Source organism: Chelon labrosus (assembly GCF_963514085.1).
Source record: "Chelon labrosus genome assembly, chromosome: 14".
NCBI classification, from domain to species: domain Eukaryota; kingdom Metazoa; phylum Chordata; class Actinopteri; order Mugiliformes; family Mugilidae; genus Chelon; species Chelon labrosus.
Genome location: NC_140347.1, coordinates 22409734 through 22481822, shown reverse-complemented (window position 1 = coordinate 22481822; position 72089 = coordinate 22409734).

Below are 72089 nucleotides of genomic sequence, written 5' to 3'. Positions count from 1 at the left end.
TCTATTAAAGCAAGATGTGTAGAGAGAGCCAATGGTGGAGATCAATTGAATAATTCAAGGGTAAACCCTGCTGACTATCTCAGAGTTTTTTTTTATTTTAGGAGAAGTTAGAAAATGAGAACGCCCGTAAAAGCAGAAAATAGAAGATATTACACCGGATGGCAGCGCTGAGAGCAATGCGGGCCCAAGGCTATGCTTTTAGACTTTCCTGCAGCCGAGCTGGAAACGGACGCATTAACATTCCTCTCTGCGGGCCTTCATATTACATACAGCGCTCCCTCGCCTAGCCGCCAAATATCTGGGTGCAATTGAAAGAATATTAGGACAGCCTTTTAAACTGTTGCGCGCGATGACAATGCCGTTGCTGTTAATGCTTCTAATGCGGCTCGGAGCGGCGCAGGCGAAGTGGAAGAGTGGAACGATGTTTGTCAGAGAGATTAGTTTAACATAAACAGGGAAAATTGTGCGAGTGAGGAGCCGCTCAAAGAGCTGGCCGGCGGTCAGAAACGTAAAGTTAACCAGGCCGATCGAATGTGTGGCATTCGGGGGGGGGGGACTAAGTCTCTGAGGCTCACAGGATTTGACGCTGATCCAGGTAAGAAGATGCCAAACTATCAAAACACGGCAATCCAAACAGCTTTAAAACTTAAGAAGAAAACCGCTGTTAGACTTCCTGACAGCTCACGGAAGAAATGAGGCTCTGCATTTTTTATTTTTTTCTTAATTGTATGCTCTTATTCTCTGTTTTCAAACTGATTCAGGAGTCTACCGCTGAAGTTGTTTCCTAACAGTAGAACAAATACAAAAAGAAAAAGGAAAAAAGAAAGTAAATGTTATTGCCTGACATCTTTCCCGTCATAAATTTGAAGCCCACGTTCATAAAAAGCCTGACAACAGTTCTCACAACTTCGATCACAGCTCCGCTATCTTTCCTGCACTTTATTGCTCCCAGATGCTGTAAAGCTCTGCAGCCCTGTTGTCACCCGGGATGACGATTAAAATCACACGACGGCTCCATTCGCCGTGACAGTCAGTCAGATCTCACGTACAGTATCATAAACACGCTCTTATCGGGGCTCGCCGTTCAGAGAGCTTCTGCTGCGTCTCCACTTCGCGCACGGGCATTTTCATACATACCACGCATTCCGTTATAGCTCCTGCTGTTTGACAAATGACAGGCCCGTATTTGTTTTTGCATTTGCTTGTAATCTTGGTGTATGTAGATTGGCATGCGGAGAGAGCTCTGTGTGTGTGGTTGGGGATGGGGATGAGAGGGGGGGCGGCTTCTGCTTGCATTATGTGTATGTGGGAGCGCCTCTCTGTAGGAGAAGTATACAAATGTGTGTGCAGGCTTTCTGTTTCCTGTCAGGCTCTGCGGCTCCGTGGAAGCAAAGTCCATCAGGCAGGCAGGCAGGCACTGCTGTGGGCTTATTGAATGTTGGTTCAGGCCTGCAGGGAGGGGAGCACTCAGCCTTACTTAATCACAGCACAAATGCCTGTATTCATCTTCAGAACAGTGCAATTAATTTCAGCGCCGGTGTCAGAACCTTCGGGGAAATCTGACCTGTTATTGCCTCTCAGTGTTGCGCATGTTCTTTCTCTCGGCCTAGGTACCTGACGAGCATTCAAAACTCATTTCAAGGCTTATGCTATAGTCGTATTCCAGGCTTCCAGAGACTCGCAAAGGTTTCTTTGTTTCACATGTACAATAGAATCGCACATCCTAAACTATGCTTTTGTGTAAAAAAGCTCAAAACGTATTAAAAGGCTAATGAAAAAAGTTAAGCAGAAAACTCATTGTAATTCTGGTAACACTCTAGTGACAATCAAAAAATGAATCAATATTCAGAGGATGAAGCTGGCGTTATTCTTTTTTTACTATTTTTAAGAAATCCCATGAAAAGACAAAAAGCAACAATACACAAATTAATCCTGCAGTCTATAACTAATTTGTGGCTAAACTAATTTGCTTCCTACTGCAAGTAGTCATTAATAAACAGTTTTATTCTTAGAAAGGAACACATAGTGCATTTGGGACTATTCACTGCCGAAAAATGCCTGTTTGCACATTTCACAGCAGAAATATAGACTGCAGTGGCCACATACAGCGCATATCAGCTCCTGGTCTTCTCATGGAATTCCTAAGATATTAGTCATCATGTATGCATGCTCATAATTAGTTTGTGTTTTGGTGTGATATTTACTACAAGAAAGAGTCATTTTTGGTATCTTTGAGAAGCCAAACATTTCAGCATTTCCCTAAGACGTGCCAACATGTGGACTAACCTGGATAACATGACAGTGTGTAGAAGAAATGAAACCTTTAATAAAGCATCTAAAACCATTTTATTTCATATGTACTAAATATTGGTCACAAATCAAGTGAAGGACTGAAGGTTTATTGAGATTGCTTAAAAGAAACAAAAACTGGATTGGACTTATATACACCAATCCGGCATAACATTATGACCACTTTCCTAATATTTTGTAGGTCTCCCTTGTGCCTCCAAAACAGTTGTGACTCATCTGAGAATGGACATGGGCCTTCTGAGGGTGTCCTGTGGTGTCTGGCAACTAACGTTGTTAGTGGGGGCCTTTGGGTCCTATGGGTTGAGGGGAGGGGCCTCTGCGGATCATCCCACAGATACTTGATCAGTTTGGGATCTAGTGAATTTAGAGGCCAGGTCAACACCTTGTCGTGTTCTTCATGTTTTTTTTTAGTTGTTCCTAAACCGTTTTTGTGTGTGTGTGTCTGTGTCAGGCTGCATCCTGCTGGGGATGGCTGCTGCAATCAAGGAGTGTCATTGCTATGGGGTGGGGGTGCCTGGTCTGGTCTCGGTGGGTGCTACATGTCTAAGTAACATCCACATGAATGCCAGGTCCAAAAGTTTCCCAGCAGAACATTGTATTGTCATAGGATGGTCAATATTGTGGCTAATCGGTGTATATAGAGTATCATATACAGTATATGTACAGCACATAATGTTATAACAGCATATAGTTAGTACAAAATAGATACAATCCATGTAGAAAGAAGACTGTGGTAAATTTACTATTAGCCTGGATATAAATGTATGTAATGTATGACATGCATATAGGATAACAATAAAATGATACAACATATCACCACTTTGATTCTTAGATATGTGTTCATGTTGCCGCAATACAAACCATTCATTCATCTTCTGTAACCACTTGTCCTGTGAAGGGTCACGGGGGGGAGCCTATCCCAGCTGTCATCGGGCGAGAGGCGGGGAATACAAACTATTCATTTAATGAATTACATGTTATATCGCCTTCTCTCTTCCCACAATTCCTTCCTTTGCTGCAACCAATGGCCACCAACAAAGTCATGAATAATAACAACAGTCACAATAAAGTAAGTGATGCTCACTGCAGACACGTAATTCACTAATTCATTTGCGTGTTATGCAATAAAACTGTCGATAGCCAATTTGTAATTGTGTTTAGCATGTGAATCGCTAGCGTATATTATAAATCCAAGCAGTTATGAATACATGGCAAAATATTTGTTTCAATTGCACACATTTCAGATTAAATTTTCATAATGTGGGTCAACAACATGACTCATACTGCAATTAAAGGGTTTTGTGGTTATGGTTCTAAAACAAATGAGAATCAGCTGGACTACTTTAATACTCTTTGGGTGAATAGCTAATGAGGAACAAATGCACTAGAAAATAATAAGAGGAATGCTCATAGACTCTTTGCTCTCTGTAAAAGAATGACAGTTATTTTTAGTGTATGTTATCAAGCACTCAGACTGTCACTATACAAGGCCAGCTCTTTGAAATCCCCACATGGCCTCTGCACTAAAACTGAACGTCTGATGTAAAATGTCTTAAAGCGATGGGAATCATTCTGGATACAGCGAAACAAAACTTTCCAAGCTCGCAATTTTATTATTTTATTTTTTTTACAGCGCTGCGCTTGTGATCCCTCTGCCGAGTAGACGAGGAGATCCTGATACATGAGCTCTTTGAGGACCTCCGAGCTGCCGTGCTGTTTCTCAGGGTGAATCATGACAAGGATTGATTTAAACCTGAGAGAAACCAGATGCACCCACAGCAGTTCTGAATAACTGGGAGAATTAGCGGACCCAGACTTCTGGCCATATGACTTCAATAACTGCCATAATAACCAGCGCTCTTCTTATTAAAGTACTTCGTAAAGGTCGTACAAGGTTATTAAACATGGACATGTTATTTATAGAACTTGATATTCTGGACTTTATCAAAGCTAAAGGGCATGGTTAGAGTTACTCATATGGTTTATTTAGTGCAGAGGAGAAATATTTCATAAGCATTCATTTGTTATATGGTTGTGATTAGACTAATGGTTGCTTTCCTTCTTTCTTTATCTCTGTTCAAACACAGGAGTCTGGCAGTTATCAGGCTCCTCTACAACAAGGACATCTCTTTTTTTATGTCAAAGTATCAAATCTCTCAAAGCAACTGATCTTTCTTAGCCCCTCTGAACAAGAATGATATCTGCACATTGTTTACATGTGAAACAAGTTGTTCACTAACCAAGGACTCTGCCATAGAAAGAGCAATTTATGAGCTACAAATGCATGAAATTAAAAGTGAATCAATTCTAATATGACTGTATAATTAATAAAGGGTTCTTGAAAACCCATCTCAATCAAATCTGCTGCACTTATAAGCAATAATAATAATAAAAGATTTTATTTGTGGCTACTTTCAAAACACCCAAGGTCACTTTACGTAACAGCAAAACATCATAAGGATAAAGCATACAATGCAATATTATAAAAATAGATTTAAGTACACAGCAATGATGGTTAAATGGAGTAAGCTATTTTAAAAAGATGTGCTTTGGGTCTGGATTTGAAGCATGTCAGAGAGTCAGCGTTTTGAATGTCAGATGGGAGTATGTTCCAAAGGTGTGGGGCTGAGCGACTGAAAGCTCTAAAACCCATGGTGGGCAGTTAGGCAGGTGGGTGGCTGAGGAGGATCGGAGAGTATGTGAGGGTGCGTGTAATTGGAGAAGTTCAGATAGATATGATGGGGCTTGGTTGTGAAGGGCCTTGAAGTAGCAGGATCTTGTACTTGTTACGGGATTTTATTGGAAGCCAGTGGAGCTGCTGAAGAACTGGGGGTGATCCATGGAAGGAGTCAGGTGGTGATACGGGCTGCAGCGTTTTTGACCAGCAGGAGTTTGTGGAGACACTTGGAGGGTGAACCAAAAAGAACAGAGTTACAGTCGATGTGTGAGGGCGTGGACAACAAGTCGACTGATGTTGCGGAGGTGGAAGTAAGCAGTAACCTTCATTGACATGGATACAAGGAAGGAGGGAACTACCTAAAAGGGAAATTTACAATGTTCTTAGCATGGATGCATGAAAGAGAACTGGATACCACACAACAAAAAGTGTGACCACATGGAACATGAGCTTAAAAAGTTTTCTGGCTTCTGGGTTTGCTTTCACATGGTGCGACCCACTGCAACCCCTGCTGCAACTGCTGCCTGTGGGTTCCCGCTCCACCCATAGACTTTATATTGGTGTCACAAAAATAAAAGCAACGTTTCTACGCTGTGGGGAGGTTTTATAAAAATAAACCTCTGTGGATTATAAAAAACAAATAACAGAAAAAAGACTAGTTTGAGCTGAGTTGAGTTGAGCTGAAGTGTCCTGTCCTGCCCTGTCAACAGATCTCCAGATCTGTTAATAAAGGCTGCCTATGAGGAAAAAACAAGCAAAATGCTTTTTGGGGAACAGGGCATTTTTGAGTTTCTGTACTACAAACTGTAACTGTAAGATGCTCTATGCATTTAACCCATCCATTTGTAAACACTGACAGTAGTGAGCACACATGGAGCAGCCGCACAAGTGGCATCTGAAAAACATTTTATCAGTTAGGTGCTTTGTTTAAGGGCACTTCAGCTAAGCTACAGCTCCCCTAGTAGAAAGGTGAATCCATACACCGATCAGGCATAGCATTATGACCACTGACAGGAGAGGTAAATAATATTGACATCTTGTGACAATCCAATGTTCTGCTGGGAAACTTTGGACCTGGCATTCATGTGGGTGTTACTTAGACATGTACCACCCACCTAGACCAGACCAGGCCCCCCCACCCCATAGCAATGACACTCCTTGATTGCAGCAGCCATCCCCAGCAGGATGCAGCCTGACACAGACACACACACAAAACACTTTAGGAACAACTAAAAAAACATGAAGAACAGCACAAGGTGTTGACCTGGCCTCCAAATTCACTAGATCCCAAATTGATCAAGTATCTGTGGGATGATCCACAGAGGCCCCTCCCCTCAACCAATAGGACCCAAAGGCCCCCACTAACAACATTCTGTTGCCAGACACCACAGGACACCCTCAGAAGGTCCATGTCCATTCTCTGATGAGTCACAACTGTTTTGAAGGCACAAGGGAGACCTACACAATATTAGGATAATGTTATGCCTGATTGGTGTATTTCCCCATCTTAATACATGTATTTTAGTACACCCCCCAGTTAAAAAAAGAGTCTATGAGGTCTACATCAACTGAAATTAACCATTAGACAATGGTTTAATATGGGTTAAGTATGCATCATTCTATATTCTTACTTGCTGATGGTGGATAAAAAGCAACCAGGCCATCCTGTATGTGTCAACAAATTACAAACTATATGACCAAGGGTTTAATGTGTCCTCTTCTGTTACAAAAATGACTCTCCAGCTGCTGTGATAGCTACATATTGTAATACCAATTCACAGAACGCAACCTCTTTAGAGCAACTAGCAAAACAATGCCACTATCTACATAATATAAGCCTGGCTGGTGACAGGTTCCCTAATCAAGGTGTCCATTTAACTGAAGTACAGTCGATGCAGTGAGCCTGATCCACACTGCATACATATGGTCTTCTAAACTAAAAAACACATGATCTGAATAGAGCTCAGTATGTCACCAGCTAATTAGCTACAATTCTGAGGGAAAGAGTCCCTGAGCTAAAGGAAATGTTACAGGAGTGACTGGACAATAACTCTATAACTTTATTACGCTGTAACTCTGAGCTGGTCTCACAGAGAGGACTCAGGGCTATCTGTTACCAGAAATCGCGTCATCATTCTGGGTTTCTGTCTGTACTTGTGCCACCCCAATTAGCCGAAAGTAAATTCACTTCCATCTGAAGATGTTAAATATTTGCAACGGTGACTGAAGTGTTTTGCTCAGGTCCGTACAGGAGCCAACAGGCGGTTTAGAGAGCTGACAGGACAAATATCAACAAGCAGGGAGGGGAAAAAATGACTCCCCCAGTGAGTCCCAGAGGATGTTAAGTGAGACTCTCTGTGTGTCTCTGTGTGTGTGCGTGAGCCTGTGTGTGTGTGAGCCTGTGTGTTTCAGGATGTGCTGATCCGGGCGAGCATCTGTAGCACGTGTGTGCATGCTGCTTATTAATGTGCACACATGTCTGCCAAACATCTGGCCTCACCTCGGTGTTTGAACATTTACACAGGTCAAGACAACAATTGCCAAATAAGTCATTTGGACAGAGTTTATGAAAGTAACAGCATATGTCCCTGAGAGCTAATCATTATTTACCTTCATGTGCTTCCTCCCTCTGTCTCATCTCGAAAATCAATTATAGATGACCCCATTTGGATCCATTCTCTAAACAGATTTTACAGCCTTGTTCGCTCAGGACTCCTAATATTTACATTACAATGCAAAGTGATCTGGCGTTTTTGTCCAAACCAATGTCTCTTCCCGGACAAATGATTTTCCTCGGCAGCGAGCAACCAGAGTGTACAAAAGGCATTTCATCTTGCGGCTGTCATGGCACAGATCCCACTCATTCCCTCATTTCTTTCTAATTATGCAGCGCTACGTATTTTAAATTGCTCCATAAAATGTGTTTCATGTAAAAAGTAAGGGCGCAGAACCCAATTAGCGCCGGAGCAATGAGAAAGCATGCTGTTCCTGCTCAATAGAGTCAATTATGAGTGGCCGTGGAGGTGTGTGCGCATGTGTGTGTGTGTGTGTGTGTGTGAGAGTGAAATGAGCCACATGGGACTTGTCTCCACCTGAACTGACAGAATCACACAGCGCAGTGCCTGGGCCGCATTTAGTATATGGGACATTAGGAACTGGTATTTAATTGCAAGCAGATTCAGTAAATTGATTTTGATTTAAGTTGACCTGTAAAAGTGGCATTTAGTGCAAGAGATGAGCATAGAAGAACCTTTTAAAGCAGCATTTTTACTGTAGTGGTGACTGATGCAATGTTAAATGTACAATGGAGTATTCACTTGGTAACACTTTAACCAAATTACAAGTTATCTCCAAATTCAGCAGTCGATCTGCAGTAATGGATTCATTTTTATTTTGGAAAATTAGAAAGTTCTTGGCATATCTCAGCATGCTGTAAACATGCACATGATTAACTAAATATGACCTAAAAAAAAATTGTTAGTAAGGCTGTCATGGAATAACATTGTCATTTACTTGGAACTGTGGTTTTGTTCTCCTGGTGAATTACATGAACTGAACTCTTCTTTCAACTGTGCAGTGTTTCTTGTTTTCCACAAGATTTCATGAGACCCTTGTGTTTTTTTTTTTTTTTTTATAAAAGCCCAAAAAAATATTTATACAGTATATGAAATGTCTGCGCATAAAACAAGAGCATGCGTTTTTATCAGTCCGTCCTTAAATTACCGTAAAGCGGATGCTCAATTTAGCGACAAACAGCAGCAGCCTATGCAGTTCATTGGTTCATCTACAGGGATACGAAATACGAAGCTGTTGAGACGTGGCAGTCTATGGACCAAGGATCAGCAAATGAATCTAAATTATATTAAACAGGTGACTTTCAATCAAGCTTTGCTAGCTAGCGCTTATAAAGCTAAGCTAGCTAACGTTACGTCTGGAGTCGCTTTCTCCAGGTTTTGACCAAGCCTCTTGAAATAACTGTGAATCTCCATGGTCTAAACAAATCAAGAGCACACAAATTGTGTTTTAAAAGGTAGAAGTAACGTCAATTTTTATTACAGAACAACACAAATAGCTTCACATGCTACGTGAGTTTTCCGTGCCGTCTTCCTCGTCAGGTTAAATTGAATACAGAGCAGGTGAGCGACCGGCGTGTGTGGAGGGTCTAGCTTGAGGAGGCTTTGGGGAGGGGAGGGAGAGACAATTTCAGAAGCAATAGGGAAAACAACGCAAGCACGACGGTGTTTGAGATGTGCAAAAATATTTACAATTCGTTATGAGACCATGGTGGAGTAAATTGCATAGCATTAACATTGTATGGGAAACCCTCCTCTGGATGTCCTGAGTAAGTGGTTGGTAAGAGCAGGGAGAGCTCAGGTAAACAGTCAAGCTCAGAGTTAATGGTGAGCTGCAGGCCATCAAACCAAAACAATGAGCTTAAATGCTCCATAATGCCAGAGAGAACTCTACAGTAATTATCTGTCAGTTACCCATTATTAACCACAGGAGTCACATTTAACGTGTTCACAAGAAGAGTCCATGTGAACGGCTGTCCTTGGTGGTATTCACAACCTCATAAGTGAAAACTGAAAAGTTGTGACATGCTTGCAGACATTTTAATAACTGGTAATGTTGACATCCCCAATGCCTTTTTCACATTTCTGTTTTAACACTACTTGCTCATCAGTTAGTGATGTATGAATGACCAATATCTGTGAGTTTTTTGTCTTATGTTCATTAGGTTTTCCTATTTTTCTCTCCTGCAGTGCAGGTGGTGGCTCGGGGGCGTGGCTGATCCACTTTTCCTGAGGAGCACAGCAGAGCACACCTGAGTTCAATCCAGCAATCACTACTCCATAAAAGCCTGGTTCACCCTCAACACCAATGTCAGATGATTCGGTTTTCAAGCTATGTCAGCATCCTCCCTGTCAGCCAGCCTCCAGTCACCGCCGCCTGCAGCACTCTGCTACCCAAAGAGGCTTTTTGAGTTGTTGTTTTTTCCTTGAGACGAAGCTGAAATAAACCTTTGTTGAACCTGCCACAAGTCTCTCTGCATTTTGGGTCCTCCCTGCACTCAAGTCGTTTCAAATATCATCGGCTTTAATACATTTTTAGAGGACTTAACAACTAAGAATTTGGGAATTTGTATGCTACCTTAACTTTAATGGTTAACCGACGCATGATTGATATTGCTGACATATTAGTAGCTGTTTGTTATTTATGTAAAAAAATAAAAAAAATACACTACAGGCGGAGTCAAGAGTTAAATATTGTATATAACTAAAAACAGTAGCAACAAGTTGAGAACAGCGACTACAACAATGTCGCTCTGCTAGCCAGTTGTTAGCCTCAACAAAATCACCTTTTTCACTGCCTATTCTTGTTCAGTATTGCTAAAACGTCAACAGTGAACCATAAATAATTCTGTCTTTAATAAAATATTCAGGATGTTTTAGGCTTAGTCTCTTACGTACAGATCAATAACAGCATTTTTTTTTTTTAAATTGGAGAACAAGTAAAAGAAACTGAAACTGTGTCCCTTTGAAAATTAAAGGCATGACCTGCCTTTCGTGTTACATGTATTCAGTTTTAACCTTGTCAATATAAACATATTGACAGCTTAGAGAAAGCAGGCTGTGGTCATAACCCAGAACTCAACCTCTAACCCATCCTGTGCTCGCTCTGACCTTGATGGTAACAGATGCAGCTATAAAAAGCTTTGGGACCGAATGTGTTCGGAGTATGTTGGCTGCTTTTTCGTTTCTTATTTCTCCTGCACCAGTAGCAGATGTACTGTAGTGATTAGTGATTTCAACACGGTATCACACACACACACATATATATAAGTACACACTCACCCTCAGCAGAAGCCAGATAAGTAGTAGTTTGCCATTCCCAGGCCGTGTGCCGTCAAGGACTGCTTTGGCTATTGATTTCCACTCTTCAATAACTAATGCATCTCCTGACCTTGGCTACATATTAAGAAGAGTTTCTCCCATTTAGAGTGGAGAAGGGGAATGAAGCATCAACAACTGATTTGGCACAAACTGCCTCACAGAAGCGATTAAAGCTTTAGATTTCAATGAGCCATTTAGCCCCTTTCTTAGCCTGCTGGTGGAGCGCTCAGTGTAAGATTAATTGTTTTATCTGAGCCTGAGTGCTGAAATGACTGCAGCTTTACTTTTTCTTACTTTGCAGCAGCGGGGACAACTTATCAGACACCTCGACAGTGCCTCAACAGAATTTTGTCGCTCTCTAGTCCGCAAATATATTCCCTGATGTGTTTTATGCAGTTCTGTTGAATTTAAATTCCACATCATCTGGAGCGGTGCATACGAAAGACGATTATTAATATCACCTCTTTCATATTTAATTAAAAATAAAGACAAAGAATATCTTTAATTTTCTAACACGCCCCGAGTAACAGTACCGTGGCTGTTTACGTCCGTGAGACGGGAGCGGGTCGTTGGTGTTAATCACGTCCTTTCATTCTTTTTTCCATCTTCATTTCGCACCTCACTTCCCTCCGCCACTCCATTCGCAGGTCAACGGCACTATTGATTTACACCCCTCACCTAATCACTTAGGTAACATTTCCCTGGCGGCTGCTTTTTCCTCCCATGATTCATAGCCGAGCGGTGAAATCTCCCAGTTGCCACTAATTAAGCGTAAGGTCAGCCTTTAATCATCACCTGCTTGTGCAACGTGCAGCGGCTGCCCTTGCTGATCCGAAAGCCTTGCTGTAAACCTCTGCAAGATGAGGCCTGTCGGGGATGGGGGAGAGAGAAAAAAAAATCCTTGCTCAAGCTGCGATGAATGATTATAAGTTCTGTCATTTTCAGTGGCTTGAAAGACATCCATTTTCCTAATGTGGGGAACGTGAGAAAAAAAAAATCGAGTGGAAATATTGGGGAAAAATCTTCCTTGGATGTTTTCACAGTTTGAATTGATGCGAGTGGATGTTTGATTGAAGCCTTCACTTCTTCCTAGATTTTTTATTATTAGTATTATTTTTGGGACCTTAGTGTACGTCTACGTATACGCACTAGACTTACACACACACACACATATGCATATTATACTGGCTATCCAGGACCTACTCATTCCAACTGACGTTTATGTGCTATAAGTGCCACTTTGGTCCTATGTGCAATGATTTAACCGCTTTCGACACTAGCCAAGAACTCCCTCTCCCCCTATACTCTGTCTCACACCCCCGCACACACACACACACACACATTAGCCAATCCACACATGGCGCTCTATAATGAGTGACTGTAGGCAGGAGTTTAACCTTTAACTGCGTGTGTGTGAAGAGAGACAGAGTGAAAGAGTGGCCTTTTTCGGAGATATTTTTAATGCCACAAATGGAAGTTCGCGCTTCGCTTTTCCGCCCTCCAGAGGGGGGGTCGGGGGTCAGGGTGGGTTGCAGAGCCTGTTATTGTTGGTTGGGATTCGTCTATCTCTTGGGATTTATAACAAATCTGCTGTCTTCCCTCTTACCTCAAAGCTCGCGCGAGGCCATCAGCGCTCCATCACGTCATCAACTCCGGAATAGAGCTCGTTTCAGACAGGAAAGGAATCAATACACCACACAGCGGCACATGTATGACACCTGTGTGTATAAACCACTCGCTTCGCTGTTAAGAATCAAATATATGTCCTTTCAGATGAATTCATGTGGCGTCTGGGATGTTATCCTGTCTCGTTTATCATACGCGGCAGTTGCTGTTATTTACATCTTAGCATGCCTGGGAGTCCTTACTTGATAGATTGAAGCTAAAACAGGAAAGCTAGGCACTTTGAGGGAGATCCATTTTTCATTATCCTCAAGCCTCGCATTTGCAGCGTTAAACATTTGCGGCAGATGCACTGTTTGGTTTCACTTTTTTAACTGAAAAAAACGGGCCTCCTTCAAAGTCAGATGAGTTCACGGAGTTTGGTGACAAATCTTAGTTCAGTTCGCATCTCCATCTCAGGAGGTCAGACATGGTGCTTTATGGGGGGACATTGCAGGGAGGGAGCATTTACAGCCACACATCACTGGTCGCTGGACATCACAGCCAATTTCTGTCATGCCAAAACAAAGGGGAAAAAATCGTCCACCGGTGTCCCGGGTGATGTATGCCTTTGCAGAGTGTAATTGCAACAGGCAAAGGGAGAAGAGCAGGGAAGTGCATGGAGGCAGCATCCAGCTGATGAAAGCAGCAGACAGCGGACAAGCAGACGGGAACAGGCGTGGAAGTGGTCCATCCGCTGGAGAGAGGACCCGTGATGGATGAGGTGCAGGGATGGCAGACTTGCTCCAAGAGATTGAGAGCAATTCTCTCAGTGCCAAAGTGGCAGAAACAAATGGCTGATATAGAGCTCGGGTCTCATTGTTATGAACTCCCAGACACTGTTGCCTTTCAGGACATGTGGCTTCTCTGGGGGTTTTGTAAGAGCCAGCTGCCTGGGTAGATGGCCGGTTGGCACCCGCACTGAATGCTGGTCGAGGCCCATGTCTGCCTGTCAAGACACATCAAACCGCCTCAGCAAAGAAGAGGCCCGGACTCTGTCAGCAGTACGTGCAGTGGATGTCTTCATAATCAAAAGTATTTTTTGGCTGCGGCTGTAGCGGATCTTTTTCCTTGTTAAAGCAAATAGCTATATTACAACAGATTTCTAGTGTTTGACATTTGATATCTGGAAGTTGAGCCCATTATAAATACAGGACCAAGCCCCTGCCCTCATTCCCACTCGCAAACTGGAAAAAGGGGGAAGCAGAACTCAAATCTCTGAAGGCATCAAATGGCCAAGCCTCATTGGAAATTAAGTGTGAGTGATTTTGTGGCCACTTTGATAGCACCCGTGGGTGAGTTTTGATAGAATATGAGATCTGCCTCAAATTCAGTCTGGTGTAAAAGCTCAAATTACCCCTTAAAGTAGAAAATATCATAAATCTGACATTTTTTTGGTTCATTTTGAAATATCGGGTTTTAATCCTAAACATTACTTTTCTGTTGAATTTGGAGACACCTGTGGTTACCGGTGGTAACACTAAGAATGTCTTAATGACACCGGTCCGAGGGAGACGTATGAAATTACCTTATAATGCACTGGAAGCAAGACTTTTGAGCAGCAGCCATAAAACACTGATGTAGCTGTGCTTGTATTAACGACAAAGAATATATTCCTGGGATGGGAATATTTGGGTGACTAGAGTCGACTCTTATTTTCCCAACGTGCATGCATTGTTTTTCGTGAGTTTTATGTACAATAAATATAAATGTATAAATCTCAGTTCAAACGTTGGCAGAAGATTAGGTGTTCTCGTCGAGCCCCATCACTCACAGTAAAAAGCTGATTGAGAAAATAGGCTTTCTGGGCCTTTAACCACTATATTAACAAACATCTGTGGAATTGGAATTTCATTCTGTTTTTAGTTGATTTTCCATCTGAATTGATCCATGTTGTTAACCCCAAAGGACAAAGCAATCCATTATCTCTCAGAAATGAAAGTATATTTGAAATGTGCTGCAACCGTTTCCAGGTGATCATCTTCCCTGCATTTCCATATTGGAAACATATTCTATCGGATTGATTTCCCTGGGAGACTTGTCAGTTCTCATTCATTTTTCAATTTGCAACTGCATCAGTGCAGCCCTGCAGCCTTTCTTGAATCATAAAGGGGCTGTTTTCTTGGCCACTGCCCCGCATCCCAACTGCAAAACCTATGATCTGGCTGCCAAATCAACTATGTGATAGATTGATATGATGCAGAACTGTGACAACTTAACGACAGATAGCAGGCTGTCCGAAAAAGACGGGGAGGAGGAGGGAGGTTCTCAGTTGTTGTCGCTTACATAACATTGAGTTGATTTCATTCCTTGGTTAATACAGATGCTGTTTAAAAGTCTGTCCTCATTTCTTCCTGTCCCTCTTTGCTCTCATAGACAGATAGGCTCAGAATAGCCTTTGTCTTGATGTATTAATTACGTGCCACATCTTCCTCCGCCAACATGAACCAAAGCAGGGGAATGATCAAGGGGGGGGGGGGGGTTTCTTCTAGCACGGGGAACAGTTCCATCCTCCATCCTCCATCCTCTCATCGCGGCGGCAGAAGGTGCAGCAGATTAGGTGTCAGATGATATTTAATGTGAAGAGGGCCTGTCTCCTTCCCTGACATCCTCTCCTGGGTGCACTGCTGCACGGCACCGATACTCCACTGCGCTCAATCCAGGTCTCATCAAATGGCACTCAAGACTGAGACAGAGAGAGAAAGAGGACATATGGCGAGGAGGAAGAACAAAGATAGCGAGGGGAAAGGGAAAAAAAGCAGAAAAGAGGAGGAGACGTGAGGCGGGGAAGAGGAGTCATTAACAGGAAGCAAAAGGGAGAAAAAGTAGAAATGGGAACAGGATATGTGAAGAGAAGGCCCGCTGAGATGACAGGCTGGGAAAGGACAGGAGATAGAAGCATCAAGATGGAGGGAGAGAAGGGAAGAATCCCAATTCTTCTGCAAAAGCACTATAAACCCCTTTCTCCTCGCTGAAAGCTAGCCGAATGCTTGTGACAGTGTGGAAGATAAGAGAAAAGAAGGAGGATGGCCATGGAAGGACTGTAAAATGCCCGTGGTTGAAAATACCGACCCTTAGAGAGAAAAGGGGAGGAAAGACTTGCGGGTACTCAGATGTGATCCCTGGATGGGTATGGTAGAGAACTGGAACTGCAAGGAAGCGTGACAGGATGCAAGCCCCCAGGTCATGGAATCAATTTAAATGGTATCAGTCCACTCCTCCTCTTTCTGCATCTCCTCCTTCCCCGCCTCCTTTTTCATCTTCCACTCTTTCAGCCTTCAAACAGCCGTTCTCTTCTTCTCTACTTGCTTTATTCCACTTTTCCGTACAGCAGTGCAGTAGAGAGAGAGAATGCTGCGTATTAGCATCCGCAGATGTGATTGGAATGGTGAATTTACCGCTCTTTATGCATCTAAGTACTCTTATTCTGCATCAATTGTATTTAAAGAGATGTCAGGGGTAGCCTCACACATTGGTAAATTAGATTGTTGGCGCTTCTCCCGCACAAAGGGTTTTCTGCCTGATTTGTGCCTGCAAATAAATGGAGAGGATGAAAAAAGATATTTCAAGAAGCTGTGTTCACTGACCCTAAAGTGAAGTTTCATTTAAAGCAATGATGGGATCACTTCTCGGTGTCAGCTTAGCTGCTGTTGACAATGAAATAGTAAGTATCAGAATATCCTTCACTGGCCTGATGGTTTCATCAAGAAGGCCAATGAACTGTGATGGCTGCAGCCACATCTCCCATAAAAATTCAGACGCTGATGCCAAGAGGACAGCTCTAATGGTAACACAGACAATTCAGGACCCATTAACAACGTACGTCTAATTGACCCATGACTGATCACCGTGTGTTGGCAATCTATGCTTTCCTGGAAACCAATAGGGGTGAATTCAGACTCTTCTGGTCATAAGAGAGAGGTGTTAATGTTTGTTGTTTGATATATTTTTTTTTTTGTCTGGAGTTTGTTAATCCCTTCATCTACACAATTGCCTTAACAACGCCAGACTAAAACTAACATGCAAGCATTAGCATGTTAGTCTCACAGTAGCCTACAGCCGAAACTGATGAAGAGGAGCCCAAATGCTAACACGCTAACTATATGCTAGGTGTGCAAATGCAAAACAAGCCAAATGCTAGTATGTGAAATAAACACAGGTAACACGCTAACTTTAGTATGTTATTCACTACAAATGAAATCATGAACCAGGTGAAAGACTAATGAGGGCATGCTAGCACACCCAAACTTTCCAACTTTCCAAAAACATTTTTAGGTTTGGTGGTAGCAGAAACATGTGGCAAACATAGCATTTAAATCATCTACTTTAAAGTTGATTTGGCGACCATGCTAGAAAATAGTTGCTTACTTATATGCTATAGCTAGCATTTGTAGAACACTATTAGCATTCAGCTTTAAACTTTTTTGGTTTCCACCAAGGGCAATGTGCGGGTTTTAGCTCCACTATGTTGACCAGCTAGGTGCTTATTGAGCCTGTCTGCTGTTTGGCACTAGTGTGTTAGGGTACAATGTCTTTTAGAACTTCACAAAGTTACAGAAGTGGGAAGCTTTTGAACAAACTGTATATTTACAGATTAGGCTGCTAAACAATGGACTTAAGCTTAGTAGAGCAGTATGTGCAGACATTAATGTTCTGAAAGTTCACTACTATTTATAATGTATATAGCATGCTAAATGTAGCATGTCTGCATGGGACTGCAAAGATGTGAATGTGTCAGTTCATGCCTGAGTATCTTATCTTACTGGACTGTTTCCATCATCTTTTAGTCATGTTTATCTTACCTTGCTAGTTTTAATCTCTCAAGTTTCTGGAATGACTCACCTTTCCAAATTCTTTAGATATGATTCATGACTGATACGGAATGTATCTGATTGTATCTGAGATCCATTAACATCACAGAGAGAGAAGTATTAAGAAATACATATTACACCTGGAACTGTTTTTCAGACACGGTACATTTCAAAGTTTTTGTAAACAATTAATTCCAGAGTCGCTCACCGAGCCAAATGGAGTGAGAGTAAAGTCTGGATTTGTATTGGAAGTTTAAATTGCATGTCATGGCACATGGTGGTTAAACTTTGTCTGAATCTTGCCACGTGCGTCACAGTCGCCCCGTCTAGATATACAGCACGGAGGAATAACACCTTTGGCGTTACAAGAGATCTGGCAGATGGTCAACTCTGATTGAATTCTCCCCTCATCTCTTCCCTGCCTCCGCAAGCTTCGCTGCACGTCTCATATCTTGGCCAGTGTGGTCCTTTGTGTCCCACGTGGGTGGAAAAGCAAAGCTTAGCTGATCTACACACAAGTCAATGCCCAGCAGCTCCCTGTGGTTTTGTGCACTGTCCTGGATCAAGGAAATAAAAATCTTTGGACTTGATTCACCTTTATACCTTTGTCGGACTCAATTCTTCCCGCGATTTAGGCACAGTAGAAGTGTTCATTTCTAAAACATAAGGTCTCTTCCTGATGTTTCTAACTGTTCAGTTCTTATGGGTTTTTTGTGCACCAGCGTGCGGCCATGTCTCCATAGATGTCTGAGTGTGTGCTTTTGCAAGTGCATGTCGACGTGTCTGTGCCGCCATCAAGAGCCAGAGTCTGCCAGCGGGGCGTAGCCCTGTCCGTCCATCTGTCAAGCCTGGAGAGGTCCCACTCTGCGACTCCTGTGGCTGTCAGGGCACTTTGCCCTCCATAGTGTTGCTCTCTTCCCATTCCTCTCACTCTCTTTCTCTCTCTCTCTCTTCCCTCCCCTCTCTTCCCCCACTCCCTCCACCTCTCCTCCTCCTCACAGCTGCCTCCTCAGCTGTGTCCACTGGCCGTCATCCCACTCCTCGGAGCATGTCCTGTTTATCTCGCAGAGTCCGAGCAGCAATCACACCCACGCGTTAACACACAAGATGCACGTATGCATTGCGACACACTAAAATGGTTAAAATGGAGCTCACACAACCGCGGACTGTACTGCCTAGTGTATCATGAACAGATGCAAGTCTGTCTTTTTTCTCCTCTCTTTGACTTTCTGCTTAACTCTGTGTGAAGCCATTCAGCAAGAGACAACTAAATCAATACTCCCGCCGTTGTGTTTGCTTTGTTAACTTTAACCAGGTTCCACTCAGGATCAGAGGTGTCTGAGCGTGTCTTAATAATATTAAGTGTCATATTCTGATGTTACCCCAGCACCTGCTGTAATAATTGGAAATGAATTGGAAAACTGCTGTCAAATAAATTCTAGTTCAATACCATTTATATCGTAACAAAAATAATGAATACTATATAGATGTTAGCATGGTAACATGAGTGCAAATACATATATAATGTATATAGCATGCTAAATGTAGCATGTCTGCACGGGAAGTGCAAAGATGCGAATGTGTCAGTTCATGCCTGAGCATATCATCACATCATTTTTTAGTCTTGTTTATCTTACCGTGTTGCTTTTTATCTCTCACGTTTCTGGAATGACTCACCTTTCCAAATTCTTTGGATATGATTCCTGACTGTAACAGAAGGTATTTGATTACGCTTGAGATCCATTAACTTCACCGTGAAAAGTTCAGAAACACGAATTTGGAAAGACATATTTCACCTGGAACTGATTTGCGGGTAAAGTACAAACACTGTCAAATAAATTTCTAGTTGCATAGTAATGCAGAGAAACTGTGTACATTGAGTGTTTATGCTTTTCATGCTTGAGGCGCACATACAAAGTGCTAAGAAGTGCAAACAGAAAAGGCGGCAAATGACGGATCAGAAGAACGCCAGGGTAAGCGATGGTCGGTGCAAATATCTGCATATATATTACAAAGTTTTAATATTTGAGCAGCTTTACCATGCAGAGATAAGACGGTGACGGACATTAATTGACCAGTCGCCGTAGTGTCACCGCATGCAGCAGTTTCATGCGGCAGGTTAGTCCTCACGTTACTGAAAACATCTCAGAACATTTCAAAATAGGAATTAATTGGCATTCTCCAAATAAAAATTGCTTCTATCTTGCTAGAACAATATTAAAAAAGTGACATCATAGCAGTCCTGCGTTTTTTCCTTTAGCATGTATTTTCCCAGTTTGTTTGTATGTACAGTATGTTGTGTCTGGTAATGCCGGTGATTCTGTTTGAGTGGATAATTCAAACCTATGCCTTTTGCTTGTAGATGAACTGAAGAGAAGCCTTCATTAGGCATATCGCACAGTGACAAGGGCCAGATGTCAGTTTGCAGCTTCATATCTTCAGATTCTTCTGAAAATGTCTTGTTGATTTGGTTGATTTGCTTCGGCTGGTGTGAGCGCAGATATTGCCCTCCATCCCGGAACAAATGAACCGAGCGGAGCCCGGTTAGAGAGGGTGGTCTCAGCCAGCTCGCAATCGCAACCCAGAGCAGTTTAATTGCAGTGACACACACACGATACCACAGACCAATACAACCACCCTTATAATTATGACCAAATTAGGTTACCTGATGCATCTTCGAAAGAGTATGCACCCGACAGAGGTCTGTGGTAGCAGCAATGCGGCTTCTTATCATGTAGCCTAGATGCTTAATCAGCTGTTCATATGCAGAGCACTGGAGCATGAGCCATGGACCAGCAATTAATGATAGTACTTTCACTCTCTTTGCTGATGTTCTATGTCTGATGTAATTATTTTCTGATTTCCTGAAATCCAGTGCTTCCACTTGTGTCAGAACGCGTGTCAGAACATGGTCTTGATTGCCATGCAACTACAAACTGAACCAAGGGTTACGTGCAGCATTGTAACAATACGGTATCTATTACACTGAAACCGAATAAGATATAAATGTGAAAGCACACTTGTTGTAAACCTAACTCCTGATTGTTTGCCTGTTCACTTTAATGCAGTACAAAGGAAGCGAACTGTATTTCATTTGTGATTCTTACAACATTGAAAACGTCCTTGCCAATTCAACAGGAAAGTGTTTTTCCAGGAACAGTGACCCTGTTAACTCAGTATAATCCCCAGATCTCACTGTGAGCAGTTTTTCTTGGAACGACTTTTTTTTTTTTTTTTTTAAACCAGAAACATTCTCTGATGAAAACTGTTAACAGCGAGGAAATGCACGGAAAAGTTTAAAACGGGCAAATCACAGAAGACAAACACGAGTATGCTTTTTACTGGCAAACAGCTTATTTAGTTTAGTAAAGTAAAATACAAGTCTCATTGTTAAAGTGCCATTTAGTTCCGTGTAATTGCACAGCTTTTTAACGTAATGCAATGTTTCATCAGATGGAAAAGCAGCATGTTTAAAATATTGATTTCATCATTTTCAACGAGGCGTGCGCATCCATTTGAGCATGTATAACCGTAATTACCATTGGCAACGGCACACACAATCAGAAGTATGAACGCACGAGCCAAAGGCTCACTGAGAATGGCAGAACAACTCTGCAATGGAAGAGTGGGCCCCCCACAATAAAGCAGATTTAATAAAGGTAAACCAGTCCTGTTCTGCTCTTTCTGTCTGTATTTAGACAACACTACTTCTACTCCACAAACCCAAGTAAGGAGAGCTCAGCCCTGCACCGGAGGGAGCCTCGCTGCATTCATCTCCAAGGCAAATAAACACCCAGCGGAAAAAAGGGGGATAATACATGGGCTAACTTGCCTTAAGAATTCTTATCATTACAATAACACTGTTTCCCATCGTTAGAAATCCGTGGCCCAGTCTGTGTTGCCCTGCTTTAAAGAAATTTATTTCAGGGTGGAGATGCAGAGGAATGAAGTGAGAGAAGTACACCAGCCAAATTTAACATGTCATAAATTACACACATATTTTTCGCTCAGCCTGCTTTGATTAGCAGCCTTGGCAAATGCATTACATTTTCCAGTAGTGGCAAATTGGAGGACCAGTCGGTGCATTGACACGATCTCACTCCCTGTGCGTTAGCAAAGCACTTTGTTAAGCCAGACTTCCCTTTGTGAGTAATGGATGATGACAGGAAATTAGAATGTATGAAAACAAATTTAAATCCACAACTTTAATCTCAGTAAATACATCAGTAACTGAGAGCGTTCTGTGTATTTGAGATGCATTCCTTTAATTAAGGAATTTATTGACTTCTCCATGCTCAGCCGCAGCCAGCTCTGGGCCGGGGCTGGTGTTTTTTCGGGAATGATAGCAGGCTTTGAAATGCTACGCTGACACTGTTGAGATTCGCCAATCACGCTGACTTCTTCCTGGCTCTGTTTCCCAACCGCAGCGTGATCACGAATGTGAGCCGGAAAATGCAGCTGGATTTGGCAGATGAAAAACTTTGAAATTGAGTTTGACAGCGCTGGAGTAGCAGTGACTGATACATTATACGGCCGAGAGGAAGGAGAGGACAGAAGACGAGGTGAGTGACGCAGCGGATCTGGATTGTTTGTGCCTCCATGCTGGGAGGCATTTCTGCCAAATACACATGAATGCAATGCTAAATTGATTGTGCACACACACACTTCAAACACAGGATGGATGGATTACCGCAGGGGTCCAGTGGGCACAGGCCCCGGATGAGTGAGGAGGGAGGGGGCCCAATACTGAGCCGCTGTTCAACTTATTTACATGTCTTGTTAAATCTCTAAATCGCATTATATTTCGCTCCTATCCAAGACACAAAACGTTCACTTGCCAATAATGTGGCTACAATAACATTACATCCAGTGTAATAAAGTTTGAAGTTTAAATAAGTTTGACAGTGGAATCACTCCGCTTTATGAATATTATCTGAATCGCTGGTTTGCTTATTACTTTCCCCAACTTGAGTGCATTAGAACACAGATTTACTTCGCCATGCCACAGGCTGAAGGTCTGATGGTTGATTTACGGGTTTAACCGAAATCGTCTCAAACTCAGCTGGATGGATTTCCCGTAACTCTGTGGTCATCTGTAGATTCCTCAGCAACAGTAAACAGGAAGGAGACATAAACTGGGTTTTCATATACCAATTAATAATTGTACCATTTTGGCAAGGTTGATTTTAAATTCATGTAGCCCCTGTTTGTAATATTTTGCTCCTGTGGATGTACAGACAACTGTCACTGGATTACTTTGATGAGCATATTTGTGAGTTTACTGCATATTGTCAATTGACCATAGACTGTATAAAAATATGGACTACACGACCCACTTGCTTGCATTGGGCAAACTGGCGCTATTTTCCAGGGGATACGGGCGGGGCCATCTTGCGAGTTTGAAGCTGGAGTCTGTGCAATATGGTCCGAGAGTGGAGCCACACAGAGTGCAATATTGATGACCCGCCCACACTTCCGCCAAACTCACTCACGTAAAAAAATGTTGGATTACACATTGTACTTATTTATTTATTTTTTCCAGAAAAATGGACACTTGAATATGCATCAGCGTTATATTAACTACCTAAAACTACCTAAAATTGATTTGACGTGTACTTTCGTGTTTGAATTTGGAGGGGGTGGAGTTTATGACCTATACTGCAGCCAGACACCAGGGGGAGCTCTACTTGCTTTGACTTCACTATTGAGGAGCTGTTCTGCCGTCCATCGTTATACAGTCTATGGTCCCAACCATCATCCTTCATCTTTCCCAAAATCAATTTTCCATTTTTCTTGCTTTCTACAGGTCCAACACTTAACTTCATTCATTCATCCATTCATCTTCTGTAACCGCTTGTCCTGTGAAGGGTCGGGGGGGCTGGAGCCTATCCCAGCTGTCATCGGGGTACACCCTGGACAGGACACCAGTCTATCACAGTGCTAACACAGAGAGTCAGACAACCATTCACACTCAAACTCACACGGCCAATTTAGAATCACCAATGAATATAATGAGCATGTCTTTGGACAGTGGGAGGAAGCCGGAGTACCTGGAGAGAACCCACGAAGACAAAGGAAGAACATGCAAACTCCACACAGAAAGGCCCCCAGATTCGAACCCGGAACCTTCTTGCTTCGAGGCATCAGTGCTAACCACCACACCATGGTGCCAAATTTACACAAGGGACAAAACATAGTTCCGTTCTACTGAACCAGTGCAATTGAAGAAAAAAGTCACAAAATCTGACATGGAATAACAATCAAGCCCAAAGACTGGCTTGGCTGTACACTGGTATTACTGCAAGAGGTGCATTAAGGAGCCAAAGTTCCATGTCTGTTTCCAAGTTGTCCAGAGGGGCATGGAGATCTTTTTTTAGGGAACGAGTTCTCATAATGTTTAGTTTTTCTTTCTTTTCTTAAAAGGATTTCGAGGGGATTTATTGGGTTTGTTGACTGCTGGCAGATGTAATGATATCCTTGGGAAACGTAAGTCACACTGAATCTAAAACTATGTACATCACAACCATGACATATGACCGTGTCATGACGGAAGAAATCAGACTATTTTTGACCTAGCATTTAAAAAGGATTATAGTATTTTAAGTTATGTCACAGCTTCTGCTTAATAGCTCCATGAACACGGCCAACAGTATACCAGCGATACATTATCGTTCAGATATGCTAGCATCCTGAATTTAGGTAGTGTAGCTATATATTCCATATAGTACATGAATAAAATATTCTGACCCCGTCCTCCACGTATGCAGGCAGGATTTTGCACAGGCAGGGTTAGCAACACACAGACCCAATCCTTGTGAGTTAATATGAAACACTAAGGTACACATATTTTTTGTTTTATTATTATTGTTGTAGAGAAACAAAACAAAATCTACCGAACATCAAGCGGAGTGGAAAAGACTTCACATTCTACCTTTTAGCGCTAAGTGAAGACATTTCTTGTCACTCTTCTGCTAACTTTCATCTCCGAAATCACACTGTGCTGCGACACACACAAACACGCACACAGACACACACACGCATCACTCTGTAATTTCTGCTGCTTTGTATTTCTATCCACTTGAGTGCTACTAATAGAAAGAAAATGAGCAGCAAGACGAAAGCGCTTTGAAGTTTGCCAGCAATAATTGAGATGATTGATAGTTGGGTTTCTAAATAGCCGGATATTGCATCTAGAGCGTAGAATAACAATGTGAAACAGCATCAGAGAGAGGAGCGCAGACGTGGTTTAGCTGCTCGGCAGTGAATGCTGCATGAACACGTGCACACATGCATATGCTTGTAAACTAATGTGCATGTACATGCGGGCGCTGGCAAATACGCGCATAAACATCAGCAAATATACTGGAAAGAATGGGAGAAGTCACAAAGAGCATAGATAACAAACCAGTCAATAATATAATACATTTGCTCCTGGGGAAATGATGGGCCTTTTGGAGGATAAGACTCACAGCGGTTTCGAACTGAGGGAAGAGAGGAAGAAAGTCAGAGCAGAGAAAATGAGCGCAGCTCATCAGCTGGCCTCAGATAGTAGCTTGGAGAGGAGAGATAAAGCCGTTTTGGCTCAGTAAAATCATGCATCCATCACTATGCTTATCGGTCACTTGGGAAAGGTGCCTATAATAAATCGTCGGCTGCAGCGTCAATAGCTTAAAGCCAGACAATGGGAGGCAGTGGAGCAGTGCTCCGCGCTTGTTTGAACAGTGTGACTTATTTGGAGGGCAATCAAACAGAATGGAGATATTTATAATGTGAGCTCACTTTCATATCTAGCCGAGGGGAGATACGACATAGTTGCGATGGCTTCCAGATTTTTAAGGAGAGCTTGCGGGGGAATAGGCGCAGAAGGCTGTAGTTGCCACGATAAGACTGACTGACTGACTGACTGACTGACATCTGGTCTCTACAGCCTGCTGAGAGCATGTGGTGGTCAAAGGTTCAGCGGCCGTGGAGGCTGTCCACACGCCGTAATAAATAGGGAACCAGTTGAACTACATAAGAGCTGCTCATGTCAGGTTTCAGTTCAGTGTAAAGGGTCACTTCTCCTAAATTAATTTAGCAATGTTGTGTGACCGTGCTGAAAGCTTTTTATTTTGAGCCTCTGCCTGCCTCTGAGATGTTTTCCTCCAATTACAACAAGAGCGATGGATGGATTTTATTTCCGGGGCTAACTTTTAATCGAATGGACCTCAGCTTGGTCCAGTGTTTTAGACACATTTCAAACCTTGTCTGTACAGCAGAAATTTCTACAGACATTTTTTGACTTCATACATTTTTATTTATTTATTTATTTATTTTTGCAAATTGCTTGTTTAAACCATGAAAGGCAATTACCGTGGGATATGATCATTAAAATAAATCTAGCCCCTAAATTACCTTGAAGAGACTCTGCGTTCTGTTCCTTTTGTGGGTGAGCAACATTTTTAAAGAAGGCTTTCAAACCTGAAACAACAATGGCAGCACTGAACTATGACAGGAATAAAGATGGTAATAAAGAGGGAATTATTTGACATGCTGAAAAGCTGTTTTATAAAAATGACTCAAGTTGATCTTTGTCTTTGTTTAGCCTCATGAAATAAATGGGAAAATTTAATTTAATAAATTTAGTCTTTTTTTTTTTTGAGAGAGAGAGCACGACCATGAAAGGTACTTTTATTTTTTGTTTGACTTTCATTTTAACCCAGACCATCATCTCTTGACCTTGCGACCGGTGAAGAATCCTGCAGTTTGTCTTTTAACAGGAACTAGCGCATACACATTTCCACCCGTACTGTCCTCCCTTCACCAGCACGTTTAAGGATTGATTTTAAGATTTCAGTGTTTGCCTCAAAAATCGGCGAACGGACTGGCCAACTACACCTACTGTATCTCTCTGATTTCCTGCAACCACAGATCCCTTTAAGGTCATTCAGGTCCACAGACCACTCGCTTCTGGTTATCCCAAGAACAAGGCTGAAGCACAGGGGAGATTATTTTTGCTTTTGCAGTTGCAGCCTCCAAACCTGAACGTTTTTCCCTTTCCATACAGGCACCCCCAGACACTGTTCTTTTCTCTCTCTTTTTTTTTTTTTCTTGGGTGTTTAATTCAGCTGAACGCCCAAGGACTGAATTAAATTAGTGTATTTTAAATGTCTGACTTTTTTTTGTCTTTGGACTGTGGGGTTATTTTGCATGATTTTGCAACCCTTGACTGTACAGCACCTTGGTCAACTGTTGTTTTTTAAACGAGCTTCATAACGCCGACATCTTTTCCAAACTTAAGTTTTGAAAGTAAAACTAAAAATAATAAAAAGTTTTGTGTGTGACGAGAACCACCAAACCCTCCAGTCTTATAAGGTGGAGTTACACAAGCAGTGGTCAGAAACATGAAAAATAAGGTAACTTGTAACTATTTAACATAACTCCCATTGGACTGGGTTGCCTTTAAAAACACAAAAGACTTTTGTGACAAATCGTGCTCCGTGTCACGAAAGAAAAACTACCATGAGACTGTTGGGAATATTGGAACGTAGCTATATGGTAAATATCTGGTAAATATCACAAAAAAATCACAACAATGTGATGCTACAGGAGGTTCATAGTCTGTACTGGGTTTATTTTAGTACACAGTATATCATGGTGTGCACATACTAAGAATTCATTCATATAAAGTGATAGGATTATTAAATGAAGACAGAGCTTTACTAAAACAGATTACTTGTACTTGTAATAAGGTGGTGGTGGTGGTGGGGGGGGGGTTGTAGTAAAACTATAAATTGCATTTTCTCAAATTGATTTTTTATTTTATTAAATTTCTTTTGTTAGGAGTGACCTCAGTAGTTTTTAGTTTTTATTTGTACCTTGTCTTGCACATATGAATCAGCCTCTTTTTCCAACTTATTCTATTGATTGAAGAAAAAGAAAGTACAGTAATAACAATGATAATAGTGTGGGAAATACAAACAAAATGATGAGGCTGAATTAAATATCAATATGATAATTAAAAGGAATTAACATATAGTACCACATTGGTGAATTTCACCTTTAGATCTTGTGTGAATATTTGATAAGAGAAAGCAGCAGCATTCAGTGTAATTACAACAATAATTACTATATCAATGAGTAACACAAATATAGCATCTTTAAATCTAGGGGAATGAATGGTTCCATTATATTAGGCTGTCCAAAAAAAGATGACACATGTTCAAGCAGTGGTTTCCGTTAATAATCAAATTTGGGTTTTTCGAGTTTCAAGTAAATTTTTCCATTACAAAAATATCATGAATAACATCGGCCCGGTCCTCCTCCGTGGGAGTTTCTGATTTCATCCACTTTCGAGTAAGAGTTTATTTTTTTCTTTCTGGCTTTTAGCAGAATATTAAGCATGTATTTGTTACCAAAGCCCTCGAGAGAATATGGTGTTAAACCCAAGCACAAAGTTTCAAAAGCTTAATGGATTAGGTGTTATCAGAACGTTCTCCATGATCGTTCTAATCCACAGACTATTATTAGTCTACTAGTATATTCTACCTCAGTTTGTCTCTAATGCGGGACTGAGTTGTCCAGTCGAGTATAAAATGAAGCCATCACATAGAAATGATAGAAAAAAATAACAAATAGCTGTGAAACTAAGACTTCAAGATGGCTTTTAAGTGGCGAGAAAAATGCATCTTAAGATTTAATTTGACACTGTCTGCGTGTCTTGAACCAATCTGGGGTTATCAATATTCACATCACATCTATTTCTCATCGCGCCATCGCAGGTCACAGTTTGTACAATAGCTTAAGTGCCGCCACCAAGATGAAAATAGACGTTTGTTTTCTTCTCTGGGCCAGTGGATTTTGCTGCAGACGCGCAGCTCATCACAGCGCGCGCTTATTTTCTTAGTACACATGCCGCCCTTCTCTTTTCATATTGGCAGTGGAAGCAAATCTGCTCTGTGGGGATTGAAACACAGGCCTCGGAGAGCAGCGCTCGCTCCGAAGACAGACGGTAATCCTCCGGCAAACCCCAGCTCATCCCAGCCCATCATTACATCTCTGTGACCTAGAGCGCTGCTTCCGAACCCCCCCCCTCGCCTCGTCTCCTCTCTGCCTCCCTCTTTTCCTCTTTCGGAGAGAAAGATGATGCTTCCCTCGACCTTATTACCATTTCAAAGATTTCCCCACAAAATCAGTCCGCATGGCCCCGCATTAGGCTGGTGGCAGGGGGGCACGGCGCGCTCCGATTCCGGGCGTCTCTGAAAGTTAAGACACTGGGAGACGAAGCAATATTCCACCGCTATCCAGCCAAAACATGAGGGCAAGTATTCCTGACCCGACTTCAAAGTTGCAGTGGGGAGTGAGGCCAGGCTGAACCGTCACACTCCGACTACACTGCGGCCCCGGCCAATAACGAGGCACATGCACACATTCACTGAGAGGAAGGGCTTTAATGTCTCTGGGATGCGGTGCGTTCTTGCTGCTGCTGCTGCTGCTGCTGCTGCACTCTATTTTCTATAGTGGCTTCTGTTGAATAACCCAGAAGCTATTTTGCTGGCTTTGAATGCATGCCGAATTTAAGTTCATTTAATATGCTGGCGCTCGCTCAAACTTTGATTTGAGCCAATTTAATGTTAAGTGGTTTCATTGTATCTGGGGTGCATTTTGTGCAGAAACAAATCTGATTTGCCCATAAAGAACTGGCTCTTTGCTGACATTTAGGGAACGCTGCTCTGTTCTCAGCTGTCACAAGCGGCGCGGCCGTGAACGACGCGCTTTCAGAGCCGAGCCGGAACGTGATAGTAACACTCGACAATAACTCAACATCTCCTGAGGAAAACTACAAAGACAGCCGTGAAGGTGAACTTCTGAAGATTTCTTTGTTAAAAAAGAAAAAAAAAGTTCAACTCGCTTCTTCAAAAGCTCCCATCTCGACATACGCTGCTGCGATGTGATTTCATATTAAAGAAGTACCACACCAAAAAAACGTGCCCATTTATTTTTCAATTCCAAAGGCATGAAGCATTGGTGAGAGGATAAATAATGCTGACGCTTTTTTGCTGGGTGCAAGGGCATTCATTCCATCTGGGGTGTGATTGAAAAGTCCCACTGCCCCGGGTTCAAAGCACTATTACATGGCACTGTGTCTGAGTTTTTCATCTCAGATGGGTATCTGGGGGCCGACATTGGAGACAGATAGGATATCAGAGCCAAGGATGATACAAGGATCGCCTCTGAAAATCAATCAGCAGACAGTCCTACATTGGTCTCGCCTATTTATTTCTGCATCACTCTGCGCGGTGGCCCTTCATCAGCGTGAGCGTCTGCACAAAGTCCGACACGAGATAAAGCGAGATCTGGTCCCGCGGAGCCGCAGAGCCACGCAGCGAGAGAAAAAGACGGGAAATCCTGTTTTTCAGCTCCCGTGTTCCCAGCAGATCAAGTCGTGATCAGTACACTGAGAAAAATAGATAGATGTGCTTGTTTGGAAGACAGAATCAGCCTGTTTTTATGTCAGCGTCTTATTCCTCTGTAGTTCTTTTCATGCTCCATCGTGGTGGAATGTCATGTTTTATGTTGCAGTATTCTCACAGAGCCGCTGAAAACAACTGGGTGATCCAAATCTCTGAGTGGTGGTCCAACTAAATGATAGAAGGATAACATGATTATCAGCAGTACAGGAAATACTAACTACACAGATCTGTCTATTTTTCTCTGATGGCCTGTTTTATGGTGAACTGCTCACAGCCTATTGACCACTTCATACAAGTGGTTGTGAACAGTGTTGCCAGACACAGTTGATGGTTTCAAGCACAAAAGCTGTTCCAAAACGCACACCCATATTGTACTATTGCCAGTGTCGTGCATGAACGCATTCATATTTTTGTGAACTGTAAACTGAACGCATCATTTTTTCCAACCGTGAGCGTAGACGTGAGTTTCGCTCAATCTGGAGTCAAACAAGGACGTTCACCCCCGTTCAGGAAAAAAGAAAAAGAAAAAAAAGTTTTACGACAGCTGTCAGCCGACGTGCGATTCACGGCACACAGCATGGCTGGTGCAGCTGAAAGAGAAGCCGCCTCCGGCACCGCAGAAGCAGCTGACCCACCCAAACAGCTGAGTTGTTTCCTAGTATGTACGGTCAATGGCTATTCAAAACAGCAGCACAGATCCTGGCGGAAAAAACTGAACTTTGAACTAGTTCTTGTTTAGTGTGAACTTGCACAACACTTATTATTGCTTACACTGGTGTAGCCTCTTAAAAATCAATGCGGCATAGAAATTCATTCACACACACACTCACACATTGTCTTAGTAAGCAAAAACTTTGGTTTTGTTTCAAATCAGAACAAACAAGTAATAAAACAAATCGCCAAAATGATCCCAAACAGATCAGTGAATTTAGTTCATCCACATATCTTTTGGCTCTGCCCGGGTATTGTGCAGTTTTGGGCGACAGCTCATTTAATCACTGTAAAACTTCTGGGAAATGAGATACCCAAATCAGGTAAAGTGTTGCATTTTGGCAGTGTGATTGGAAATGCTGCGTCAAGACAAGATAAATATGAGTTAGAATTTTTGTTAACAGCCTTTAAGAAAAAGTTATCACAAAGAGACGGTACGAGCCGGATCCACAACTCAAGATGAAACTAGTGAGTGAAATATATGTTACGGGGCTGCTGAGTCGTAAGAATACAAGGGGAGCCTAAATCTGAAATGTGCTTTAGATGTGGTACACAGGTGGGCTCCTTCCTGCACTATACTAGGTCCTGTAATAAGGTGAGAACATTCTGGTACAACCTTTATGACACCTTATCTAAAATTATGCATATGGTACTCCCTTTAGATTCGACTAATTTCTAGATGGTCCTTGGAAAGGAACAATTGTATACCTCTTGAAAAAATTACATACAACCCAAGGATACAAAACCTATTTGAAAATTTGGCAGCCATGTCAAATGAAATGGGGAAAAAAGACATTTTTACTGTCACATATCAATATTTCAGTCCTCATCCTGTCATTGAAGGCCAACCAGATCATTATTTTGTGTTTGTATTTATTATTAAGTGACAACAGACCACAAAATAAAGTTTAACTCGCCCAACTTAGTGTGTACCCACAAAATACAATTCAAAACCGCCCAACTGTGCATGAAACCACCTGATGCGGCAACACTAGCTATGAATAAACATTCCTAGTTCATGAATCCATTGGGCTAAATGATTGCTTATGACGATTTCCTTGTTCTTTTTTTTTCAACGCACAACTTCTTTGCTTATTACTCAGTCATTTTTATGTCAGTTTCTCAGGTTTGGGCAACTGCAGCTGTCTGTGCACGTATGTGTTGTAACCAGAGGTGTAAAGTACGTCTGCTCGCCGCGGAGCATTTTGTATGCAGCCCTCAGTTCAAGATGCACGTCCCCTGTTCGGAACTTTCTGTGATCTGTCAGAAGTGGATTTATGTCTACCTGCGCCCATCGCTCACATCCTCAAATTCCACCCGGAACTATTGGCATTTCATCAGGCATAGATACCGACGGAGGCCTTGAAAGTTGAGCAGGGAGTTCTATTAAACATGTACGATGCTGTTAACTCACACGGCATGTTTTGATCGGATTTCCTGCAGCCGGAACCCGCAACTTGTCTGCTGAACGCGGAAAGTGGTCGAACGACCGTGAGGAGTTCGCGCTGAAGGACAACGCAAACTCCTCTTCTCAGTTAAGATAACCCCAATGATCCCAATACATACAGTCTGTTATGTATTTTCTTTATATGGTATCTCCATAGATCAGAATCTTTTTTTTTTAACATCATGCGGCATTTGAGTGGTTAACTGTTACACGAAGATTTATGGTCTATTTGACTCTTGAATGTTATAATCTTTATTTTTTTTAACAAACATTGTCAATTGCATTTCTTTGGTTTGCTCTGCTATACCAAAAATGTACTGCACAGTGACTCCAAAGCAGGAGAAGGAACACACTGTACTGTTAATTTCAATGCTGTTACTTAATGTTGATTCCTTCAGTAACTTATAGGATCGAAAGCGAGACTATGTAACCTTTCAGAGAAGAAGCTGCATTCATTCTTGCTCGGTTTACTCCAAAAGCTGCAAACTCTTTTCAAAGACTGCTTTACATCTTAACATGTGTGAAGAGCGACAGAATGGAGCACAAGGGACAATGCTTACAGATGCTCAGCTGAAGCAGCAGTACATCATGAATGGATTGAACCAACATGTCATTTGTTAACTACACACCTATTGGCAGTCTATATGTTGTGTTTAGCATAATAACAATGCTTCGATTTTCTCTAAGACATCCGCAGCAGTACAGTAAGTGTATACAAGAGTGAAGCTTTTCTCTGCAATATGATAGAAGTAAATACTACAGGTGGGTGAGGCACGCTGAGGTATGGTGTGAACATATATTACATCACCTTGACATCAGAAAAGATATTTCTCTGCTTTAAGACAAGACTATTCAGACCTGGAATATGCAATTTTTCTAAGAACCCTTTCTCAGGTCAACAGGAACTTTTCTCACGCTTCCACCGTTCGTTACGCAGAAGGCTGTCTGTAAAACAAAGATTGCTCTCCTGACAGTGTGACCTTTCAATTTTCAGAAAAAAATTACAGAAATATACCTCAACGAAGGTACGCGGCACGCGTAAAGGTTAACGACGCTGCTCCATCTATCCTTCCCGCAAGCTCCCCTTCCAGGCCTTGACTTGGCAATGATCCCAGGAGAGAGAAGCCCGCCTTTGCAAACTAAACACTTCTCGAGAATTAAAAGGATTAATCATCCACCGGGCAACTCGGGCAAACAAACAGGAAAAGCTTTTTGGTAGTGCTTGATGAGTAGAGAGGAAAGTAACAGGTTGCTGAACCTCATGTGTGGCCCCCTAAACACAACGCCGAATAACATTGTTAATTAACAAGCAGCATAAACCAGAAAAAATGCCTGGATTAGCTGTGCTCACTTGGTGTCTTAAAACCCTTATTTCTACTTTAAAAACCTATTCCACGCTCAAGCTTTGCTCAACAAGGTTAATTAGCCTTTTTGGCTAAGAGAAGGTGGTTATTGTGGTGTTGCTAATGCACAAAAGACATGTGTTATTGGACCAAGTGATAGTTAATTTTGAGTCTAGCATTCATAGCTTTCTAAACACATTCAGCATATGCAGGGAGAGTATGAATGGGCTGTTTTAAAGCTGTACTGATAGAGTTTGTTTAACCACTTAGTTTGTACACTTGGATTCAGATTAAGCTATAAGCGTATTTACATATTGTCCATTTGTGAAGTCAATATGGCAAACATTAGCAGACACAACGGAACATTAGCATTCACTGGCAGTCAGTTTATGACCACCTGGTGATTTACGTGAAAGATTTACTCTTCTTTAAGCTTCGCTCTGGTTTGAGAGAGCCATTCCAGCTGAGAGTGGTGAGACTGAAAAAAAGAGTAAAGTTGTAGATGGTAGGATCAAAACAATGAGCTGAAAGATGCTAGCTATGCTTCACAGAGCTAGGGGATAAGGGAGTAATATTAATGTGATAATATAATGTTAGGAGTACTGTGTTTTATGTAGTCTAGCACACTGGATTTGAACTGAAAGAAAGGTGCAGTTGTTCAGCTTCAAGGGTGTTTGACGCGGTTCGCGTCATCACTGTGAAAAGTTGATCTATTTAGACGTACTAGAGCTAAATGTTTGGAGGCTAAAACACTAGAGTGTTCTTGACTCACCTGACTTCAGTCCAGCTCATTCAGACCTCATTCACGGGACCGACTCGAATAAAAGCTGAAAGTCGGCACTTCAAGCCCTTAGTCAAGTGTTTCATTTCAATCACCCAGCGAGCTCTCGTACAGAGCCTAAACAACAGGAAGCGTGTCAGTGATGTTAGTAAATGTCAAATGAGAGAGGAGCATTGGCGGTGCATTACCTCCGGTCCACCTCTTCATCGCCCGTTTAGACAAAGTTGTTAGGAGAGCTCATGTAAATCTAAACCCTGCTACTGTTTACTGGACACTGGTCGTATTCCGGTTAAACTGTTTACGTGACCTGTGATGCAGCCAACTAGCTCTGTTGAATAGTCTGCCAGGAGAGAGCAGTTTTAGCAGGATATTTTACAGTGAGTTGGACACAGATCGTTTTAATTTTCGGATCTACAGGTCAAGTTGTATCAACTCATATGAAAATAGTTGCTGCAATGCAGGAGTACTGTTGTGTTTGGTTTGGTTTTTCTTATAGTCAAGGGTACAAAATCACAGCAAGCCACATATGAAATAATTTACTCTCACCAAGTCACATATCAATAAACAGAGTAGGTGATGGATTAATAGTACTATCATACCAACCTGCATATGGTTAGCTTAGCTTAAAACAAGGAATGAAAACAGACTTTGCTTCGTCTGTAGCTAATGGTATCATACAAAAAGCATCTCAGACTACAGGAGTTTGGGCCAATTGATCCTCCAGTTCACACCTCCCGACAATTGGACGGGACATCCGATCTGGACTTTGCTCTTTACCGAAATTCATCCCAGATCATCTGGTATTGTGATGGTTTACAGATCTGCTCTTAAACCTCTTAAACCGCTCGCCCAATCGTCTGGCCTGCCATCGTTGCTATCAAACGTGTCAGAAATCTGGGTGATTATGTCAGCACGGAACACAACAGCCAACGAGACAAACTCTGGACATGGAGCAGCCGTCGTCAAGCAACAGTTAACACCCTGGAGCTATAGCTCGCACGCTACTGTTGACAGAATGAGGAACGCATACAGTACCTGTGTGTTGAAAATTAACGAAATTAAAATTGTGAATGACGTTAAAATGCTTCACCTCATTAGCTTAATTGGAACACAAACTGTCAAGTAAAAACAGCAAGGTGTTATTCAGGACTGTTCCGTGGCCGGCTGGAGTGACATTCTGGTGTTTTAGTGACTGAGCCTGGCTGAAAAATTACAACCCTCTGTTCATTTGTGAACTTTAGGGGTGCTGGTAGTTTGATTCTGCTACTTTTGGACAGGCTATCCGTTTCCCTCTTTTTCCATCTCTATGTGAAGCTAAAACCCTGCTGGTTTCTGCTTCAGACTTAACATATGGGCGTGAGACTGTTATCAATCTTCTCAGCTTATTATTGCTTTCAAGTAAGACATATTTTTGTTCTGTCTGGTTGGACATTGAGACATATTAAGACATAATGGTATGATTAATAGGGCTATCACTTTCTACAGTGTATTTTGACTATGGTTTACTGAGGAAACTGCAATTTAACAAGGGAACACACCGGTTTTAATTCAATCCAGGATTTAATGTGACTCCACTCTTTGTTTGGAACATTCAATCCAATCAGCATTTCTTTATTTCTTCGAGTTTATTTAGACAAAGTGCAGTGTGAGGTACAAAGCGGAGCGAAAGCTGTGGTGAGATTCGAACCTTAAGGGCTCACATGTGCTTCCACAAGCAGGGAAAACTATCTGGGTGGAGATAATGATTGTTTATGGGAAAATTTATATTATATAGTATGTGAAGCAATAACAGGAAAGACTGACTTCAGCTGACTCTGCCACTACATATGCGTTTCAATGCGGTCTCTCATCACTCACTCTGAGAAAGTAATGGCGGTTGGCTTTAAAGGCTAACTCAGCATGATACGACCGCCATATTAAACAGACCCTGGAACAGCTTGGCGGAGTGTATTGCCTTTCGCTGAAAATTCACTTTGACCTTGAGATGATCTGGGATAAGTTGATAGGTGCGCATCTGTCAGTGGATAGTATAGTATGTCAGGAGATTTACTGCTTCTGCTTATATTGGAAAACATCTCTTTCTTTTTATGGAGCAAAGCATTTAGGTGAAATGATACAGTACCACTGACATAAGTAGTAAAACGCTGTTTTTATGGTTCTTTCTTCTCTTTCTCAGACTCATGCAGTGTTCTCACAGCCACACACACACACACTGAAACCACACACACAATTATTATCACAGCTTTCCAGAGGCAGCAAAGCAGCTGCTGTTTCACTTGATCTTTTATAATGAGAACAGCAGCAAAGAGCCGGTAATGACATCTCAGCTCGCAACGCTGTTCCGTCGCTTCCCTTTGCATGACCCGAGACTTGCTGAGAAAACTCTGGCTGATAGTGGGAAAAGGCTTAAAGACTGAATTATACACCGGCAATAACAGATGCAGCAGGGGGTTCTATTATGGTCTGATTGACATTTACTAAATGTGACAATATTGCCAGCTGTAGATTTTGCGTGACAGGATCCAAAACACCGGAATGCGACCGTGTATCTTTTTCTATCAGGTCACCTGAACACAGGAGGCAGCATGGAGGGGCAATGCTTAAATACAGTAGCCTTACATTTACAGTGAGTGCAGTTTTATGTGAAACAGCAACTATGGTGCTGCTTTAAAGTCAACAACGGAAATTCTGGTAAAAAAATAAATGACTGACAAATTGTTTTCATGGTTTACAGAAGACTTAATGCTCGTATTGTCTTCCAGTCGACCATGCAAATCTTTGTCCTCCCGTGCCAAAAAGGACTCAGTCTGTTTGACTATTTATGTATCACCTAATTCCGTGTTACACATTGTTAGCCAGCTTTGTTTCAACCAATTAATATATATTGGGACACTTCCTCGCAGAATTCAAGGGCAGTAGACTACATTTACATAAAATTATGTGATATAGAAATATTAACTGGTAAATGGCAGTGTCTTTCCCTTGTGAGGAGCATTTAAGACTCGACAGACAACATCAGAAACATGACCTTCAGTTTCCTTTCTACAGTTTTGCTGTCATTTAAACATGTATAAATGTTAGCTGATATTTTAGCTACTATTCTCTAGTTATCTGGTGAATAAGTGAGAACATACGCTGTATGACCTGCAATAGAGAAGCTCAAAGAGCCAGAATCTGGACGTCTATCATACTGCAGCATCTTACGGAGATGTACACTGTGCCTTTTCTGCAAACCTTGTGGAAGTCAACTGCATACATCTTCAATGTATATGGTTGCCACGGCAACAGTAATCCATATGTTGTGTTCAGACAACCGGCAAAAAGGCAACTGGCTGAGAGTCTTTTTTTTTTCGATGTGAGTCGGCGACATGAGGGAACGAGCTGACAACCAAACCTTGCCGCCTTGTGACGGGTGTAATGCGCTACAAATCCGGGTTGAGCTGGACTCAACTTTTTTTGAGTCAGCCGATCACAGGTGTTCATTTTTACAGTTTCTGTGACAAAAAGGACAGCAGCAGGGGGCTGTGGCTCAGTTGATAAGAGCGGGTTAGCCACAAAACAGAGTGCATGGACCAGAAATGGAAGGATCTTTGAGCAAGACACTGAACCACTAGTTGAATGTGCATTTATGTGAACGAGTGGATAGATGTGTCATTGTTAAGGGTAAAACGCTTAAAGTACCAGGTAGAAACATAGGTAGAACACTACATTTTTTTGCACCGAAGTGTAAATTTAATCTCGTATCTTGTATCCCTCATTACATATATCTTCTATAGGTCATACTCTATGTGCGTTATAAGTACATTTTTTCACTAGCTTTTTAGTTTTTGTACATCTTTTTGTTCCTTTTTGTCCGTAAGTTCAATTCTCTGTGTGTCCTGTACATATAGCACAATTGTCAATAAAGTTGACTTTGACTTTGACACTCAATGGAATCAAATCGAGTCAGATGTAAAACCCTAACCTGGTACCTGTTCTCCCGATGTGGGGTCATAAGATAAAGACGAGGCGGTAAACCTAAAGTAGCGCCAGAAACCGTCATGGCCCGGTCGCAAGTCCTGCACAAGGTGATAGTGTTCTCCTTCTTTTTTGCAGTCCTGCAGGTTTGATTGCACCAGGAACTGATGTCCTCTGGCCCCTTTCCAACGATAAATATGATAACTATGCCAACAAGTGGTCTCATCTCATGATCCATGTCCGTAGACACACACAGAGCCCATGAGTGATGACATTAACTGACAACTGAAATAAAATATCTTCAGTTTGTTATTCAATAAAATGAAAAAAATAATATAATTGCGATGTGACTGTGTATATTACAGTATTTTGGACCTTACTAATTATTATGTTTTTATCAGTATTCATTGGGATTAATATGCCATGGATTTATAGATACAACATATAATTATATACATTTAAATGTTTTTTGAATTCGCTCAAGCAATCTGAAAGGCTGCGGTGACTGCATTTTCTGACACAATAAAACATTGTTTACTATGCTTTGGACATTGCTGGGGAAAACAAGTCCAACTAGTAAAATGCAAATCACTCCTAGTGGTGCTCCCAGCGGCCACAATAACTTGAGTGATGTTTTGATTAAATCTTTAATTGGCCATGTATGACAGACATCATTGATTTGTCCGACATCGTGAGGCGATTCATTATTTATATCACCAAATTAATAAAGGCAGCTGTCATTGCATTCCGCTCACCATTTCGGAGACGCGGCCCCTGAACGACGTCCCAATTGCACTGTACATTTCTGGAGCAGGAAAGACGGCGACGCGAGTTCCGCGGGGTTCCTGTGGGAGACCCAATACGTGGTGTTCATTATCGGGCGGCTCGACCAAGCCTCCGAGGGGTGCACGGGAGTTGGGGAGAATCGCCAGACATTAATCAAATAACCCTCAGCGGCTTTAGAATAATACATGATAACTAAAAAAAAAAAGGAGAGAAAGTGGATGCGGATAAGCTGAGAGAGAGTGCTTTGTTCAGTGTGTCCTCTGCAGGTTGATAATAATAATCAGAAATAATCTTCAAATCTCAAGGATGTGATAAACATTCTAAGTAACTTACAAACACACGCATGGAGAATCATTTGGATAATTATATTATTAATTAACATATTTAGCTAGCTTAATTTCGGTTTAATTTAGTGGAAATGAAAGTTTAAGTGGGATAATGAACCTGATGTAAGGCAGTCTGCAAGAGAAAACACACCTCGACTGCTGCAGTTGTCTGACCTGAAACACATTCAGTCCTCTTATGTTTGTCATTTTATTTCACCTGATGTGAACACTTAAAAACATGCCTGAAGTGGCCCCAAAAGAGGACTTTAGAGTCAGCTCAGGACACAGTAAGCTGCCGTAATGTGCTGCGTGCCTTGTGGGTACACGTAGTGATCATGATGATGCAGCTGCCAAAATGGGCAAATTCGTGAGTTGCTTGTCTTAATGACTACGAATACAGAAATAAAAAGAACTAATGCATCATCTGCGAAAGTAATTTAAATGTCAAGAAGTATGTCTAAGGCCCGGGTCAGACCCAGCATTAACATCCGTGGCCAGCTTCGAGTAAAGGTGTGCATACATCCACAAACCATTAAGGTCGCATTCGATTGATCAAATCTCAGATGACATTGAGAGGTGGTCTGGGTCACATTTGACCGTCCTGGGTTACTCACCCTTATAACTTTGGTGTCATTTGGAGTTGTTCGGACGATGTTTAGATCCAGTAGAGCGCCGAGTATATCCATAAAGTGGGCAAAACTCTGCAGCGGTTAGTAGGTCAATCTACAGACCTAATCTATGATGATAACAAGTAACTCCGGACTCAACGAGGAATAGCCCGAGCGTATCATAACAAAATATTAAGAATAAGAATAAGAATAAGAAAAACCTTAATTAGTCCCACAATGGGGAAATTGCAGTTCACAACAGCTTACAGAAAATGCAGAATAAAAAATAACAAGAGCAAAAAGAGTAGCTATAAAAGATAAATAATGAAATAGAATCGGATAGAAATATTGCACAGATTGAATTGTAATATTGCACGGGTTGAATTGTAAAATATTGCATAGACTGGTGTCAAGCTGTTGTTTGGAGTTTTTACACTTATGGTGTAATACTATTGCACATATGATGTAGTAATATTGCACATATTAAGAGTGTTCACTGTGGAGCCTAACAGCAGCAGGAAGGAAAGACCTTCTGTATCTTTCCTTCACACATCGAGGGTGAAGCAGTCTGTCACTAAAGGTGCTCCTCAGTCCTGTCAGATCACCATGCAGGGGGTGGGACTCATTGTTCAGCATGGATGACAGTTTAGCCAGGACTCTCCTGTCACCCACCTCCCCCACTGAGTCCAGAGGGCAGCCCAGGACAGAGCTGGACTTCCTGATGATCTTATTCAGCTTCTTCCTCTCCCTCTCCGTGATGCCACTGCTCCAGCAGACCACTCCGTACAGGATGGCTGATGCCACTACAGAGTCAAAGAAGGTCTTCAGGAGTGCCCCTTTCACTCCAAAAGACCTCAGTCTCCTCAGAAGGTAGAGCCCGCTCTGTCCCTTCCTGTAGAGTGCGTCAGTGTGGTGAGACCAGTCCAGTTTGGTGTTGAGGTGAACACCCAGGTACTTATAAGAGTCCACTTGCTCAATGTCCGTTCCCTGGATGTTCACTGGTGAGGGGAAGGCAGAACGACGTCTACGGAAATCCACCACCATCTCCTTGGTCTTCCCCGCGTTGATCAGGAGGTGGTTTCGTTGACACCATTCCACAAAGTTCCCCGTCAGTCCTCTGTACTCTGCGTCGTCGTCATCTCTGATGAGGCCAACAATTGCAGAGTCGTCAGAGGACTTCCGCAGTACACAGCTGTCGGTGTTGTGTCTGAAGTCTGCTGTGTAGAGGGTGAAAAGAAAGAGGGCCAGAACAGTCCCCTGGGGGGCACCCGTGCTACTGGTGAGCAGGTCAGACACACAGTTCCTGTTTCTCACAAACTGTGGTCGGTCTGTGAGGTAGTCCAGGATCCATGTAGACAGCTGGTGGTCCACACCCATCCTCTCCAATTTGTCCCTCAGAATCACATATCACACATATCGGTGAAATGAACGAGTTTCGCGGCAGATAATGCGTTATTTAGAGGCTGCGTTTCGGTGTCCCAGTCACTCCCACTACATGGATATACGCTCCACTGGATCTAAATATCATCCAAACGACTCCAAATGACACCAGAGTTATATGGGTGAGTAAATGACCATATTTTATGCCGGAAATAAGGTCCAGCTTGTAAAAAACGGTAATTCCCCTATAAGACCACCTACTCAGGAGGAGTACTTTTGCGTAAGTAATGTTTTGGCTCATTCATTCAGAGAACACAAAGGAATAATAATAAAAACATTTAAACAAGAATGAAAAAAACAAAACTTAATATGAGGACACTGTGTGTCATTCTGTCATTTGGTTAATTATTGTTGTGATCATTTTGAATTACAGAAACTTCCAGAGTTCAACTATAATCTGAGCTTTCTGTATCAATCAATCAATCAATCAATCTTTATTTATAAAGCACTTCAAAAACAACGAGGTTGACCAAAGTGCTGTACACAGACATGAGAATATAAAAACACAAAGAAAAATTAAAAACAAGATTTAAATCATAAAACCAATCAAACCATGTAAACAATAAGAACCAACATCTCATGCTGAGTTAAAAGCCAAAGAGAAAAAATGTGTTTTAAGGGAGGATTTAAAATGAGGAAGACAATCGGCCTGTCTAATGTGCAATGGCAAATTGTTCCACAGTTTGGGGCCAGCGACTGCAAAGGCATGGTCACCTCTCATCTTCCTCTTTGTCTTTGGGACAACCAACAGTGACTGATCTGCCGACCTAAGAGAGCGTGAGGGAGCGTACGGCTATAAATGAATAATAACATAACGCGTGTGATTTCAGTATGTGACAAAGATTTCAAAGCTTTTTCCAAAATATATATCAGCTCCCCATATCATCATGCACACAAACAGATGTTGTTGATTCTGATACAGGGGTAGATAGAGATCCATTAGAGACAGCAGCTGCTGGTGGTGCTTGTGGAGACACATTTTAATGCTAAATATGAACACGGGTATTTAATGCTGGCCCCTTGCGTTCAAATTACCCATGTCGGATGTTAAAGCAAGGCCTAAAAGGGGCATAAATGAGATCAGAACTGTCATTGTGCCACTTAATAAACTGCCTACCTATGTAAATAAGCCCTCACTCCCCTTCCTCCCAATTTCCACATTCCTACTTTGTGCTGTGCATGCCCAGGAAACATAAATAAATTACATATAAAAATATCTTTTTGAGCTAAGCTTTCCATGGTTCTTTTTATTGAGTATAAAATTTAAAATAGTGTTTGTGCCTTCAGGGCCCCCAAAAGCAAAGGCTAGCCCAGATGCCTTTTCAGAAATGTCAGCAGTGGTTTTAAAAGAAAAAAAGAAAAAAACAGCACATTGTATTATTGACTACGCATTCAAACTCGTGTAGCACCAGTCTGAACCTCTCCAACTACTCGTTCCACCCCAGCATTTTACTGTCCCTGAGGCTGCTTGACTCTTGTTGTTCCCCTCTTTGCAAAACTCCTCAGCGGTTCATTCACTGAAGTGCAGCTAAAGTGTGGTCTCTGATAAAGTGTAGTTGAAAATAATTGGTGTCCATTTATTTTTCTGAGCTCATTCATCTGCACGAACAAGGTTTTGTGTACCACAACAAATTCCAGCCAAGGGTAGGCATTCAAGCTAGAGGAGAATCATCACTATTTTCAAAATCGCTGAAGCACTTTTCATGCACAAATGCTGATGCCACTTGTGGTAAAACAAAAGCACCCAGACACGTGCGGCGCTCTGCGGCTGCGTGTCAATCATATAAAACTTAAAGCTAAGGTGACATCATGTGTTTGATCCAGAGATGGTGAAGAAAAGTCCCGGGTTCTTCAACAAGGTTACACAGAAGGCGAGTTTCCCACAGGAGTGAAGTGAATTCATCTTCCTGGCAGTTTCAAAGGTCCCTGCCTTATTCCTCTCTGTTCGCCGCATAACAGCAGGGTAATCTCGCTCTCCCCTCGCAGAGAGTATGTCAAACATGAAACAGCACCACTCCCAACAATGCAACATCGCACAGTTATTTGATCAGAGCAGCCTTAACTCAAAATGCTGTTGGCTGGATTCGCATGGCTTTGTAGTGCCGACTGTGTGAAACCTGAAGAGAAGTAAATGACCAAGTGAGAATATGAAATGAAAAAGGCCCTTGGAAGGGGGGGCCATGTCAACTCTGGCGCATTCCTGTACTCTCCGCTTGCCCATACTTTGCGCCTGTGCATTAATAGTCATTGCATTAAAGGTCGGGAAATTTGGCTTTGATACCCCGTGGCTGATTTCTTTTGGCTGGGTTATCACGGTAATGCTCTTTGACAGAGCTGTAACATAAGGCTGCTGGATCAAAAGGCATTTTGTTTTCTTTTCATCTCTCATACTCTCGGCCAAGACTCTATCGAGCGAGCGGGGAAGCGAGAGAGAGGGAGAGACAGGCAGAGGGAGACAGAAATAGACAGAAAAAAACAGACCCGATGACGGGAAGGCTGACAGGCAGGTAGTGGAACAGCCTGCAGCCCTGGATTTGGCCCTGTAAATATCTGGGACATTGCTCATCAACACATTAATTTCCCTCCTCATGCTGGAGGAGCCCTTCCATTAGCTCATACATAAGCATTTGGGATAGCGAGTTGCAGATGATTAATTCACTCGCATCAATTGGCCGCCTCTGATGGTACGAGTGTTGCTCTCCTGTGAAGTTCACATTTCTGTCTCATCTTTCATCTCAAAACACTGTACCACGAAGGATGCGGGGTGTAAGTGTAAGTGTGCAGCTGCGTGTGTGTTTGTAGGGTTCCTGCCGGCTCAGTTGGCAAATACACTTAATGTAATGTATGTAACAGCAGTGTTCTTGGTTCCAGTTTGGTCCTATTTTTAACTGCCATACATAGGGGAGAACATAACTGTATAAGACTGTTGTGACAATACTGTACATAGCTGCAGTGCTGCTTCAGTACAGATACAGTGCCATCTTGAGAATAAATTATGAAAAATTACAACACAGATGATATGTTTGTAGTATATGTCAGTATTATCTGGAGTTATACACACCTTATGTAACTGGATGGAGGGCTTGCATCTGTGTTCACAGCAGAAACTGCTCCCAGTTGGAGTTGCCCTCTATTAGAATTGCCCTTATGTTATCAATTATTTGCGATGTGATTCTGTTTGCTTCATCAGACCGCGAACTCCGGCCTACACAGGGGTGGTTTGGACCAGATTTGCTCCAAGTGCAGGAGTTTTCAGCGCCCTTGGGTTCACAAAATGTAGCATGAGACGGCCAGGTGGACTGGGTGCAGTGCCAGCGGTAATGTGGTGGCATTGCACAGGACAGTGCAGAGCCACAAGACAAAGCTTTTGATACTCCTTCTATTGACGCTCTATGTTTCAGCCATCACCTGTGGTCAGAGGTTTGAGGAATGACAGAAAGGATGACATTTTGAAGTGGCTGAAAGGAGCTGCTTCTTCCATGACATCTCTGAGCTCACTCTAAAGACAGTGTGATAGTTCATGGATCTGAAGGGAGCTCTGAAAGGAGATGCAGTTCCTTTTTGCCAAAGAAAGGCCAAGCGAGGTGGTTCGAGCATCTGATCAGCATATCCCAAGACCTCCTAGGCCGCCTCCATTGGAGGCTTTCCAGGCACGGAGAGAGATTATATAAAGACTGGAGAGATCACAGGGTACATGACATCTGGCCCGGGAACGCCTTCGGGATTGGAAGGGTCTGGAAAATGTGGGCAAACACATTTTGGACACCTTGCTTAGAATGTGGATGGATAGATGAACGGATAGATCCATTCTCCACTAGAGGATAAGGGGTTGACAAGGTGCTGTGGCCGAGCCGAGACCTTTCACTTAAACTAACAGTCTAGTGACAAGCCTGTCTCTAAGCATAATAAATAATAAACTTGAGGTTACCAGCTTATTTTGTAAGATGTAGGAATGTAGCAGGGAAATAAATATGAAGTCGAACCAGAATGGGTCCACGGACAAGCACGGAAAGTGAAATAATTATCAGTCTGTTCATTGTAAGCATCAGCCAGAGTCACTTCCTGGTTCAGCTTTGACCTACTGTGCTTACGTGTGGTTTTCCTGCAAAAACCTTCCAAACCACCAAAATAAGATGCATCTGAATTAGCCATTTATATCTGGTGTAGGCATTACGAAAATATCTTCTTCTGGCAACTCTGACTTTAAGTCTTCGTATAGCTGTTTTTCTGGAAATGATTATAATTATTAATAATAAAAACAATCCTTCTTTATTCGCAGCTTTGTTCTCTGCATTTAACTCGTCCATTTGTGTCCGCACAAAAAGTAGCGAGCACAACTGGAGCAGTGGGCTGCCACATGTGCAGCCTGTGGGGAGCAGTTTGGGTGGTTAGCTGTTTGCTCAAGGCACCTCAGCTGTGGACATAGACCTTATGGAGCCAAATGGGCTTCGCTAACCACTTGGCCACAGCTGCCCCCCAAATGAGCTATGGCATCTAATATTTATTTGTGCTAATGTTGGGAATTACCTAGTTGAAAAATTAAGCTGATTAGCAATAAATTGCTAAATAATATTAGCCTGGCATGGCCACACTCAGTTCTTGTCAGAGTCTGGTAACAATTCATTGGGATTTCATTATGGAAAGTGTTTCAACTGATACAGAGAAAATAATCCCTCTGCACACAACTGAATATTCCTACAGCCAATCAGAGCAACAAAGGATGTGTACAACGGACACGATAGCGGACTCTAAGCAGCTCGCTTCTCCGATGGCAGCCATAGCATTCAGATGACTTGTATGACTACATCGCTGTTACTCTTCTGTCCATAGCCGCATAAATCCTGCCCAAACAGTTTGTCTGGTCTGGCAGATCTTTGCTGGATCATAATCCTTCCCAATGGAGGGATTTCAGACCAACTTTCCGCCCCAAAAAAGATGTCAACGGGGAAACTGATCTTGCTTCCAGGCTAAAATGATGTAGCATCCTTCGGGAAAGAGGTGCAAGATGATACCTGGCTTTGCAGACCATTTATTAGCTGATCATATGCTGTGGGTCAGATCCAACAAGACAACAAGAAAAACTGCTCAGTGCGCCTTGGTAACACTGCTATACGTAAACTAACACTTTATTGTGTTTTATTTTTTTCCCCTCAATGACACAGAGTAACAAGCTGCAGTTTGACCTGCAGCTCTGTCCAGGTCTTTACGATCAGGGTACTTAACTATAATACAAGTGCTTTTGTAAGTTGCTTCTGTTTCGGGGGCCTAAAACCCCTCACCACCTGCTGACCCTCCTGAAAGACCCCATAAGGTTAATCCCCAGGCAAATAATTGAATCTTGACCTGGCTGTTATTATCTCCCTCTACCCGTTTCACTCTGACCTCATAAAAGCCCCAGGACCTCCCCCTGGTCTACCCACCCCCCTAGCCTAATGGACAGACACACATGTGTGCACAAATACTTTCAAGGTTGTACACTGATACCAATAGGGAGAGGCGCAAATATGCCTCTTTGTCCATATGTCACACATAACCACCTACAGGCAGATCGAAACCTGACTGTACGTAGTTACAAGGTGACAACAGCACATGCACACAGAAGATCTACTGTACCCTGACACCGCTCCAAGTCCAGGAGGGAGAACTTACCACCCACTGGTAGCGCACCATCGTCTACCAGTGGGTGGTAAGGGCTGTGTCTAAAGCGATCTCACAGAACCGTGACTGCTGAGAGAATGAAATCACACCTGGCACAGACCGCCAACTGGACCTGAAATACACACACATACACATGCACACTGTCTTATATAAACTGGAAAGTATACTTGAGTAGTCAGAGATTGCTTTGACCACTTGCATCCCAAACTTACATCTTACACACACGCACGCACACCCACACACATTAGACGCCATATGCACATGTCTTCTGGTGGTCTTGGTCCTCACGATTTCACGGTCCTCTGGGTTTTGTAATTAATTCGAATTCTCATAACTCCTGAGGGAGAAAGGAAGTGTATGTCTGAGGCCTCCTGAGAGAGATAAATTAAGAGAAGAAACAAGTGCAAATGAAGTGGAGCTCCGGCTTGCACACAACCTCTCTGTACAGCGAACACACAAACACATGCTGCATACATAGCTCCCACTCAAGTCCACACAATTGCTACATGCAGTGACACTCCATACAGCAATGAAAGCAGGAAGCGGTTTATCTGCGGCAAATGTGTACCTGCATTCTAGGTTTAATAGGAGCTTAAGTGTTTGTTAATTGGGTGTTAGGTCACTATTAGCTTCCACGGCCACTTCAGTGTGGTGCAGTTTCTCTAATGGAAATGCTGAGGATACCACAATCTGTGCCAGCCAAATCCTTCAGTTGCTACTCGTGCCCTTTGAAAGAGGGCACTGGATTAAAGTGATGGCTCAGAATAGCTTTGAATGAGCTGGTGCTGACTTCCTGCTCCAAGGTGTGGTGCAGCTAAAGCTTGCCAGAAAAAGCCTCACCCACACCGTGCGGCTTTACAGAGGAAATTAAAATTGATTCAATTTATTGCGAGTAAGCTACATGCCAGTGGTCATGACCATAAGACGTGTGACTCTATCATGAAGTCCTGAGTAAGGATATGAAGACGTACATACGGAGAGCCAGATTCGGTTTTTCATCAGTCAAATGGGTTGGCACTACTTATGGACTTCTTTCATTATTAAATAATTATTTATATTATTATATAATTTATGTAAAGAACTGGTTAATGGAGTAAAACAATATATACATATTTAAACTGAGTATCTAGAGCAGCAGCAGTGATGTTTGTAGAAGTAAAGCCCCTCACATAAACTCTCTAATATTTCTCCAGGAACTGTGAAAGAAGTGGTATTCCTGGCATGAAAACAGTGAGTGAAGTTTACAGAGAATGGAGAACACAGACATCAGTCACTATCTGTCATCTTGTCCTATTCACTGTGCTGTTGCGATGTGCACGTATCGCTGCAAGAGAGTGGGGGCGGCTGCTGTCTCAGCCTGTAGTTTATAAGAATCTACTAAACTATAGATATGAGGCAGAAAAGTCTAGTAATTAGCCAAAATACAATTTGTTTGAGCTTGTTTGCGATTACTCACATTAACCTGTTATATAAAACATATCATTAGATGGGAGCTCAAGTATTGCTTTTCCACATGCTTAAGAGCAGGTGGTGTGATAAGAGGATCGTGCTGGTGCTTCACGTGCAAAGGTGTTATCGCCCTCACAGAAACAAGTGTAGTTGCTGTTAACTCGAACAATGTGTTTCCCTTCACCTTGTCTTCACCACGGCGTGTGTTGAAAGACAGGACAGGCTACAGCTGGGCCATACATGCCAACACAAAGTGGTGGAAAACACTGTTTTTTTCCTGTTTATTTGACTCCAGAATGAAAGAATGCCCATGAACTGCTTCAGATAACGGCAGAGAAAACCCTGTTAATTATTTAAATCGATCGATCAATTTAGAAAACACTGTGTATGTCAAACTAAAGGACACCCAAGTGCCGTAGAGACTCTCAGTAAAGTTTTTTTTATTCATGAATATTTTGGTACAATAATTTATTCAACAGTGTGGTCTGAGATTTACTCACCAAATGCAGGATCTACCTGCATTTGGCGCTTGCCGGGTGTTCATTTCAGTAAGTACATACCACCAAACGAGAGGCATCTAACAGTTTCTTTCAGTGTGTCAGTGGAGCCCAGCAGCATAAGACTGATGGAAATGGAAAAGAAAAACACGGGACTACCCAGACTCTTCCTGGTAGTCGATCCAACCAGAGCAGCCAGCCAAGAAAGACCCCAGTCAAGTCTGTCTGACAGAAGTACAGAGCCGCAAAGCAGCCATGGGAGATATTGCTGGAAGGACCACAGTGAGCATGTCATGAATCCAGGCTGTGAGGCAGAACAGTTACAGTGAAGAAACTCCCTGAAGCAGAGGTAAAGCAGCAGCCTGGACTTGGCAAAGAGGCACTTTGAGGAACTCTTGAAGAGAGCAAGAAGCAGACCAGACAGTTCAGATGAAATGGAAGCTGAGCTCCATAAAACAAAGCTCTTTGTCAGGCGGAAACTGGGCACAGCTCATTACCACACTAATAGCACCCCTACCGCGAAGCATGGTGGTGGCAAAGTCGTGCTGTGGAGGGGCTTTTCAGCAGAAGGGACTGGGAGACATGTAAGTATGGAGGGAACAACGAGTGGACCAAAATGAACAAATTTTCTCAGAGAACTTATGTGAGAATGCCAAGAACCGTAGATAGACGGCAGCCTTCTACTTTCAGAAAGCCAAATGGGCTCTGGAACGGATTCAGATGAAGGCAGCCAAAGTCTTGCAGAAGCTCAGTACAGGACAGAATTTAAATCCATTGAAAAAATCTGCATAATGACTTGACAATGTGAATGAGTTCCAGCTTCCTACTGGGCGCTGACAAAACTCCAAAATCGTAATGATTCCTGTAAGGAGTATTAAGTTAGGACCCAACGTTCAAGTAAAAGAAATGGCTTCATTCCAGTCAGTCTATCAGTTGGTTGCTCAGCATTTAACTGGCATATCGACTGGTTTGGATTTTGACTGACAGTCACGGACCCGAGGGATAAAACACACTTTTCTTTTCCTCTACAACCACAGGGAGCTTGGCTGAAAAATGTCTTGACAACTATTCGATTCAACTATTCGAAATTTGGTGTCCAGAAGATACAGTAAACCCTATTGCCTTTTCTTTTAGTGCCACCAGCAGGTCATAGTTTTAAGTTTTAGTTTTAATACAGTATCTCAGTTAGTTGACTGGTCAGCTTAGACCACGGAAATATTGGTGTGAAATTTTACTCAAAACATTATTTTTGGTTCTTGCCGATGTGTCTCTACATCAGCTGCATGGTTGCCATCAAATTCTGTATAAATGATGAGAGTTTGGAGTGAATGTCACCTGATGACTTAAGCTTAGTTTATAGTCCCATGTGTCGACCTTATAATAGCCATTGTGTCATTGTGACTATAAAGTGCCAGTAAGTAGGAAAATGTTACATACAGTGATCAGTCACAACTGATCACTGTATGACCACTGACGGGAGAAGTAAATAACATTGACCATCTTGTGACAATACAACGTTCTGCTGTTAAACTTTTGGACCTGGCATTCATGTGGATGTTACTTAGACATGTAGCACCCACTTAGACCCGACCAGGCACCCCCACCCCATAGCAATGGCACTCCTTGATGGCAGCAGCCATCCCCAGCAGGATGCAGCCTGACACAGGCACACACACAAAAACGCTTTAGGAACAACATTCTGTTACCAGACACCACAGGACACCCTCAGAAGACCCATGTCCATTCTCTAATGAGTCACAACTGTTTTGGAGGCACAAGGGAGACCTACACAATACCAGGAAAGTGGTCATAATGTTATCCAGTTCAGTGCAAATGCAATACCATTTGCCATTTAGTTCACACAATGGCGAGTGAAAGTGAGCTGCTCATGCTGGAGTTGAAGTCAATAAAAGTGGATCAACAAAGAATACATCTGAGTTGATGGTGTGCAGGAGATTAAACGAGAGGACTTTCTGTGACTGTTCACCCACTAAGACACATGAACAAGGAAATGCATTTCAGGCCAATGCCAACCGTCAAGGTCTTCTAATAGCACCCCACATTTCTGATGAGTTGCATGTCAGGTTACGGTGTAGGGTCCGGATCTATGGTGTAGAAGTGATTATAAACTAAGCTTTAGCTGACTGTTCCTCTTGTTGACATTTGAACTTCAGAGAGAAACGTCCTGACAGTTGTTGGACGGATGCCACATGGTGCTGACTTTCAAGTTCAATAGTTCAGTTTCTCTATCTTGACATTTTTTTTTTTTTACGAACACATTTCAACCTTACTGCAAAATCCGAAAGAGACAATGAGGCTCAGCTCTAAAATCACAAGCCTTGCACCTGTTATTTACTTCAGACATTTTTTTTTTATTTTGACAGTTACACACAGAAACAGAAGCAAAGCAGCAGGGGATAAGTGCTGTGTTTTCCGTCTAAGATCTGGGAAAGAAGATGTCGCTTTATGTTGGAAACGCAGTGCACACATTGATTTACGCGCAAATACACACAACGCACACGTGGCACAAACACATATGTATTCATAGGAGAAAAATGTAAACCGTATAGCGCATAACATTTTTCATCATCCCAGAGAAGAAACAAAACCAAATGAGCTCACTGCATTGTCATTTCCATCTCCTCTTCAACCTAATTGCAACAAATGACTTGCTAACCTCTATAAATATTTAAAGACTATTATTTGTTGCAACCTTAGAGGGCATCAAATATGAGCAGGAAATTTAATACATACAGCACGTTCACAGAGCTTAAAAAGGCTCTTCAAAGCTGGTTTAGATAGTGTAATGGATGTGTGTCCATGCTGGAGAGCTTGATACCGACTTTAAAAACAACTGTAGAAGACAGGATACACACACACACTCACACACATACACACACACACAAAAATCAATATGCAAAGGAAAAGTAGTGAGATTCACGATTCAGAAAAACTAAATTTCAGATTGCGTCAGCATTTGAAGAGTATGAGCATAATGATCAGCCGAAAAAGCTGTTAATAATTAATTTATGAATGATCTGACTATAACATAAGGATGTAAACTAACAAAATATACAGTATAAACAAACAGCATAACATCCAATTTGTGTGCAGTAGTATTTTTTTTTTTCTCTCCAGACCGTGACATAATTAGCTCAAAGGTTCAAAGTCTTGACTAAATAAAATCAAAGCACTCAAACATCACACATCCTCTGCGACAATAAGCAGAGCTCTTTACCCACTGGGTATCTGATTGAAGCTCCGTAAATCCACAACTCATTTAGAAATCAAAGAAAAGAAATGTTCTTCACAACTTCATATCTCAATTAATAATAATATGAAGTGGAGGAGTGCACGGGCTCACCCTCGGCTCGTCTGATGTGGTACAAGTGTTGCTGAAATTTGACACCGGGATGGCTGAAGTTAGGGATTGTCACTTGTCAAGTATATGCAAAGTAGGCAAAGGACCTATAGTAGAAACAGGGCTGTGGATGGCGAGTGTAAACTACCCTTTCTGAGCAGAAATGGACAAACATAAGGGTCCAGCACCAGAGCCCCGCCAAATGCCTCTCCCATCAAGACCAAGCCATCTGGATTCACTGTCGACCCGAACCGAGTCATCACCGGAGTCCGAAATACCACCTGCTACCATGCAGCCGATGCAGAGAACTCACCGACACCGAATTCAGAGCACGCTGGACAGCACACAGTGCAGACGCCGCATACCCTTTGAGCATGCAGTACCTTTGAAACTATTCTGGCCAATATTCTGGACAGTGTTTGTCATTGTGTTGGATTGTTGCCATAATGATAACAAACATTTGACTTTAACGTGTTAGTTACGATTAATTCATTACAAAAAATGAACGTGTTGAAAAAATTAACACGTTGAAAAAATTGACGCATTTAATTGACGCATTGACTTCCTGATACACCGACTACACTTATCCACACGTCAGAGCTCAGCCAACGGCTGCCAAAATGGAGGAATCGGATGAAAGCACGTTGCTAGGACTGATGGAAGGAAAATTTTATTTAAAAAAAAAATCCTGATGGAAGCCTTGATACAAGCGGTTGTGCAAATTGTGCAAAAAAAAAAAAAAAAAGTGTTTGCATACCACCAAAGCACTTCAACCCTACGGTACCATCTAAATGCAAAGCATGTTGCAGCAAGCACAGAAACCACCGGAGCTGTTAGTGCTAGCAGTCCCGGTCCGAGTACAGACAAGACGTGTTGGCAGCCCAAACTTTTTTTTTTTTTTTTACCATTTAAAGTCAATACTGTTTTGAAAAAGCACTTAAAGTACTTAAAATGGCACTTTAACTTTAGGTCTGTTCAGTTTTGGCCAGGGATATTTTCTTTTCCAGACAGAAAAGAGCTTGAGTTTACAATAATCATGTTATTTGATTCAGTTGTTAAAATCTATTTAAACTGCAAAATGTTGCTTTTTGGGGCAAATATTGTTATGCGATTAAAATATGATTAATCGAATTTAAGGCCTCTAATTAATTCGATTAATTGTTTAATCGAGTCCCAACCCTAATTAAAATATAAAGTCAGATTAATTCATCGGGTGAAGATATGAGTATAGTTAGATTAATCGCCTGATAACTATGGAAATGATGCGATTAATCACGGCTAGACATTTTAATCTGTTGACAGCCCTAATTATACTAATTATTTTATTAGTATAACTACTAAATGTGGGGAATTAAATACAAATGTTATAATTTTTTACAATGTTTAAAATGTAGCTGTACTTTGTGTTTAGTAAGTGATTAGCATCCTAAAAGGCCACTAAATATCAGCAAGCTAGCGCTGTCATTTTGCACATCATCATGTTCAATCAAACCTCCCACAGCTACCACTGCCGTAAACTCTTTACATTATAATAACATAAAATATAAGAATACTGACGTAAAACATTATTACATTAAACCAAATAAATGTAATTAAAGTACCAATAAATAATAATATGCCAATAATCATAAACTTAAAGATGTTTTTTACACACCGTACCTGTCAAATTCATACTTAGTTCTCCTATGAATGAACACCCATTATATAAGCCTCTTTTGGACAATGAGATTATTACTGTGAGTAATGATTTCCAACCCAGCGACTGTGGCAGATATTAGTAATATATATCTCAGAGAGGCATGATTTCAACTTGGCATTTTGAATTTAGAACAAGAAGTGTTCTTCACACATAATATCACCAGGCCATTGTCATTAAAAAAAAAAAAAAAAAAAAACTGAAACACACTCATCATTGTGTTTTCTCACGTCCTGGGTGTCCTTCCAGTTAAACCTTTCAAAAATCCTCCTCTTCTAAAATTGCCTCTAACGAGACTAATAATAGACTATCCAGGAAAAGTGATTATCCCTTACAGTAGCTTTAATGGATAGATATTGCAATTGAATTATGTGGGTAAGGACAGCATGGTATTTCTTTTGTGAGAGATGAGTCACTTAATTTGCTTTGGCTGCTGGTCACTTAATTCAGTCTACGGAAAGAGGAAATGATTTCATTATCTAAAAAATGATGGCACATGAACTGAGATCATCACGGGGAATAATTCCAGGAAGAAGACAGGGCTGTTATTTTTACTCCTCAGACAGCATGGAATGTATATCATTCATTACTGTGTAAAAAGAAAAAAAGAAAAGAGAAGATGAAAATAATGTGTCATGCCATAAAGAATGATACCGAAAACCATGGGGACCCCCTGCCGAAGTCAGCAGTCACATTATCTCCCACAATTCATAAAACTCTGCTTTGAAGTGGTGCCACCAGTTTATTTTTTTTTTCCTCCCCTGGTGCTCTTCCCTCTTTGCCGTCCTCATCCTCCTCCTTCCTCTGGGGACTGTAGCTTTAATGTCCTGTCTCATCTCTCGGGCTTTAGATGCGCTTTTACATTTGGTATTCACCATGAAACCGATCGCCCACGTGCGCCGACCTTGCAGCGGACCTGCTCTGCCTGGTAAGGCGGCCCGGCCTTGCCTGGAATGCCAAACGCTGTGAGCGCCGCGTGACCCTGGGAGCTGTCGTTTGAGGGAAAAGCAAAAATATCATCTGCATGTTTTTGTGTGCATGCTGCCCCCAAGTTCCTCCGCCATTGAACTGCGTGCCACGGTCACATCACTTCATCACTTTGGTATGACTTAAATATTAAATATTGGGCAGTGCTGGGATTTTGATCACCTTATTTGCATCGCAGCCGCAGTCGGCAACAGCAGATCTGAAAATAATTGCTCCCCTAAATGTCACTGCAGCTGTTGTATCAGAATTGAATGAACTAGCTAACCCATTCCTCAGTTCAATATAAATAATCGGATATTAAATCCCGCAGTGTGAAAATATGCACCCACCATGTTGATACACATTGTGCTGAGTGATGTACTGGGTCAATAACACTCCAAGGATTCTCAAAGCACAGATTCATTTCTGTGCATGCACTGGTTTTAGCAGGAGTGACAGTGGTAGCCTGTCAGTCAGCTGGTACCGTGGCCCAGACTAAAATATCTCAGTGACTATTTGAATGGATTGCAGTGAAATCTGATACGTGGCAAACATGATACCTGCATATCAACACCATGTTAGGGTTGTCATTGTGAACATATGTGCATACTGATGCATTTAGCTCACGGCACTGCTGTAGCCTTAGTACAGCCTCACAGAAACTGCTGCCATGGTGGTGTACTCAAAGCCTTTTTAGCTAGCACTGTGGCTCTAGTCCATAGGTGGTATAAAGATGGACGAAGGAACAGCTCCTGAAAAGTGAAGCCAAAGCATGTGGAGCTCCCCCTGGTGCCTGGCTACAGTAAAGGTCATAAGCTTCACCCCTCCATGTTAGTGGGTGGGACTTGAAACTAAAACACTAAAATACACGTTCAGTAATTTTCAAGGATGGTTTCTGTCATTTTAGCTTGGTAATGTAATACTGATGCATACTCATGGTGGAGGTAGAGCAGAGCACAGTATAAATTAAATGAAAACGCAAGTGCGGGCGGGTCCACTTTCGAACCGTACTGCACAGACCAAAGTCGCAATATGGCTCCACCCATATCCCTGGGAAAATAGCGTCAGTGTGGCCAGTGCAAGGAAGTGGGGGCGCACTGTCCATATTTATATACAGTCTATGCTCTAGTCATTGGCCACCACTTTAGCCAAAATGAAACCATCTCAAAATCTATTTGATGGAATCCCCTAAAATCTGGGTAATCTGTCCTTTCATGCTTCATTGTAATCGCTTTGGCAATACTTGAACTTTTCATTGAGTGCAGTCAGCCCTAGCTGTACCCCCAAGGTTCACAAACAATTACGGCTCAGTTTCTTTTAGTGGCCTATATTGTTAAGAGCTAAAAATTCAATGGAGTCTGACAAATAAACTCCTTCCAAATATTGTATTACAAAGACAAATATGGCTAAACAAGTCCAGTAACATTCATTCGTTAACCTAACAAGCATGTCAGGACAGTGGGAGGAAGCCGGAGTACCAGGAGAGAATTCACACAGGCACAGGGAGAACATGCAAACGCCGCACAGAAAGGCCCCAGATGGAATCGAACCCGGAACCTTCTTGATATGAGGCATCAATGCTAACCACCACAACTGAATGCCTCTGCCACCTGCTAGCCGGTCATTATCCGTCCAGAGGTCTGTGATGAACAGTGACAGTCGTAACCAGTACACCACCATGCTGCCCTGCAATTGACTCCATCTGATTAAAACTGCAGTATTTAGCATTTTTGATTGGATGACATTTAAGGGTTTTTACTATAGAAAGCTCTCAACAATAGTATAGTATTCACTGTACTACTCCTTTCAGAGGCTGAATACAACTGCATGTGGCCTTTGGACTATTTGGTCTTAACTGCATCTGCCTACACAACCACTTGCATTCCAGATAGAAGCAAAGGCGAGACACCTCAACGCACTGCTGCTCCATTGCCAGCTATTTGGAGCCGACCACCAAACACCTCATCATCATCGCTGCCTTAACTGTGATTAATGTGCCCTGCCCTACTGGGGTTAAAACAACCGCAACGCGCCGTTTATTGGCTTCCCCCTCCGTGTTTGTTGACAAGCTGTCCAGGACGCACTTAACATATCATCTAGCATCGCGAAGAGGTTGCATGGCAGCTCCTTTCGGGGTCAAGAGGTCAACTTATTACATTACCATCTGTTAACAATGGAGCTTCCTCCAACAGACAAATAGACATGCAGAAGGACAGGCATGGGAAGCTTCATCATAGACTGTACGTTGTGGCTTCATGGGATACCACACCATCGGCAGCAGTTGCAGGGAGACGTGACGCTACGCCAGCCACATGGGGGGAGAGAAAGAGAGCAAGGAATGCAGGCTTGTAATCATAAACACATGCTGGTGAGCGAGAGGAGGATACCAAGAGACAGACGTAGCTCTAGACTTGGACGAAAGTGCGGCCTTGGATACTCACAAAAGGCTTTGTGAAAACATACCTAAACAGAGGGATGTAGGACATGTCATTTATTTTGCCTCGGCCCAGCTCCCTCCTCAGCAGGATTTCGGTTCAGGCTGAAAGGAGGACGGGGAGCACAGTCGGCCTGCTCAAGATTTAGCAATAAGGAGCAGTCAAAAATGATAAAGTACAGTTACATGTTTATTTGACATTAAGAATAGTAGCCGTCTCTCCCTCACTGTAGCCGCAGCTACAGCCACCCTCGCCCTCAGCAAACCGCGGGGCCTGTGCTATATATACAGGCAGGAGAAACACTGCAAAAAAAGGCCCGGCCATTAGTCATTTCCCTGAGATGGGCTCGTTGGCATGTGTAACAGAGTTAAGATGTGCTTACATGCTGACTTTATGTGCTGACAACAAAAGTAAATTGCCTGAATAATGCACAAGCAATAACAGTTTAATTATTATATCACAATAGTAGACTGTATAAGAACCTTGTCAATAAATACATAAAAAAGCACACATGTATAAAACCAGATAAGTTGTATTTCTTTTTTTTTTTTAATTCCATTTTTGTTCATTTATCACCTACTGTAAACTCTTATTTATAGTGTTATGCAGCCCTTTCCAAAATTGGACACAGCTAATTTTATTTCCCGGGCTGCTAAGCTTAACGATAAAGTGGGCCCGGAATTTATGGTGGCTTCCACTGGCTAACCAGACCGGTCCAATAGCAGTATCAATCAGGGAGGAAAATGCTGCAAGGCCAGTGCCTTGCGGAATTAAGACTCTGCTCCTGACTGCACCGCTCCCCAGTCATTCTGTTTGCTACGCCTGTGCCAGAGGGACAGACTTTCTCTGCACCAGCTGCAAAAAAAATCTGCATTTTTAAACTCTATTTCCGTACCGCTGAAAAGATGTCACACTGTTTCCTTTTCACAATTAATTAATTTTTCAAGGAATACAGGTTTTTGAGTGAATGTGCTCGCATGAGTGGTATTTCAGGTTTGCTTAGGTTGGCTCGGAGTAGACAGACGTGCAATATGTAACATTGCTGGCTTCATAAACCTGTGAAAGGGAAGCATTTTGTCATTCTGGCAAGGGGACTTTTACATAAATAATTATTATTTGGTGCCAGGATTGCTGGATAACTGAGATGAGCTGAAGCAGAGGAACAAGAGTGCATGCTTTTTTTCTGCTAAGCTACGCTACAGATGGGTTTTAAAGCTTATTGTGTCACTGAAGCTTTAATTAATGACCAACAGGACCGTGACGGATGCTCACTCCCACTTTTTCCTAACGCTTGGGGTTGTTCTTGTTTTGATATGCATGTCTTTATTGTTTATTTCTCATTTGTATCTCAGATTATCCAGTTTAATTTCTCCGTATAATTCCATTTGAATCTTCTTGAGGCTGATTTTTATCTTTTTTTGTCTCAAATTTCTTTGTAGGCCTTTTGCCGCTCTTGCAATTTCTCGTCTCTTTGTAGTCGATTTGTGTGTCTTTGTAGTCATTTCAAATCTCTGCACAATAGTTCCATGTCTCCTTGAATGCCATTTTTTCATCTCTTTGTAGCCATTTCATTTCTCTTTGTAGTTATTTCACATCTTTTCGTAGTCGGCACGTATCTCCTTGAAGTCACTTTGCAAAGAGGCTGCTACAAAGTCAAGGGGAACGACAACAAAGAGATGAGAAATGACTACAAAGACTCGTAAAAGGACTGCAATGATAACAAGCATTGTTTTTTTAAAACTTGCTCGATTAAATTTCCAACAAGAAATGTTAAAATCTGTTCAAACAGACAATCTGGGACCCTGGGCCAGGGACCCCTGATCTTGTGTGTGGTAGCATGTGTAGACCATTCATGCATGCAAAGCTATGTAAATAGCCCATGAAGATTTGATTTTCTTTATGAATAGAGACCCATGTAAGAAATATAGTGCAGAGTTGTTGAAAAGGCATACAAGACACATTAATTGGACCATACAGGTCTGACAGAGATTAGTAGCTCAATGGCATTTTCTTCGTGTTTGGTGGTTAAAGGAATGAAGAAGAAGCAAGCTGAAACAAAGGGCTGGTTGAGGTGGATTGAAAGTCTTTACTTGTCCTGGCAAATAAGTTCCTTCAAATTAGATTCTGGCTCCAAGATAACCCTCCTGACTTCCCAAATTTGCCAGAGGAATCCCCCTTTGAGAAGCATTTGCTTGATACACGAGTCTCCTCCACAAGAGGACTGATATCCTCTATATACAACATTTTGAACAGAAATCTGCCAATTTATGATAGACTGTTGATTAAAAGCAAATGGGAGACAGACCTAGGTTGTGATTATGAAGATGCCTACTGCCAAAACACATTTGAAAAAATTCCAAACTGTACGGATCTCCACTAAACATAGACAAATTCAATCTAATATCTTCCACAGAACCTCACCCCACACAGATTACATAAAATCAATGGGAATGTCTCTCCCATGTGCATAGGGGTAAGGTGAATAAAGGAAAGTTGCCCCATATGCTCTGGACTTGTCCTTATCTAGACAAATTTTGGAAGTTCCTTATAGCCACTGTTTCAGGCATCATAGAGACCATAATCTCGGGAGATCCCAAAACACCTCTCCCGGAAGGCATCCGGGAGGCGTCCTTACCAGATGCCCAAGTGCCCAAGCCACCCCAACTGACTCCTCTCGTCGTGGAGGAGCAGCGGTTCTATTCGGAGCTCCTCCTGTATGTCCGAGCTCCCTACCCTGTTTCTAAGACTAAGCACGACCACCCTGTCGAGGAAAGTTATTTCGGCTGCTTGTATTCATAATCTCGGTCTTTTGGTCATTACCCAAAGTTCATGATCGTAGGTGAGGGTTGGAACATAGATCGGGTACACGGTACATGGACTCCTGTTGTTGTTTTCTGCATTAAGGGTCTTCTGAACCATTCTTTGTCTGGCCCTTCACCTAGGACCAATCTGCCTTGGGAGACCCTACCAGGGGCAAGAAGCCCCAGACAACATAGCCCCTAGGATCCTTAGGGCACTCAAACTCCTCCACCATGGTAAGGTGACGGTTCAAGGAGGAGAACTTTTAAAGTAAAACATGAAATATCCAAAAAAATATCTTAACCCTGAGCTGGATGTGACACAAGCTCATAATCTAGATGTTTCATTGGGATATTTCATGGTTTTGTTTGGCCGCTCTCTCCTCTGTGAATACGCAGGATATGACCACAGCGTTTGTGACTAAAATAACCCACCAGCCTTTGAAAAGAAGCAAGCGTGCCAGTTTCCTTCACTCAAAACAACATGTTGCCCTGACTCCTACCCTGAAATTACCTCCACAACGACCGATGGGCCAGTGAGGGCACGGCTGCGGCCTTCCGTGTGACCGGATTGAGCACAGGAGTGTAGCCAAACAAAGCCAGATCCAGATTTGGCACTGGGTGAGGTGTGACGCAAGCACCGTGAATTAGGTTTTTAGGGTGACACATAATAAACAGACCACGCTTGAATGCTGTGATAACACGATTGTCTATTGCATCAGTGCAGTTGAGAGTGGATTCTGCAGAAGTGTGCATGGTGAATTGTCTGGTTATCACTTCGGCATGATCGCCTCAAAGACCTAATATTAGCTATTGATGAAAATAGTTTTCTCCAGGGGGGTTCTGATTGTGGAAGTAGGGAGTGAAGGGTAGCTGAGTGTCATCCCTATGGCAAACCGCATGTGGAGGAGAATATTTGAAGGACGGCAGGGGAGATGTTGAACTGTTGCTTACATCTCTTACAGCACTGGTGCCTATGGGAGACTTTCAACCACTGAACAGAGAGAAAGATCTTAAGGCATTACAGAAACACTGCATTTTGGTTGCCTAATCTGGATTAACCACTAAGTTTATCTTGCTTATTACCTGGGTAACTACAGCTGTAACCAAGCTTTACGACCCAAAACCCAGTAAGCACATTACTGAACTGCACAAATTTCCAGGGACACGTCCATTTTAGAAGCTCTGGCTGGGTCTTTACAGGATTTTAGTAAACAACACAGTCCTTTCTGTTGTAATGTTAAAAATATTGACTGAAAATGTGAACAAACTGTGGTCTTTCTTTATATCCCTGTATTCAGTTTGATATATGTGCAGTTTTTAGTCACATTTAAAGCATCTTTAACATGAATTGCCTTTTAAAACACGCCAGCTCTAGCTGAAGACGGCAGCTGTAATTTCAAAACCTATAGGAAGCTTGCCTTTGTTGTCTCGCTTATTGTGCATTTGCCAGCATTATGTGCTACGCAGGACTGTAAAATCAACACACAGCAGCGCTAAGTAGGGCAAGGTTTAGCGGCTGGCCATGATACATTTAAGTGGTTTAGATTTAAATGTGAGGTTCAACGTGCCCTTTTCGCCGATATTAAAGCATCGAGGATGTTTGCCAGCTTTTCGAGCTATTACCCTTCTTTGTCTTTCAGCATGACACTAATGTCAAGGAGAGAAAGATGGAGTAAAGAGTCAGAGTAACTCGCCGAGACGAACCAAAGAGGAGAGCATCCTTGCGGTTGACATCGACGTGGAGAACTAATCTGTCCGTGGGCTGTGATTCAGACCTAAGGTGAGCCCTGTGGCATTTTGAGCTGATTAGGAATTTCACCAGCCTTAGCCTTTTGTGTTGTGTCAACTGCTCTGACATTGCATTACGCGGTTTCATTATCATGCAGTCACATCTAATAAGGGCGCCATCTTCCAAAATGGTGAGGAGTGTAAAAGGGGTTGCTCTTTAATGCATGGTGGCCTGAGAGGACGGCTAAAAAGACAAATCAAGCCTGTTACTGTTAGATAAGTGCAACTGGGCTGTTGGCCCAGAACAAATTACATTACTGTCACATTATGTCCATGGTATGCATGAATTAAGCAGTGACTGGGTGACTCTCAGCCCTTGCTGTCTAACTTCCTCCCAAAACCTCTCAAGATTTTTTTTATTCTTTATTTTCCACCAGGGAGGAGAGATAGGCCCTTTCACAGACGCAGGGCTCCTCCACCCTATTTGCATAGGGAACAATCTGACACTTTCTCTGCTCTGCTGTTGGAATGTGAGAATTGCGCTGGGAGAGGAGTGTGGTTAGTCGATGGCCTTTTGGAGCTGATTCAGACATTGCGAGATGATGAGATGCGTCTACAGTCACAGTGATTCTTCAGCCGACTCTGCAGCACTAAGACCAGATACGCATTTTTTATTCAGGTCAAATGTCAGCCTTTTGCGGTCTCTAAGAATAGCGTGTCTGTGCCCCCCTGGCAGGAACAGAAAAAGGCCAAAGACTTTTAGGAGTATGATTTCTCTCCCACTGGCGAATTTAAGAGCTCTTGTCAGACTGTCCTATGCCTTGAAGTGGAGGGATGTGTCATGCTTAGACTGACATCTCGTCCAAACAGATTAATGGTAAGATACGTCTGTATCTTCACCCTGGAAAGGGAACGTCTGAGCAAACAAAAGCAGAACAGCCCCTTGGGGTCCAAGCTGTCACTCGCTGTCTCATCGTTACAGCCCGCCTGGGCCTTCGTGCATGTAGACTTTGCTGCTGATAAAGTCAACTCTTTTAGGTAGATAAACAATTCCTCTGCAGACTTCTGAGTTCACAAAAGTCACATCCTGCAGACGCATGTGCGCACAAGATAGGAATTTGGCTGAAGTGACCGAGGGGCAAGACGGAAAGGACAGAACAATGTCATGGTACACAAAATGAATCTGACTCATCTATATCTGTCTAATTATTTGTTTCCCGAGTGATAAAGCCCGTGCATGACACAATGAGACAGGAAAGAGGGTGGAGATGGGTTAAGATCGGCATGCATTCTTTTCTTCTCTATTTAAAAAGTGGGAAACACGACCTGCTGGCTGTCTTTGTATAACGAACAAATACGCCGCACCACAGCGCCCGTGCACCGCACTCGTTTCACATCCTCACCATGTCATCTCTCTCCTCTGCTGCCACAAGCACAGAAAGCCGGCTATTCTTAGCCAGCTCCCCCGCAGGTGAATTATGGATGAGATGAAAAGCTCATAATGATATTTGGCTGATCAAGTATCATGCTAAAATGCCACTTAAAGTGTGATATAGCTAGCTGGGACACAGAGCTCTCTACCCCACCTCTCCCCTAAGGCGCGCAGCTCTGCAGGCAGACAAGCAGCCAGGGAGGGGGGGGTCATATCATCGAGGCGGCTGAACGGACGAGATATGAGGCAGACAGTGAGGGTGACAGACAAACAGCCATGGTCATTGGGGGCAAGCAGTGGGGAGAAACACTGTCTGGGCAGAGATAATAAGCCGCCGCCTCGCTTGGTTATTGCACCACGTCCAATGGCAGATCCCCCCGGAGACCTCAATTCTCTGCCACTTAGAGACACCAACAGCCCATCGGCGGCTGACACGTGACTCAGCCAGGTGTGTCTTGTTAATTTGGAAATTTATGACTTTGACTTTTTGCCGTTTTTTTAAACGCAACCTCATTACAGGCTTGTGCAGAAGGCCTGCATAAAAGTCATGCAGTCAGGTGCAAATGTGCGCTTGTATTATTTATCCTGCACCTGCATATGTACACGTCACCTTTACAAGGTTACAAGCCGTGGGCCGGATCAATGTTATCTATAAAGGAGACATGATGTATTTCTGTAGGCTTTGCTCAAGTTGCTCCATCTGATGTGTTGACCTTGAAGGATGAACAAGGTGGGTCTGCATGTTTTTGTCAGTCTATTTTCATTGATGCCATCAATCACTTTCTACACACTCTTGGGGTTAGAAGGTCTCTGTTCACGGATGCAGAATATCTGCTGTTTGGAGTGACAGCTACACCTTGCAGTTAAGTCAAATTAAATGCACTGTGCATGTTGCAATAGTCAGCCAACGCACGAGAACCGAGAGGCGTGGTAGAGAGTTGTTGTCCAAAGCAAGCAAAATCTAGTGTTCTGGTGCCATTTCCGATGGCTCCTCGCTGAGATTCCTGCATCTGTGTGAACTTAATTACCTCTCAAGAGATTACCTTTACGGCGACTGCCACCTTCAAAGCCTCCTTGAAGCCGAACACCACACGACCCGCGCAGGTGTGGCCCCGCCGCTCACGAGGAACTGTCTCGCTGAGCAGGAAGTGTTTAAGCGCTTCCAGCAGGGGTGCTAAAGGAAATCATCTCAACCATGAATACCAAATGACCCGAGGTGTACTGTACATCGGTACATCTCAAATATGTGCTTGGCCCCGCTCCAGCGGACAGGAAATACGGCTCCTCCCGCCGCACGACACGGCAGAAAAAAATGAAATGGCGTAATGGTGTTTGACTTTGGATTTGTGAGTTGTCTTTAGCGTCGCCGGAATTTGTTTTGATTCTGGTTCGTGCAGAAACCCCCACCCTCTCTCTTTTTTTTTGCTGGAAAGAAAATTGCGGATACTCCGTGGGGGCTGCTAGATCACTGTCAGATGTGACACAGTGTAAGCTGCTGTTTGTTTTCACAGCTTCTTTTCATAGCCGATGAGTATGCTTCGACATGACAGATACCAGGGAGAACATCAGTCTAGTGTGCCCTTCGGAGATGTCCCTTGGAAATAAGTGTTTGTATGATACGCAGAGACAAACAGAAGCTCCCCCCGACTGTGCTTTAGTATTTTCATCTTTTTTTTTTCGCTGAAATAAATCACACATTTATGTTGTAAATACAGTGCACTCGCCCAGGTGGTACCCAAGTGCACTGGGACCACTTATTCATTCAGCCTATAAGTTACTACCACAGGACACGATGAAATTTAACCTCCAAAAACTAATAATATAAACGCACAGGCAGCAGTAGAAGTCACTGGATCTAAATGAATTTGAGAGGAAGAAATTTCCAGCCACCGAGCTATGTAAATGTATCCACAGCCAGAATCACTTTGGCCCTTGCCATGCGGGTTATTTACGAGCTCTCATTAGTAAATGACTTTCACACAGTCCCATATACTGTATCCTCGCCGCTTTCACTTCATACTGTTACAAAAAAAAAAAAAAAAAAAAGAAAAGAAATAGAAAATCCACAGAATTAATGTTCTGGAAAATATAGTCGTAATAAAAAGTGTTGCGAGCTCTCGCGCGCCGCCAAAAAATGTTCCCCCATTCACTCAAATCAGCACAATTAACCTGCAGGAGAGAACACGTTGTTTCAATTCATTATCGCCCACAGGCACGGCAACGGGCATCTGTTCAGTGAGGCTGCATTTAGGGGCTGACAGGGATTCTTTCAGTGTTGCTGTTGCTTTGGCTGTGACATGAAAGGACAGGCCCGGCCATAAAATACGAACAAAAGCGCAGTGAGATCCTTATTTCAGCTTTGAAAAGGGCGCGTTAGGTTTCAGTGTGCATCATCGCAAAGACCCAAACTTTCTGCATACCCAGACTGTGTATCAACCTTATCACAGGTGATACCATCTGGCGTTCCGGGGCGAATGATTGAATGACTGCTGAGTGCACGGCATATTGCTGCCTGGCAGGTGGATACATTAATGCTGTCCCGCGAGAGGCGGCAGCATGCCGAACACTCCACCCTGCCTTCCTCTGACATCCTCAGGACGCTCCAGTCGAGCATTTCTGAAGCAGACCCGTCGTCTGCGCACCTCGACAACAGAGGCGCTGCGGGAAAACATGCTGTCATACATGATACAGACACAGCATGGTATCTCAGAGACAATGGCACGGCTCATAGAGGGAGGACAGTGAGTTATGACATCTGCATGCTGGCATCATAAAGTGGCCGGGTCTGCGCTGGATGGTACCGCAGAGATAACGTTCCAGCAGAATAGAACGGCCTCTTGAATCGACTTGGCTGGGGAAATAAATTGACCAATAATGTGGCCTTCACCGAACGGGAGGACGCACTTTACATTCTGCAACACTGCTGAATATCTGCCCTCTCCGGTACGCATGATCACACCAAAGTAAGAGCACGGCTTAACTTTAGTAGGTTTGTTCCGAGTTATTTTTCCAGGTCCCAGGATATCTGTCATTTCAATACATCCATGTTAAAAGCAGGTACATTAAAGCACTTTAGGGTCTCCGACTAAAAGAAAAGAACTCAGCTTTGTTTGCTCTCCAGGGCCTTGGGCTATAAGTCTGAGGAAACACTCCTACACACTTTTTTGTTTGAAAAATAAGATAAGTGTTCCAAATTTTATTCAAGTAGTACACATTGTGCTGATAAAAGGAGAACAGTTACTTGCGTGTGCTAGTTTTATACACTTAAAAGAAGATCCTGTAAAAAAAAAAAAAAAAAATTTCCACATGAATTTTAAATTATATTGTATATATAGTTTATGTTCATTGTACTTTAATATGCCAGTAGCTGGTTGAGATGGAGCCAAATGCAAATACTGTAGTGTTTCTAGTAGTACAGAAAAACTGACATTGTTGATACTTTTGAATTTGAATTTGAGAACAGTCAAATGCCATTAAAACATGTCAAAAATTCCATCTACAATTATATGCAAATCACATATATATGAGATATATTTTACACAGTGTATTATATAGATTTCCACCTACACAAGTCCTGAGACGGTGATGCTGAGCTGACCCATCTGCAGCTCTGTAGGAGGTCCAGGACTCCTGCTGCTCCTATTCCTTTTTACATAAGGACAGAGATGGAACAGGAGTACAAATGCAAGGTCTGCTTGGACAGCGAACTGGACTCAACCAGGAACTTTGCGGCTCTCTGCAAGATCAATTGCAGCGAAATCATAAAGGTTAGATCGCACCAAAAGACTCAACATTCAGATTCAGACTCATTCCTATGTGTGGTGCTGGATAATCTAGTCACAGAGAGGAAGATGTTGTCAGAACTCCTCGTCATTATGGACACAGCTACAGTACGACCCTATATGCACTCTTCTGGTTAGGCAGTTGAGCACGCAGAGACACACAATGACCAGTGACTAAAACAGAAGGTCCCTCCAGTTCCTGTCTGCTGGTGTTACATTTTAGGCTCTGTTGTTGTTATGAATGAAAAGAAATGCACTTCAATACACCACAAAGACTACAGCCAACGGCCAACTGGCAAATACTTGTACGTTCTGCACCAGCATGAAAGGAAATAACTTTCCTTACCAGGTAGTAGTCTGTGTGAGTCCAGAGGCTAGGAAGCTTGGAAACCATTATCCTGAGTCAAGCTGATCAGTTCCTCTACAGTTTACTCAGTCTAGATGATAATTCTGTTGGGAAAATATTTGTGTATTTGAATTCACAGATTAGCTGAAGACAGAAAATGAGAATGACCTGAGGGTGCGCCCATTGAACATCGTCAATTTTGTTTCGTCACTTACATTTATCGGCTTTCAGGACAGGCAAACCAAGCAAATACTTAAATAGACCCCCTTAAACCTAAGACCAAACTGTGCATCAACAGTTCTCCACCACCTGCCCCCCTTCTATCTATCTTATGACAGACTCGTCATAGTTTGAACCTGGGGGGGGGGGTCTGTGCCTGCTATCAGATCACATCTGTTTGCGTGCACCAGTTCTCTAAGCTAAACAACCAATCAGAGTGAACTCTCTGACCGACTCATCCCCTTAAAAGAAACCGCTCCATATTATGTGATTTACCAGAACTTATCCATATCTTTAAAATGGCTCAGAAGTGACGTACAATTACAGTACAAAGCAGTATAAAATGAAAACACTCAGCTAAAGCACAAATACAATAGTACTTGACAAAATGTGCTTTGTTACATTCTGCTGCCTTTGAATTAACAAATAAAGGCACCATTCTTTCTCAATAAATCTCATGAAAAGCCAAACTGTCTGTTTAAGGCTCCCAGTCCTAATCTCATTGCTTTCTATTGAAAATGCAAATCTTTAAAAACAGCATTTGAAGTCAACTGTGCATATGTTCCCTCTTTCTTCCTAGTTTTTGTAGGATTTCAAAATGAAACACTCCATTATTAGGAGCTTTTAACAGTTTTATTTGATTGGATGATGATAGAAAAATCACCAAACACACATTTAATGCGCTCAGACAAGGGTTTAGTTATGCTGTGTTTCTCAGCATAACATTTGACTCCCTCTCATATGCCTGCTTTCAGCAACTCTGCCTCTGTGGTTACATTACAACCTGCTTTCTTTTTAAAGGCCGTCCAAACCAAGACACAAACCAAAGCAGAGCTGCTGCAGCCAGCTGTGGTGCATAAACTTATATGGAAATTAAAAATAGGTTTTACAGAAACATATTTTAACATTGCCGCCAGTATATATCTTTTGACAGCTTTTCAGCGCCCGGAGCGCGTGCCACGAAAAATCAAAGACAAAGGGAACAATGGCGAGTACGTCCTCCTGATGAATCAGTGTCAAACAATGTACGATGACACAAAGCGGCTGAGGAATGCAGGAAATTAGCGAACGCTCGATCAAATTTGGTAATTATCGGAGAGGAAGCGCAGCCCAGAGCAATTCCTCAGCAGCGCATTTACATGCAGGATTGAGATTTGCCGCGCGTGTACAGGAATTATTCATGGCTTACGTCTATTGTATTTCCAGAACTGTGCAGGTAAGCGACAGGCTTCATTTGCATTCCTTTGGCCTGCGGCGCGCAGAGTGTCCCACCAGAGATGGAAGCCGGGTTTTTCCTGTTGCCTGTTGATGTCATATCCCTGCAGAGCATAAACCGAGAGTGTTTCCTGTTGATATTAGGATGTCAGCTCCCATCTGCTAGCGCAATCACACACGCGCGCGCACGCACACACACAAACTCTCGCTGACCGCACCTTCCTCCTCCCATTGAAGTCAGCCCCTTTACAAAAAAAAGATCCACACACCAGGTCAGCTGCCTGCCGATATCACCTTTCCACAGCTCCCAATGTGGCGTGTAATAGTTCTCCTGGAAGTGCAGAATAACTCCAAATGAATCACTTGCAGAAGCATGTAATCGATTGTGGCTATGCAAGGTCCAGCAGGGGTAAATCCTCCTGTTTAAATTAAACCTGATTCAGGTCAGTCTTTTACATTTACATTTGTATTTCAGTGCACATTCTCACACACAGACGTACACGTGTTTTAGAAAAACATATTCATGCTCTGAGATCACAATGCGGCAGCCACTATAGGTTACCGTACGGACCTGGAATAGGTCGTATATTCATCTTGAGAAGCGCTTAAAGATGATGAGGTTACCACGGTTATAAATAAGAAGAGAGACTCGGGAATAGGAGAGAAAGACTGTCGGCGCTGTTCTCACGGTTTAAAACGTTAACGAAATATTGAATGAACAGCCCAGCTTGTGCGCCTTTTACAGAAGCCAGGCAAGGAGCGTTGGTTCAGAAAGCTGTTGATGATCACTCTCTGTAGCCCCTGATGAATGTGGCAGGAAGTCTTTAAATGAAAGCGCACAGAAAGTATGGAGGCCGTTTCCTGCTCCCGCGGTTTAAACTGTCCTCCACGGTGTCGGAGGAAATGGAGCCGTGTGCACAGATGGGAGCACCCCCGCCTCCGAGCGAAATGGCAGGAAAATGTCTTGGTTTTTGCGTGCGCGCCGCTCATTTTGCGCCCGTTCGTCTGCATTCAAGCGCTGAAGGTCACCTGTGCATGCGCCTAATTCGTGTGTATGTGTGACTATGCGTGAGAGCACAGCTTGATTCCTGCTGTTGACACTGGCTCGGTGACAGTCCGAATGCCTGGCTGTGTCAACGGCTGGGAGTCCCGCCCCGCCTGCCCCTTAGTGGAGAATGAATATTAATAATTCAGAGTGATCTCAATCTTGGCTGCCTCTGAGGCTGTTACCCATTACCCTGGGATGAGCTGATATTGCTGCTGCATGAAAGGCCACCGACAGGCAAAAGGCAGAGGAGGCAAACTGTGATGCGGTGCTAAAAGGCACCCCTGAGGTTCCTGCTATCAGCTCAACTGGGGTGATAGAATTATATTGCTTCGAGAAGACAAAAAAAAGCACACACACTCTATGTGTGTATAGAAAGCTGTCTCTGTTAGAAAGCTAAATGTTTACACAGAAGACTGATTTCTTATTTAACGTATCAGCAACTCCGAAAATGATACGAATCTCTTTCTATCCATTTAATCGCCACCATTTCGCTTTTTTTTTTTCTTTTCCTTAATGCACCCTTATTTTCTGAGGTCCATATTTAGGTTATACACTGCACCAAACCTCAGAGAGAAAATGGCTTCCCACCCACTGGGAGAAATAGATGGTTAAAAAAAGGATGGGTGACCTGATGGGTTGGGTTGGGTGTTCTTGCTCTGATCCCCATAGCGAAGTGGGATGACGTCTAATCTAACTCACACTGCTAGCCTGATGCATCTGCTTTTACCCTGCTGGCACATGCAACCTTAATCTGTCTGGGTGATGTCACATGATAGCAGCTATCATGCCCGCAATCCTCTGAAGCGAAGACACAAAAAAGAAAAAAAAAAAAAACGCCACCACCACACGCATAGAAAGATTAGCTTTTATCAAATTGACACCTTATTCTCTCTGGCAGGTGAGGTTCGTGTATATGCATTTAAAAGGAAACGCACATCAATTTCATTTTTGTCTTGTGTGATATATATGACTTATCACTACACACAGACCAGCAACAACAACAACATCCCTCGATGTTAAAAGAGACACGTAAAAGCTGTCTAATTAAAGAAAGCAATATATATAACATATACGTGTTTATACTGTCATGGTTCTGTTTTGATTTCCTGTGTTCATGTTGAGTTTCGTTCATGTTTCGTGTTTTTGAGTTTCCTGTTTTATTTTGTTAAGTTTCTCCTTGTTTCCTGTCTTGCCTTCTTCCTGTCCTGTGATTCCCCACCTGTGTAATTGTCTGCCCCGCCCTGATTGTTTTCACCTGTGTCTCCTCTGCCATTGTGTGTATATATAGTCCTGCTTTTCCCTTTGTCTTCTGTCGCGTCATACTGTTTCCCACTGTTTCCCTGTGTTACCTGTTTTCTATGTTTTCTATGTTTTCTAGCTCTGCTCTTGTCATGTTACGTTCTTGTCTTTTTGAAGGTTTTGATTTTTCTATCTCCTGCCTTATGCAGCACTTTGCGTTTCCTTTCATTTGGTTAAATTCATTTTTGCCTACTCCTGCCTCATCGCCTGGTGTCCAGCATTTGGGTCCTACCTCACCCTGAATGTTCTTGACACATAGTCTAGTTCACACTATGTGCAGTGTCCCAAAAACACTGATCATGATGGTGGCTAGTCAAGGTTTAGACTAAAAATGGCACATTCCCAAGAACAACTAGTATTTGCCAAATAGCCGCATGTCTGTGAAGGTTCTCAGTCATCCAGGTCATGATATATCCAAAAAAGTGTTTAAAAAAGGCAACTGGACTTGTAGAGTTTTTGTGTAGATGAGCTATTTGCTCATAAACGAAAGGCTAGAGAAAATTGTGATGTGATGTCTGCGTAATTGCAAAATTGATTGAGAATTTATCTATTCAGGGCCATAATTGTCTGGACAAACATGACAATGGTCCGTTCAGCAGATATTTCAGTAAAACTAACTAGCTTATGGATGCCCATTAGCGCCCCTGAAGCTAGACTGATTGCGCTGCTGAAAACAAAAGCTTCTGGTTACTTTATATCGGATCTTGGTTACTTTGTGTGGTTACTGGTTACTTAATCTTGGAAGAATACATACAGGAGTAAAGAATCTGACCTGTTACTGAAAACTAAAAGCTGAAGAATCGCCAAATATCAAAGGGAATTGATCCTGTCCTGATGACAAAAAATTTGAGGCAATCCATTAGTTGTTGTGATATCTTAGTCAAACCGATATGTTGATGGAAGCCTCCTGCCACCCTCAAAGCAACAAAAAACTCTTGGCAACACTATCTTT